Here is a 72,089-nt window from a genome sequence, read left to right as displayed (position 1 = left end):
AGCCCAATATGCCTCTGAGTATTATCTGTATGGTATATAGAGCCATCTATGCTCCTGTGTGTTATATATATATGGTATCTAGAGCCAGCTATGCCTCCAAGTGGTATCTATATGGTATGTAAAGCCAGCTCTGCCTCTGATTGATATTTATATGGTATATAGAGCCCAATATGCCTCTGAGTGTTATATGCATGGTATATAGAGCCATCTATGCTCCTGTGTGTTATTTATATGGTATCTAGAGCCAGCTATGCCTCCATGTGGTATCTATATGGTATGTAGAGCCAGATATGCCTCTGAGTGTTATTTATATAGTATTTAAAGCAACTTATGCCTCTGTGTGTTATTTATATGGCATGTAGAATGTATGAGTGTTATCTTTATGGTATGTAGAGCTAGCTATGCCTTTGTGCATTAATTATATAGTACGTACACCAGATATGCCTCTGAGTGTTATTTATATGTCATTTAGAGCCAGGTATGCCTCTGAATGTTATCTATATAGTAGGTATAGCCAGATATGCCTCTGAGTGTTTTTATATGGTATGTAGAGCTAGATATACCTTTGAGTGTCATCCGTATGGTATGTTGAGCCACATATGCCTCTGAGTGTTATCTCTATGGTATATAGAGCTAGATATACCTTTGTGTGTTACTTATATGGTATATAGAGCCACATATGCCTCAGAGTGTTATCTATGTGATATATAGAGCCAGATATGCCTCTGTGTGTTATTAATATGGTTTGCAGGGCCACATATGCCTCTGAGTGCTATCAATATGGTATATACAGCCAGCTATGCCTCTGTGTGTTATTTGTTATATAGAGCCAGCTATGCTTCTCTGCGTTATTTATATGCTATGTAGAGGCAGATATGTCTGTCTCTGAGTGTTTTCTATATGGTACAAAGAGACAGCTACCCCTCTGCATGTAATTTATATGGTATGTAGAATCAGATATGCCTCTGAGTGTTATCTATATGGTATGTAGAGTCGGTTATGCATTTGTGTGTTATCTATATGGTATGTAGAGTCACCCATGCCTCTGTGTGTTATTTACATGGTACATAGAGCCAGATATGCCTCTGAATGTTATGTTTTTGGTATGTAGTGCTAGCCATAGCTATGCATCTGTGTGTTATGTATGTGGCATGTAGAGACACATATACATCTGTGTGTTATTTATACACCATGTAGAGCCACTTTGCCTCTGAGTCTTATTTATATGATATTTAGAGCCAGATAAAAGCTGGATACTGTTTCAAAAAGATAAATCCCGTAAACCAAGGCAAAATTATCTAGAACTTTGCAATAAAGCTAAAAGACAGATTAAAGCCGACAAAACTAACTACTATATAAACACTCAAAACAAATATGCACATAATCCACAAAAAGTTTGGTCCAGTATAAATAAAATACTATATCCAGGAAAAGCCACCACCCCTACCCCTGTGCTCCCAAATAATGATGCCAATATCCCCACACAATTCAACAATTTTTTCACAGAAACCATACTAAAACTAGCAAACGCCCAACCAAACACAAGCACACCAACACAACTACTTACCCCACACCACAATAAGGAAACACAGACCACTACTACCTTCTCCCTACAACCAGTCCCGACCAAGACAATCTCAAAACTCCTTCAGCAACATAAACCAACTACCCTGGCCACTGACAAATTACCTGCAGATTTCCTTCAGATATCTGCAGAGGCCATATCCTATCCTGTATCTATCCTCATAAATAGATCTCTATCTGAACATAAAGTAACCACGTTATGGAAAACCTCACATATCATTCCACTTCATAAAGGAGGCTCTTCCCTAGAACTGACCAATTACCGCCCAATTGCTATCCTATCCCCTCTATCCAAAATACTGGAAAGAGTCGTCCATTCCCAAATAATATATTACCTCCAAAAAAACAATCTACTATCCAAAACCCAACATGGCTTTAGGCCCTCCCACAGCACCACTACTGCTCTCCTTTCCTATACCAACACAGTTAACCAGCACAGGAACAAAGGCTTATTTGTGTCTTCCATCTTCTTAGACCTATCAAAGGCCTTTGACATGGTGAACCATAATATGCTTCTCCAAACCTTGTCTAACCTTAACCTTTGCTCTGCCGCAATAAATTGGTTTCATAGTTACTTACCAGACCGACATCAAGCAGTACTATGGCAAGACAAATTGTCCACCCTACTGCCAGTTTCCATAGGAGTCCCTCAAGGATCTATCCTAGGCCCTCTACTATTCTTTCTTTTCACTAATGAGATCTCTTCAGCCCTACCCACTGCCTCAGTAGTGCAATACGCAGACGATACCACCATTACATGTGCCGCCCCAAACATTAAAGAACTACAAACCCTGACCCAATCAAACTTCACTCTAGCTGAAACATGGTTTGCCAATATCAGACTTATTCTCAATCCCAACAAAACTAAACTGATTTTGTTCAATCCCAGAAAATCCCATCCCTCAAAAGAAACATTAACTGTAAACTCTAAAAGTAATATTCAAATCACACCAACTCCTCACACAAAACTACTAGGTGTAGAAATCAATCACCAACTAAAATTTGATACCCATATAGCACAAACCATCACAAAAGTGAACAAGAAACTAGGCCTACTCTATAGAAACAAACAATTCATGGACACACATACTAAAACTACTACTGCTAGAACCCATCTGCTATCCATCCTACTATATGCCTCCCTCATATTAACCAATCTAAGTCAAAAAGACCCAAACAAAATTGAATCTTGTTACAACAAGATTGCCAAATTTGCCACTGAAACCTCACATAGGTCCCATCATTGTATATCCCTAAAGCAGCTCAGTTGGCTAGAGCTACCCAATGTATTACTACTAAATCAAATCTCAACAGCACAAAAGTTCTACCACCTACCAGATAAAATTCCAGCACTTCAGACCATTATTGAGCCTTACAGAACCACTAGAGAACTAAGATCTAGCAACCAAAAGCTAATAAAAGTAATCAGACAAAAATGAAGCAGGTAAATCCCTATATGCCTGCACAATAGCCCAGGCCTGGAATACACTTCCAAACCACATAACCGCCACAACCTTTCCAAAACAATTTAAACACCTTCTAAAAAAACACTACTCTAATAATTGGCTATGCTCATGCTACTCCCCAGGTTAATCCAGACCATGGCAAATCACTAAGATCCCCACCAATATATATTTAATCCTACAAAGCATTGTAACGTTCCTTGTAGAATTAACCTCTACTGGCCATATGAATGAAGAATTCTTCCTTACAAAACTGAATCCTAATAAACAGTAACCTCTTAATCTAAGACTATCTATCTCTCAAATTGTATTCTAACAATTAAACAACCAACTCTAGAACTTTTTCCTAGTAAACACCTGCTCTTTTGATGCTCTACCTACTAAAAAAAAAAAAATATTACTTTTTGTAAGACTGCCTACATATGACGTATTGTGTAGACTAAGAATCTAGCAATCATTTTTATGTGACCTATGTATCATGTGATAATTAACTGTGTATGACTATTTGCTGCATAGAATCACACTGACAACTTGTAACTTTGGCATCAAGATATTGATGCTTATTACATCTGTACCAAATGATTTAACCAACTTGAAAATTAACTAACTTGGAGCTTTTCTCCCCGGGCCTCCGCTGAAAATGGACCTGCGTCCAGTCGGACTCGCCCGGTTAACAAATGTAAAATAAAATAAAATAAAAATATGCATCCGAGTGTTATCTATTTGGTATATAGAGCCTGCTATGCATCTGTGTGTTATTTCTATGGTATATAGAGCCACATATGCCTCTAAGTGTTAACAATATGGTATGTAGACCCAGATATGCCTCTGTGTTATCTATATGGTTTGTAGGGCCAGATATGCCGTTGTGTGTTATCTGTGTAGAATGGAGAGCCACCTATGCCTTTGTATGTTGTTTATATGGCACATAGTGGTGATACACTTTCAGGAGAAATATGATAATACTGCATTTTTTTATTTAGGTCTGTCTTTATAAGACTTAAGTGTGAATGCTTTTCTCACTTCTGATTTGTTATTTATCCTTCCTGCTGTCTGCTAGCTTTGTACATTAAAGGTTGACCGCATGTATCGTAACTTAAGTTGCAACAGTATTCTGTTTGCTACTGACAAGAGAACTCAATAGATTATATTTGATAGACTGCAAGGATTTTTGTGTGACTCATTTTAATTCTTGTTTCTGTCTTGCATGTGATTGTTCACATACTTGGTTAGTGACTAACTAAGTTCATCTGAGCTGTGGACTGGGGAAGTAGGTAGCATTGTAAACTAACAATATTGATTCATATTGGGGCAAAGAGCAACTTGTTCATCATTGGATAATAGTGCTGTGAATGCTTCCTCACTCAAACATTTTCTGGATCCAGTCTTCTTACAATTTATTCTGTTAAAATCTGATTGGGCGTTTGCCCATTTGTACCTGATGGGCATGAGGTCACTGCCATGTATTTATATGGAATATTATCTAGTTAAAGTTGATACACAGCTGCTAATTACTTATTTAGTATTCATTAACCAAGAAAGTAGACTGATCCACAAGAATGCTTTTCAGCTCTGACTTTGCTGTAAGTGAAGCTTTCACTTTTTAGAAAATTAATATTTGGTGTGCAGTTCTCTGATTAAAGGCACACTGAGTTAGATGGCTATACATACAACCTAGCCATCATTTAGTTTCCGAGTTAAGGATATACCCTGGGATCCATAATCATCCCAGTACAGTTCTATGATTGCATTTCTTGTCCAGTTTCATCAGAAATCAATGTTTATACACATTAATATAAAAATGGGTAAGTAACACTGACCAGTCAGTTTGCTAGTTGCTTATGTATCAAATCTATTCTACCTCATTGAAGAAAATGAATGCACGCCACCTTGACCTCACATTTGCTTACAGATCCCTTCACCCTCGTAGACCTCCAATTCCAACAACATGACACCATCTTGATAAGCCAGCAGGGGAAAACTAGCTAAGGCAGAAACATTCCAAAATATGAATTAAAAAATATACCAGAAAAACACACCACATCAAATATACATTACAGTCTACATAAAAGAGAAAATAATATTAATAATAAAAAGAAATAAAATAAAATAAAATGGAAATCAGTATTGTGACACATATTAAATAGGTTCATAGGTTCATACTAGGCTATCTGCCCTGGGGCAATTATAAGTCTAGCCCGATTTTGTTTGGCTTACGCCACCCCTTGATTTGAGTATACTGTGCCCTTTTTAAGGTTTAGTTTGCTGTGCCTCTGTCTAATAGTGACATGGAAGTAATCCCCGGGACAAACCTACGATCCCCCATCCACTCATCAAGATTCTTCTTGAAGAGATTCAGTGAGGTGCTCTGCCTAACATGAATTGGAATTCTGTTCCAGAGTGAAGGGAGCCTCTGGGTTATGAATCTGTCCCTCCAGCAAGTTCTATTTATTTCAGTGCTGAGGTTCAAGTCCCTCGAGTGTGTGGCTCTAAGGGATTTAGATTTACTGAGGTGGAGCATGTCCATTAATTCTGGATTGGACATAGCTTTATATGTCAGGCATAGATCGCCTCAAGTAGGCGGTATGCAACTGAGTAGAGCTGGAGTTTTTTTAACCGAGCAGCATATGGCATCTGTTTGAGTCCCTTGATCCTCTTGGTGAGGTACTTTTGGGGTCTTTCTAATTGCTGCAGGTGTTGGGTAAGGTACATCCCAAAAGGGGCATTGTATTCTATGATGGGCCTGATGAGGGATGAATAAAGGGGCAGGATTACCTCTCTTGATCTAGATGTGAATCCTTTCATGATGAGGTGGGCTATGTAAAAGGTCTTTCTAACCACTTTGGCAATGTGGTTGTCAAAGGAGAGAGTGCTATCAACTTGGGTCCCCAGATCCCTAATTGCTTTCTCTGTACTTAATGGGTTACCGCCTATGTGGTAATTTGTGGGCACATTGTTTTTGCCAAAGGGTATGACTATACACTTTTTGGCATTTAGCTTTAGACCATGGCTCTGGCACCAGTTATCCGTCTCTGTGAGACCTTTTTGAAGGATGTTTGTGTCAGCTGGAGAGTTGATTATGGCACCTAGTTTGCAGTCATCTGCGAACTTGGTGAGCCATAGTCCTCCCACATTGGCCTGTACCTCGGAAAAGTATATACCGAACAAGAGCGGTCCCAGGACAGAACCTTGTGGGACGCCACTTGTGACCAGTTTCGAGTCTGACATGGCTCCAGCAACTCTCACTCTGTGGGTTCTGTCTTTGAGCCAGTTTGCGACCCATCTTGTGACATAGGGGTTTATATTTAAGCTGGATAGCTTATCTATGATGCCCGAGTGGGGTATTGTGTCAAATGCCTTTGCTAGGTCCAGATAGGCTGTGTGGACTACCTTCCCTTCATCTATGGCTTTGGTTACTGTTTCGAAGAAGTCAACCAGGTTCAAAAGGCAGGATCTGCCCTTGCCGAAGCCGAACTGGGTAGGATCTAGTGTCTGTAGGTCCCCAATGTCTTTGTTTATGAGCTCCATGATGATCCTCTCCATAGCCTTGCAGACTAAGCTAGTCAGGCTTATGGGGCGATAGTTTCAGGGTCCGTGGAGGCTCCACCTTTGTGGAGTGGGACCACTGTTGCTGTACGCCATTCTGTGGGCACATATCCTGTAGTGAGGCTGAGATTGTACAGCTGTTTTATTTGAGGGATTAGTTCTTCTTGGAGTTCATGTAGGACCCAACCCGGGACGCCATCTGGTCCCATGGAAGCAGTGTTTTTTGCTTTGGAGAGGGCAGCCTTCACCTGAGCATCAGGGATGTTTGGGTGGCAGCCCTCTGCCGGGATAGATACTTGCTCTTTTTTGGGAGAGGAGGGGGTGGAGAAGTTTGCACTGAACCTGTCTGCCAGGATATTGGCGATGTCTGTGGGTTCAGTGTATTTTTTGTCATTTAGAATCAACTCAGAACAAGTCTGGGAGTTGCATCCCAGGTTCCTAACATAACTGAAAAAAGCCTTATGATTGTCTTTAGTTTCCTGAGCAATTTTTCTCTCGAAGCTGGCCTTGGAGGATTTTATGAGGGATCGTAATTTTTTGCTAGTACTGATCAGGGATGCCTTCGCTATTAGGGATTTTGCTCTATCATGTAGTATCTTCCTCTTTCTGTTATACAGTTTATTTATGGCTGGGGTCCACCAGACTGGACGCCTGCCTTTGGATGTTTGGGTTTTGGTTTTGTTTGGGATAGCATGATCCATGCATTCCTGAAGATGTCCGTAGAATGCATTTATATAGGATTCTGCAGTTTGGGCCGTAGTTTCCACTGGCCCTGGGGCCTTGAAGAATTCCACTTCAGTTTTGAGAAGTGAGAAGTTCGCTTTTGAGAAGTTTTTCACTGTGGTTTTCTGGGCTGGGGGTGGGGTCGGGATGTGGACATCCAGTGAAATTAATTTGTGGTCTGATCTTACCAATGAGGGATATACTTCAGGTGTGGAGCATAGAGTCCCCATGTTGGTAATGATCAGGTCTAGTATGTTATCCCCTCTTGTGGGAGTGGTGACTAGTTGTTCCATAGCATTTGAGTTTATAATTTCCAGGAACCTTTGGGCTAAGGTGCTGGGGCTTGAGTAGTGCTCCCAGTCTATGTTTGGGTAGTTGAAGTCGCCCAGTATAATGGTGTTCGGAGAGATCTTCATGTTCTCCAATGTTTTCAGGAAAGCCGAGTGGGATTCCTGACTTTGAGAGGGTGGTCTGTAGGATGCTATAAACTGAAAAGTAGTCTTGCCCACTATTAGTTGCACATGGATGGTCTCCGATACTTCGTGCAATGCCACTAACCTGGAGGTGTGGATATCCTTGATAAATATGGACACTCCCCCTCCTTTTGTGGTTTGGTCCAGGTTTTGGGGCCGAAAAGCATGATATGAGGTATAACCTGGTAGTGCTAGGGTGCTCTCTGGAGCCTTGAACCAGGTTTCTGTCACTGCACAGATATCGATGTTCTCCATACTGAGGAGAGCTTCGAGTGCATGCATCTTGAGGTTAAGACTTCTGGCGTTTAGCAGCATTACCCTTAGTTTCTTGTTTCTTGTGCTGTCTATGGAGGTGGGTTTGACTTTTGAGCCTTGCCTAAAAAAGGCACTATGGGGGTGGCAAGAGCCTTTGCCAATATCCGAAAGCCCAGTGGTGACAGGTGCAAGCCGTCCCTAGCGAAGCAGCGTGGCTTGTCGAGCATGTCATCCCAGGCTGACAGACACTGGATCCCCTTAGAATGACACCAAAATTTTAGCCAATTGTTAAAATTGATCATTTTGCACTACGCAGTAATAAAAGAAGCAAAAAATCAAATTTAGCTACATTTCCTGAGCTGTAAAATACATATACAAATGCAAAACAAAAACCTCCTGATGAAAGTGAATGAAAATTAAAGCAGAAACCACAGAAAATAGGAGATGAAAAATTGTGTCAAGGGAAAGGAAATTAATAACACGAAGAAGAAAAAGCAGTCTTTATAGCAAAAGAAAAAATGTCAACCATTTCCTCCTAGGAGTCAAATTGCGTATATATACACACATACACACACACACACACACACACACACACACACACACACACACACACACACACACACACACACACACACACACACACACAATACTGAATTGGTGATGGTACTGCAGTATTTCCTAAGGCTGGTAGTTCAGAATGGAGAGGAGGACATTACTTTTTTCCCTAGATGGTAGGCTTGTTTCAAAAAATGTTTTTCATATATTTAACTATAACAATCTAAATATCAATTCTTCATATTTTGCATTGTTTGAAAAAGGTTTTAAACTGGTTCCAAAAAGAAGGGGGGTATTTCTGATGTTATTGTGGAACTCAAATTATTTACAAGAAAATTAAATGTATCCTTTCTTAAGGGAAGAGAAAATATTCACCCTGACAACCCTTGAGAAAGAAAAGTGTGTTTAACCCTCCCTTGAATAAAACAATTACGTTTTTTCGAGAAGGCTTGTGAAAGAGATTCTCATTCTCTCTGTTCAGAAAGGAGATTTGTTTTCTGATTTGACTAGTGAAGAGCATAGCCTTTTGGACAAATTGATGAGTGATAGTTCAATCAGAGTCATGAAGCTGGATGAGGGGTTTTATGATAGCTAACTAGATAGATCATGTAAGATTTTTGAAATGTTTCAAGATGAAACTAGATGTACAATAGTTTCCAAGAATGAGATTAATGTGGTTTACAAGAATATAGATTAAATCTTGGAAGACGTTATGTTACAGGGAATTATTTCCAGTGAGTTTTACAAGTTTCTGATTAATAAACACAGCATTATACCAGCAGTTTTTGGTAGTTCCAAGATGCATAAAAATCTACTTCATCCTCCCTATAGACTAATTCCTGCTGCTCAGGAATCTAAAACATACGCACTAGCAGTCTATATAGACAAAATATCAAAATGTGCTCTTAATGACTATCCTCATGTCTTACAAGATTCATGGGATTTCTTGGGCATACTAATTCCTGGATTATGAGGAAAACAACATAGTTTTTTTTAACTATACTGTAGATGTAATAGACCCATTTTTTGTGTATTCATGTGGGTTGAGAGTTTTTTTTTTGAAAAAGTCCCTGTTGATTTTAAAGCTCTGGAGACTAGAGAAGTAAGTTTTTTGGTGGACTTGATGGAATTAGTCCTTCAGAACATTTTTTTATTTTTTCAGAGAGAATTCTATACACAGTTGAGTGGTGTCATGATGGATGCGGTACGTGCCCGTGTTTGCAAACTTAGTCATGCTTATTTGTGACAAGCAGTTAATATTTAGAACAGCTAATTGTCACTTGTGGTAATTTTGTTGCAGGTTTTTGGATGATATCTTTCTAATAAGGAAAGGTAGTTTGGAAGACAAGGATATTTTTTGGGATATATTATAGGTACTGCTACATTTATGAGATTTACCCACCAACACAGTTTTTACAATGTTTGCTATCTAGATGTGCTTTTAATTGTGGAAAACAGTTTGTTTCAACTAAATATAGGAAAGAGACCTTTTCCATTTCCTACTTGTTTTACAACAGTTGCCACCCATGGTTTTGCAAAAAGAATTTGGTAAAAGGGCAATTTATCAGGACAGACAGGATGGTTTCAAAGGATGACTTACTTTTGCAGGATTTAGAAACTATGACTGATATGTTTATATAAAAAGGTTATCCACTTGACCTGCTAAGTGACCTCAAAACTGAGGTGATTAAGAATAGGGGTACAAAATAATTACCCATTTTGGGCAAACCTACATGTTTGGAAGGGCATGACTCCATATTTAATGTTAATAGTTCCACCAAGAATATTTTTCAAAATGCTATGGCCATTACGTTTGGTGATTTTAGTCCCCGGGTTAGAAATATCATTTTGAACAACTGGGTTATTTTAAAGACAGATGAGGAGGTTTACAATTCAGTTGTAAAAGCCCTCCTTTTTATACATAAAGTGAACACTAATATAAAATAGATTTTAGAAAAAGGGAAAAAAGTGGAACTAAAGTGTACCACTAAGTGTGGCAGATGTAGGTACTGCTGTTACATTTTGGAGAAGAAAGATTTTTCTTTAAACAATTATTGTGGGAAAGAAATTAATTTGGAATAAGGAAATTGTGATATAAAATGGTTAGTATATATAGCAGTATGTAACCAAATGCCAGTCTTATTGTGTAGGGAAAACAAAAAGGAGATTGGCCAAATGATAATGCCGGGGGGGGGCTATTGGGAAAATAGGCTAGAGTATAGGGACTGCTCTGGCAAATAAAACTGGATGTTATGGTTAAACCCAGTTTAAATGAATATGTTTCAATACAGCCTGTTCTTAGAATGAGGGCTGCTAAGTTGTGAAATTAAAACAAATGTTTGATTTTTGTAGTTTTATATACAGTAGTTTTTTCAAATATCTCATGTGTGTTTTAAAGATTTCTATAATACATATTACTTTTAAGGAAAATGGTAAGGATTTTATATGAGTCTATTCATTTGGTTGACTGTTTAATGGTTTGATAGATTAATTGTTTTTATATTGTATTTAAGCATGACTGGAACAGTGTTAATGTTCTGAGGAAGTCCAGTGAGTTATGGATAGAAGCGTTCAACGGATGTCATTAAAGTGATTATTTTACGTATTTAGGAAGGATTATTTTATTTATTCTGAATCCACTGTTGTTTTATGCCCAGGACTATGTGGACCTTTTGTTTGGTTCACTGTCTATGAGACTACTGTCTGCACTCTGACCCTTCTAGTAGGGGTGGTCTCAGAAGAGGAAAGGCTTACCATCAGGAGGAAGATGACTATGTTAAGTCTTCTCCCTTATAGTAAGCCTTTCTGTATCCCAGCCACACTATATTTATTAATGTATGTCTGCATGTTTGCTTGTTTACCACTGATGAAAACTGACCATCATAGTCTGGGTGACATAATTTACAGTAGGTCCAAAAAAATAAAAAGCCTAGAAAATTCCACATTCAAACAATAGCATAGTTACAAAGTTGTGCAAGTAATGTGATATGAAGCAAAAAATGTAGTAGAAACCTCACCAAAGGTCTGCTGAGTGCAACACACAGTCCAAATGAAAATAAAATCACTGCAGAACACCTCTATGTTCAAAAATTTAATAAAACTTGTATCCACAAACAACACTGGAAGGAATAAGATAAAATCACGAAAAAAATTATTATCCACTTCTTAGAGCTTTCGGGTTCAAGCCCTTCTTCAGATGATTTACCATTGTACACCATGGTATTTATACTTAGCAACAGCCAATCACTCCTCAATAATGCACCTGTCTATTTTTTAGGGTGGGTTTCATTGGAACTAGTTCATTGAGACCAGGATGCCTATGAGCCATAAACTCAATAATCCATCTGGTTTCCTCAAGCTCTGTCAAATCTTTTATGTCACCCCCTAAAACCTCTTCTCATGTTCCAAATGACCCTAAACCTAAACACATGTCCCTCATTCTGGTCAATGTGCCTAAAAAGGGCATTATGTGGATTCTTGGTTCTAATAGCTGATAAATGTTGTAAAATCCTTACTTTGAACATGCAGTTCATCTTGCCTACATAAAAACATACACATTGTTGACATTCAGCTATGTAGACAACATCTGTTGTCCTGCAAGTGGCTCTTGCTTTAAAATGAAACACCTTTCCTGTGACCGGATGTCTAAACACTAGGGCTCTGTTGATGTAACTGCAAGCTTTACACGATCCACAGGGTATAGTCCCTTCTTTGCTTATAAGTTGTTTCAATCTGGGTCCCCTTTCTTGTCCCAAGATATCCTTGAGATTTTTATTTCTCCTAAAGGCAAAAGATGGCCTATCACCTATCAACCCCTTTATACTTTCATCAGTACTGAATATATTCCAATTGTTTCTAACTATATCACAAATACCATGTATATTGTTACTATATGTAAACATGATCCTAACATTATGTTGATCATTAGCAAGGGTACTGGTAATGCCCATCTCTCGGCTATCATTACTTTTCCTTAACCAGGGACCAATCTTCCTTCGCCTATGGACTCTTCTCTCATTCATCACCCCTTGGACAAGCTCCTTATTGTAACCCCTTTCTTGAAAATATCTTTCTAAACTCTCAGCTTCTTGTTCAAAAAACATCTCATCCGTACAATCCTGGATACGCTACAGAACTGTCCCTTTACTATATTACCAAAAGTGAATCTCGGATGCATACTGTCATACCTCAACAAAGTATTTTTCCAACAATCCTTCCTATATAAACTAGTCGAGAAGCCCCCATTATCTTGTTTAATGCTTACATCCAAAAAGTCAACTTCTGTTCTAGAATGGGTAGTCGTGAAGCGTAAAAACAAGGTTGTACTTTCCAAGTATATTATGAAATTTGCCAGCTCATGCTCCTCACCCTTCCACAAAATGAACACATCATCTACAAAACATCTATATAAGGCAATCTTATCTCTCCATATGTTACATCACCCCTGTGCCAATACATATGCCAATTTGGTGTTATCTCATTGGGAAAGGCAGTTTGTGTTGGATGGATGAATCTGAAGGATATCTTAGGACAAGAAAGGGGACCCAGATTGAAACAACTTATAAGCAAAGAAGGGACTATACCCTGTGGATCGTGTAAAGCTTACAGTTACATCAACAGAGCCTTAGTGTTTAGACATCCGGTCACAGGAAAGGTGTTTCATTTTAAAGCAAGAGCCACTTGCAGGACAACAGATCTTGTCTACATAGCTGAATGTCAACAATGTGTATGTTTTTATGTAGGCAAGATAAACTGCATGTTCAAAGTAAGGGTTTTACAACATTTATCAGGTATTAGAACCAAGAATCCACATAATGCCCTTTTTAGGCACATTGGCCAAAATGAGGGACATGTGTTTAGGTTTAGGGTCATTTGGAACATGAGAAGAAGTTTTAGGGGGAGGGGGGACATAAAATATTTGACAGAGCTTGAGGAAACCAGATGGATTATTGAGCTCATAGGCATCCTGGTCTCAATGAGCTGGTTCCAATGAAACCCGCCCTAAAAAATAGGCGGGTACATTATTGAGGAGTGATTGGCTGTTGCCGAGTATAAATACCATGGTGTACAATGGTAAATCATCTGAAGAAAGGCTTGAATCCAAAAGCACTAAGAAGTGGATAATTTTATTTTGTGATTTTATCTTATTCATTCCAGTGTTGTTTGTGGATACAAGTTTTATTAAATTTTTGAACATAGTGGTGTTCTGCAGCGATTTTATTTTCAAGTAATGCAATATGGTTAACAGAGTACACAGTTTGCTAACATTTTCACAGAAGATAAGTTTGGTGTTAAAGTTAAGATGAGGTAGTGGGTAAGACATAGGAGTAGAGAGTGGTTAGACGATATAGGACAGTTGCTTAGTTGTATGGAATTTATGTGACATAACGTTTAACGAAACAAGTGAAATTAGCTTCACCAATAGGATGTCTTTAAATTGGTAGCAAAAGTTTGGATATTTTTTTAAATTTCCTTAAGATCTTTAGAGAGAGACTGCCATAGTGTGGGGGCTAGTTTTGAGAAGGAGTGTTTAATGTACTGCAGTTTGGTTAAAGGAGTGTTCAGGCTGGGATCAGATTGCATAAAGTTGTTGCTTATCAATAGTGCTTATATTAATAGTTTATATATGTTACTCAGTGCATTGCTCTTTGGATTCTAGGGTGAATTGGGAGCACCTGGAGTGGAGTAGTCAATTGGTTGTGCTTAAGTAGACTGTTGAAAGTTAGTAAATTGACTGTCTTTATTCACTTAAATAGCTGGGTGGAGAGATAGGCATTAAAATGTTCCAGGGTGGGTGTGGGAACAGACTAGTACAGAGAAAGGGACCTGCAGTTCCAAGATTTTAAAAGGGCCGCAAAAGTAATTGGACAATGCTATGAGTTGAAATCAGAGGGTACAAAGGGGAAAGTTAGAATGTGTATATTAAAGGGGAGTAGACTTAAAAGATTAGAGCATTTATATGCTTTTTGTACCATATAAAGCATGAGATAATGAATAACCAAAATGGATGACTAGGCATTTGAATTGAATGGTTATTATAAGGTATAAGAAGCACGAGGATATTACATGAACTGGAACAAGAAAAGCTACAAAACTCACACACCAAAAAATGTGAACAGAGAGCCAAGTGCCTGATTGTGAGTAGTAATGAACCACGAAATACTGTAGTTAATGTATAACTAGTTTATTTTAAACCAAGACACGTTTTCGTCTCTCCAAAAGGAGAAACTTCTTCAGAAATAAAACCAAAACCGTCCTGGAACTTTTTTTAAAAGTTCCGCTTGAAAGTAATTACTGGTGCAAACCAATCAGCTAGTCTCACTAGTTGAGAAGAGCTCGAGGTTTAAAGTGGTATCAAGCAAAAACATGTTAAAAATATATATTAAAAAGAATATATTAAAAATGTGTGACATTAGACAGTATAAATTGGACATGGAAACACCAAATGTACAGAAACAGCTCCTATATACAAAAACCATTGTATACAACTAGTTGACAAAATTAATTACTATAGTCTCAAATAGTTGTTCTACAGTTAAAGATGAAACAAAGAACCAAAAGTATGGTAGTGTTAATTCAGAATTAGTGAAAAAACTTTTTGTTCACTACCAAATGTGTAGTTTGAAGTGTTTGTAAACAAAACTGGGGGGGGTGGGAGTTTATTGTCTTAAACAATTTTTTAGTTTCAACAAGCATGTGATGTTACAATTATTAAGTCCAGGATGGCAGAATGCATTTAGTAACAACTGCCATTCAAGTTCACAACATTCTAATAGAATAGAAGTAGGTCCCCCTCTAGTGTCAAAAGCTAACTGGTCAATAGCTAAAAATTGAAAAGAATGACCAGGTTTAGTGTTAACATGTTTAGCTAAGGCATTGTCGTTCCTTTTTTAGAGACCGTATAAATGTGTTCATAAATTCTATTGCGAAATTTGCGGTCAGTTTTTCCTACATAAAAAAGGGGGGGGGGGCACAGCCCTCCACAGTTGGGGTGGGGGGAGGTAGCGCCCCACCTATTTCAAATGTTTTAAACCATAGACATGTAAATTGACAAGTGCAATGAACAACTCTTTCTACAAGGCAATATAAACTTAAACTATGTGGGAGCCTATGCCCACCGCACCCCCCCAATGTGGAGGGCTGTGCCCCCCACCCATAGCCGGCCTTAGGCATAGGCCAACTAGGCGGCTGCCTAGGGCACCGATCTAGCAGGGGCACTTTTCCAGTATTTATTTGATGTAGGTTGACCAGGATGGGGCCTATGGGTGGGGTGAGGGGGGTGCCGTGGAGCCCTTTTGTCTAGGGCACCAGTTGCCCTAAGGCTGCTCCTGCCCCTACTTTATATTCCAACTCCAGGATCGCACTACATTGGGGAAAAGGCCATATATTACTTTTGACGAAATGAGTTTCGAACAAATGAGTTTTCAGTGAAGTGAGCTTTCAGTCAAGTGTGCTTAGTGGTCAATTTCGACCAAATGTGTTTTCGATCAAACAACATAGACCCATATATATATATATATATATATATATATATATATATATATATACACATATGGGTTCCAGACATTTGCTCAAATGAGCAAACGACCGAAACCCAAACATTTTCGGGCATACTTACGCAAAAGTGCTTTTCACCGAAGAAGCACTTTCACGTAAGTTTGCCTGTTGCTGACGCTGTACTATGGTGCGGGTAAGGGAAATTTCCCTTTTCCCCACTGTAGTGCAGTCTCGGAGGGAGAATATTAACGTATGGGGGTGTGGGGGGCACAGATCACCACATGGGGAGTTGCAGGGGGGCGAAGTCCCCTTGCTAAAATGTTAATGTAGTAGGGGTTTTTTTGTTTGTTTTTTTTTAACATCCTTTAACAAGAGCGTTTTTTCGATAAAAGCGCTTTCATTAAAGTGTGTTCAGTTATTATGGATTTGGACGTTTGCTCATTCAAGCAAACATCCCAGATCCGTGTATATATATATATATATATATATATATATATATATATATATATATGGTCTATATTATATAATCGATCGCTTAGCTTGTCGAACGCCTAAATGTCAACAGCTAAGGGTCGAAAACTTACAATCTTGAATGGACAATTAAGCAAATTCTTTCATCATCTGTGAATGGGGTGCCTGTGTCACTGCAGTGTATGGGCAGCCAGTGTACACTCTACCTTTCTCACAGATCTGACAAAGCCCAGTTCCTTCCCATATACCACATTCAGAAAAATCCTGCCACAATGGATGGGGAGTTTCCTATCATTTCTCCTGCCATCTTGATTGATATGGGCATCTTGAAGCAATGTAGCAATTGCTTCATGTATACCAAAAACCATATACTCCTAAAGCAAACTAACACCCTATGTGAGAGATGCAAATACACTGTGGAATTGGAGTTATTTCTCTCACATAAAAAAAAAACTAGTCATCGAACAGGTTGTCAACACACACGCTTCACCTCTCACTCAAACCTCACCTCTCACACAAAATAAGGTCACGACACACAAACCCATATACACAGAGGTACTCACTAGAAGCCTGCCAAACAATCAAAGACCTCCCAAATGCACACCACCCACACTCACCACAAAGCAAAAAGAAACCTCTACACATATCAACACACAAACATGTGTCTCAACAAATAAGCCCCTAATGCAAAACACATCAAATGTCTTGGTCATAGGCAACTCCATTGTGAGACACACAGATGTCCCCATCACGAGACTGGACAAAGAAATGGTCACGGCCAGCTCTATATCAGGTGCCAGGATCCAACAAATCATGCATGCTCTCAATTCACTCAACAACAAGTACCATTATGACTTTGTCATAGACCATTTTGTATTGAATGACTTGAGACATACCTCTCTGGACTATATGCAGAGAGACATGATGGAGCTCTCAGATTATGTGTCCCAGGCAGGTATGCCCCCAGCCCTAAGCAATTTCCTTCTCTCACCCAGGATGATGCCACAGTATAAACAAAAAATGATTGACTTCAACAATTGGCTCAGCGTCTGGTGTTAGTCCAGGGGATTTAATATCTCTCAGCCTGGGGGGATATGGTATAAAGACTTCACTGCTTTGCTAGATATGGTCTGCACCTGTCCTCCCTAGGTTTTTGGATACTGGCAAAGGCCCTTGCTTCCCCCATAGTGCCTTTTTAGGCAATGTCAAAACAACAAATTTTCCAATGTAACAAAACCTAATCGAGACAAATTCAGGGTCATGCTGCTTAATGCTAGGAGTTTAAACACAAAACTTGCACTCCCTGGAAGCACTTCTCACCTTGGAGAATGCTGACATCTGTGCAGTTACCAAGACATGTTTCAAGACCACTGATAGCACCCCGGCTGTGCAAGGCTACAATGCCTTCCACACATTCAGACCTCAAAATGAGCATGGAAGAACCAAAGGCAGAGGTGCATCAATCTTCATTAAAACCAATTAAACTTTGAGACTGGTGGAACAGCATGACTCTCTTGAGCTACTCCAAGTCCAATTAACTACTGTGACAGTACCACACCACATCACTGCTAGCTATAGATCCCCACTGTGAACTAGGATAAGCACACATACTGCATTCTGTGTAGAGATTCCCAAAGTCAGCAACAATTCTGACTTCTGCCTTTCTAAATAAATGCAAAAAAGAACTGACTGAAGAGATTTGAGTGAGAGATGATAATCATCTAACAATTCAGACTGTTTTATGGAAAAAAATCACATCTGTAACATAACACTGTGTTGGTATGTCTGCCCCAGTCAGGGCATTCAGAGTTATAACAAAATAAAAATACGCAGTGACTAAGTGGAATGCTACAGAGACATTAATATAGCAAAGAATATTAAGATAAAATAAAAGAGTATGGCTGAGACTCAGAAAGAACCCACTACTCACACAGATTGCCTACCATAGGTAGGTCAATATACACAATCTGTGGGAATACAAGTCAGAGACAGCTAGGACTGTAGTGAGGAAGTTATTAACATGTCTCTAAATTGCAGGGTTTTTTTTACAACTAACACTGCCATAAGTTCACAGGTTCATAGGAGGTTACTAGGCTAGCAGCCCTAGAGGCTTTACAAACCTAGGAAAGTTAATCCCAAGTATCCCCATTTGTTCTTTTTGGGTAGTTTGAAGAATGAATTTATAAACACAGCAGGTCTGTGATCATAAATGGCTATCCCTGTCCATGAGGGACATGGGTGCCACTCCAAGGGTGAATTTGCAGTCTCCCTTCCAATTATCTAGGTTGTGTTTGGTTAGGGTCAGTGACAAGCTCTGTTTTATGGGAGTAGGAAGTCTATTCCAGAGAAATGACAGTCTCTGTGAGACTTATCTATCTCTCCAGCATGTTCTGTTAATGTCACAAGTTGGGTTGAGATTGCCAGAGTGAGTGAATCTTGTGTTATTTGATTTGTGAATGTGCAGCATTTCCAGTAGGGCAGGGTTGAAAATTGCCCTATAGGCCAGACACAAGTCACCTCTCAGCAGCCTATAAGATACAGAGTAAAGTGACCGGGCTTTCAGTCTGTCCATGTAGGTCATGGTTTGGAGTCCCTGTATTTCCTTAGTGAGAAATCTCTGAGGTCTCTTCAGCTGCTGCAGGTGTCTGGTGAGGTACATGTAAAATGATGCATTATACTCTATTAGTGGTCTGATGAGGGCCGAGTACAGTGGGGTTATAACATCCCGTGACCTGGATGTTATGCCCTTGCTTATGAGATACACTACATAGAAGGCTTTCCTTACCACTGTGGAAACTTGATTGTCAAAGTTAGAGTGCTATAAACCTGTGCTCCCATGTCTCACACCACTGGGTTGGAGGTTAGAGGGGTGCTATCAGTCTTGTAATTTGTAGGGAATTCTGTTTTGCCAAAGGGAATAATAAAATATTTTTTGCCTTTAATTTTAGACCATGGCTTTAGCACCAGTCATTTGTTTGTGTTAGCCCTTCTTGTAATATGTTGACATCATTGGGGGATTCAGTGTTTGCTCCCAGTTTGCAATCATCAGTGAACTTAGCGAGCCAAAGGCCATCTACTTTGGACTGGACTTCTTAGAAATAGATGCCAAACAGTAAGTGGCCAAGCACAGGGGCTGAGCACAGATGCCCTGTGGTACTCCACTGGTGATGGGTCTACTGGTGGAGGTGGAGTCACCAACTTTGATAGAGTGTTTTTTGTTGGAAAGCCAATTGGCTACCCATCTGGTAATGTAAGGATTAACCCTTATCTGGAAGAGTTTCTCAGTGATGCTAGAGTTGGAAATTGTGTCAAAAGCCTTGGAAAGGTCAGGATAGGCTGTGTACACTGTCTTACCTTTGTCCATGGCTTTGGTAACATTCGCAAAGAAGTGTACCAGGTTTCATAAGTATGATCTACCCTTAATGAAGCCAAACTGGGTTGGGTTCAGCTTTTGGAGGTCGCCTATGTCCTTGTTGATGAAGTCCATGGGAATTAATTCCATGGCTTTGCAGATGAGGCTGATTAGACTTATGGGTCTGTAGTTCCCAGGGTTAGCTGATGGACCCCTTTGTACAGGGGGATTACTATTGCTGTTCTCCATTCTGCAGGAACATAGCCAGTTCTCGAGCTGTAATTAAAGAGAACACCAAGTGGGTCCACTAGGTTTTGTTTTAGATAAGGCCATGTTTTTGGCTTGGCAAGCACAGAGATGACCAGTTCTCTAGAGATACTAGGCAGAAGGCTGGGGTCAGGTATACTTTGGGATATGATAGGTGGGTATAGGGGGTGAAGTCTGCACTGAATCTGTCAGATAGCAGGTTTGCAATATCTTTCAGTGTAGTGTGAGTTATCCCATCTGTGACACCCCTGCACTGGCCCAGTACTCAAGGAGCCTCAATCCTCACCACTGACAACAGTGAGAGATGTACCCAATAGGAGGATGACAAGTACACATACATACACACACACAGTAAAGTGCAATTTCCCTTAAGAGCATGCAGAGATCACAGTCAGTCTGGGGCTGGTTTCTCCCTCTTTTTCAAGATTCCCAGTAAGACTCCCCACTGGCACAACTATAGGGTTAAGATCTCAGCTGAGGGGTTAAGCCAAGATCTCCAGCATCTTCTCTGTCCAACCAGTGCTTCTTGTCCCTGCCCAAGTAGCTGACATACACATACTTTGAAATTTGATTTATATACAAACACACACACACCTGGGGAAGTCTGGCACATGTTTACTAGCTATGCCCCCTTCTGCCCAAACTATAAGGTAGTTATCACTGCCACCAACTCCTTCTTACAGCTACTATAAGGCCCTTACAAAGGGTGTCCAGTTCTACTGTGTAATGTTACTATTATTCAAATGGTAATTTTGACCAAGACTTGCAAGGTTATTTAGGAGTGGCCTGTACAGTGTCACCAAATACATATGCAAGTACCCTAAGAGCTTAAATATGTCACACAAATATCAGCCAGAAAGATAGGTTTAAATATATTTAATAATAAATAATAAAATAACAAAACAATATTCAATAACACAGTTACTTCAGAGTTCAGAATCACAGGAAATATTTTAAAGCAACATTGCAGGATAGTCTCAAATAAATACAGAAAACATCTGAATTAACCTTTACTATATTCCTATTTATGTCTAAAAGAAATACTATGCCCTAATCTTGCTTACAGCAAGTGCAGATGTAGTGCTGATGATGAGTGGATGTTCTTGCTAGGTCCAAGACGAAATACAAAATGCAAAGTCTTTCTCTGAGAGAGTTCTTAAATTAATATCAAACATTACTACTGGGTTAGCTTGGATGACATAACTTTTTGTCACCTGACTTTAGTTCTGAAGCTAAACCAGAAACTAACATATCTGTGTTAAAAATGCATATCTCTCAGATGTGCAGCTGCTAGGAAGTCATAAAGCAATACAACAGTTTACATTTTAAACCTAGTAATTACTTGTCTTCAAGACAATAGAAAGAAATGTCTAGCTCTAGACATCCTGTCTCCTTGCTGCATTAACTAACTTTTATAGCACATTGTAAAGCACTTAATTTCAACTTATTTTCTTGAAGTTTTGTAAGTTAATCTTCTATGTTCCAGCAGAGTATATTGTGTTACATTCTTGAAGCTCAGTCCATAACATACAGTTCTGTATAAATCATATCAATATTTACAAATGACATAGAATTATTTACAAAATTCCAGATAGCTGGACTGGCAGTGTCACACCATCTACAACCAGTTTGGCACATAGCTGGGTATTCCCTTTTAGACTTCAGACATAGTTAACAAATGCCTTATGATTATCTCTGGCTAGGGAAGTGATATTAGTTTCATAATTTGCTTTAAAAGACTTTACAAGATTTCTGATTTTCTTGTTTAGGTTTAGGAGGGAACTCTTCTTCTACAGAGTGCTATCCCTCTCGCTTTTGAACAACAGTTTCTTCCTGTTGATATTTAATCTGTTTATTTTTGAAGTCCACCACAGTGGCTTGTTTCTACAGGATGACCTGTTATTGATCCAGTCAGGTACAGCAGAGTTTATGCGGTTGCTTAAGTGTCTGTACAGGGCATTTGCGTACACTTCTGCATAGTGATCATTGATTGTGGGTAGTATGAAGCTTTTTATACTATCACTTAGTAGGCTGTAGTTAGTTTTGGTAAAGTTTTTGTAATTTTTGTCCCTGTGAGTGTGTCTGTTCCAGTAGTTACTTCAAATGAGACTGATTTGTGGTCTGACCTAACCAGGGAGGGCATCATGCATGAGGAAGTACAGTGACCCCCCCCCCCATGTTGGTAAGTGTTGTGTCCTGAACATTAGAGCTCCTTGTGGGAGTGCAAACTATCTGTTCCAGAGCATTTGTGTTAACAAAGTCCAGGAACCTCTGGATGAGCATGTTTTTGCTCCTGTATGTCCCCAATCTATGGAAGGATAGTTGAAACCTCCCATGACTATGGTGTTAGGCTGTATGGTGAGGGGTTCCAGTAAATTTGGTTTAGGTTCTTTATATTGTTTTAAGCACATCACAATAAACAGTTTGTTCTGCTGATATGAAATAGTGCTTACATTATTTGCTTTTTTCTGAAAATACAAGCATCACATACCTTCTTAAGTTAAGCACTTTCTGCCATTACTATCAGGTTTCTTCACTCTGAGGCTACCGAGTAAAAGACCTGTAATATTCCTAAAGGCTCAGTAGGTTTATGGCCCCAGGTGAGGGTCTGTTGCATGGGTTGGAGACTTCGGTCATTGTCAGAAAACCCTGATGGATGCTGCATAATAGTCTCCCATAATCAGCTCAAGGAGAAAAATGCACAACTGATGTTGTGAGGACTGATAAGGAGGTAGCAGGAATAAAAATAATAAAAATATGATAAATAGCAGTAATGACAGATTCTTCTGAACATCTGATGAATACTAAGTACTACATAAAGCGTAAGTAAGGTAGTGAAGTAAGAAATACTGGTCAAGGGATGATAAAATGGGAAAACAACACTGTGCAAGAATGTAGCAGTAGAAACGTCATAATAGAAAATAAAATTGTCAGAAGTTGAATGGCAGGATGGGATGAAAATGGATATGAAAGCTACATAATTTGATGAATGCTGAATGGGGAATGCTGAGGTAGTTAACTATTTGAAGAGGCTCCTGGTCGTTGAGTCCAGTTGTGATCAACACCCTCAGATTATTTTCCTCCTTTGTTGCCATCAGCTCCCCCTACCACCTGATAGATGACATCAGGATGGTTGTGGCTTATGTGCAGAACTTTGTAGTTATTTGTGACCTCAGCTGCCACCAGTCATCCATCTTGTTCAACCTTTTCAAATTCTTTTATTGACTCCCACCCCCACTGCTACCCCTATCTTTGGATCATCAGTAAAGAAGGTGATCCTGTCGATTATTCCCTGTGATAAGTTTGAGACATGATGCAGCGAACTAGGAAAAGACCTCTGTGGCACTCCAGTAGTCACTTTCCAAATTCCTGACATTGTCCTTCTCATCACACCCCGCTGTGTCTTACCATTCAACCATGCAGCCATCCAGTTCATCAGTCTTAAGCCTATCCACCAAGCTCTTCCTTGACTTAGTAGATGCAGAGACCAGTTAGAAAATACTAGTCCAGCATTGACCGTTGCTTTATTTTTGGTGTTGGTGAGGGACAATGTACATTGTAATTCCTTGACCCTTTGCGAAACCATGTTGGCACTTCTAGTCTAGGCCATGAGCCTGAAGATGGATTCTGAGGTATACATAAGCTGGTATTACAATAGATTTAGCTAGCTCTTTTCTTGAGTAAATAAATTTACCTAACACTATGGATGGACAATTTCCCACAGTTTCTCCAGCCAGCTTGGTCGACATGGGCATCCTGAGGCAGTGTAGCAACTTCCTCATGTTCACCGACAACCCTCTACTCCTAGTCCACACAAACTCAACATGTGAGAGATGCAGCTATATTAAGAATCTTGAATCCATGCTCTTTCACACACCAGTCAGTATATATGACCATGAGTGGGTTGTCACCATGCACACCTCACCTCCTACACCACCCAATCCCACATCACACATAGGTTCATAGGTTCATAGGTTGGTACTAGGCTATCTAGGGGGCCTAAGCCTCCTAGCCAACACATAACCCTGGCTATTTCTTCCCACATTATTTACTTTCCTGGAAGCTCGTATACCTACATATGCAAAGTTCTCACCAGAAACATATCTAAACACCAAAGACCTCCCAAACACAAACACAAGCACGCTACACATAATACTTTCTCTGCAGAACACAATACACATAATAGCTCACACACCAGTGTCTCACCTGTCAAGCCCTTAATGCAAAACACAAAACCAAACTTTCAGTAATCTGGGTCAATAAAGGCTGTCTTCCATATAAACTCACCACTACCAAAAGACTTCCAATCCAACAGTTCCTTTTATTATACACGAAAACACAGATTAAGCGCTTTCATCTCCAAACCTGGAGACCTCATCAGGGATTCTGATGAGGTCTCCAGGTTTGGAGATGAAAGCGCTAAATCTGTGTTTTCGTGTATAATAAAAGGAACTGTTGGATTGGAAGCCTTTTGGTAGTGGTGAATTTATATGGAAGACAGCCTTTATTGACCCAGATTACTGAGCGTTTATATTTGTTGTTTGCGAGTGTATGGTTACAAAACCAAACTTATTAGTCAAAGGTGATTTCATCGTGAGACACACAGATATCCCTCTCACCAGGCTTGATAACGAAAAAGTCACAGTTAGTTGTCTGTCAGATGCCAAGATCCATCATATCACACATGCACTCAAGTCTCTTAACAACAGGTACTGTTAAGACTCCATCATACTCCATGTTGGTGTGAATGACTTGAGACATACTTCTCTTGACTATATGAAGTGAGACATGACTGAGCTTTCGAACTATGTGTCTCAGGCAGGTATGTCCCTAGCTTTAAGCAGCATTTTACCTTCACCTAGGATGATGCCTCAATACAAACAGAAAATGATTGACTTCAATAATTGGCTTAGTTTCTGGTGTCATTCTAAGGGGATCCAGTATCTGTCAGCCTGGGGTGACATGATCGACAGACCTCGATGCTTTGCCAGAGATGGTCTTCATCTGTCACCCCCCTGGGATTTCAGATACTGGCTAAGACTCTTGCCACCCCCATAGTGCCTTTTTTAAGCAGTGTCTCAAGGACAAAATTCCCTATGCATACCTCTCAACTGTCCAGATTTTCACAGAATGTCCAGATTTTGCCTCATATTTTCGCCCTGTTCCTTGTAAAATTTGTGCTTTTCTGGACTTTTGTGGCAAATCAGTGAGGAGTGAATTCATCAAATAATGACAAGTGTCTGAGTTTCAGATTTCATTAAATACTTGGGAATTATAATAACTAACAACCTAGATACTACAATTGAAACAAATTATAAAGAAACCTTAAATAATATTAAAAATCTAATACAAAGATGGAATAAATTCTTCTTTTCAATGGAAGAAAGGCTTTATATAATTAAAATGATCATATTTCCAAAAATTCTTTATGTCATACAAGCTTGTTCTTTGCCACCAGCTAAATCGCACCTAAAACAATTAAATGATTTAATGGTAAGATTCCTATGGTATCCAAAAAAACCAAGGATAGCTATGAAGTATCATCTAGATGATTGGGATATAGGTGGCATAGGTTTACCAGACATAAAAATATATTTGCATTCATCCATTATTAAAACAATATCATTATGGCTAAATACAAAATATACATCAAAATGGAAGCTAGTTCATGAGAGAATCTGGTTAAAATCAGGATTTGTAGTAGCAAATAAGTATACAGATTTCATACCAAACAATTTTCTATGGCTGATGAAGGAATATATGATGATACATAAGAATAAAAATATAAGTTCCAAATACATTACTTATACATTAAAAATTTTCCAAAATCTTATTAATAGCAATCCTGATATTAAAGCATGGTCATTTCTTTTATATCCAGTAGCGTACACACAAGGTAATATAATAACATTTAATATGGAAGTAGTCAACATGCTTAAAGAAAAAGGATTAGTATATTGGCATCAATTGCTAAACTCTGGAAAACCTCTGACAATATACCAGATTAAACAGAAATTAAATATGGAAGATAGTTCGTGGTTACATGTACAAGAATTAAGACAGTATATAATAAGCAAACAAGAAACAATGCAACCATCAATAAGACAAAATGTTCCTAACCTTATAGAACATATAATATTACTAACGAATCAACCCATTACTGGAAAGGGATACTTATCATCTATTTATAAAACAAACAAAAAAATAAAAATGCATAATAATGACAAAATATGGAATTATCATAGATCAGTTAATGGACATATGCCAAATGACAGAGATAAAAAACTAATTCTTCTCTCTCCAAAGCAGACATCACTTTCATTACATTGGAGACTTTTTACATGGCAATTCATAGACAGATCTTATGTAACCCCTCATAAAATGGAACTTATGTTTAAGAAAAATATTGGCTGCTGGAGATGTGATTTATCAATAAAAGCAGACTGGCAACATATGTTCTACGAATGTCATTTGATTAAACCATATTGGGATAAAATAAATTATTTTCTGCAAATGGTATTCAATGATAAATTCCAAATTTCCAAATCTATTATTTTGTTTAATGCACCTGTACCCGACTGTGTGCCAAGAACAAAATATGTAATCTTATGGACTCTCCTAGCTATTGCAAGGAAGAACATTACATCAAACTGGAAATCCAAAGCTTATCCAACTTTTAAGCAATTCATGAATATGGTGTCATCAGTATCGCAATTGGAAATGAACACTATTAAAGGAAGAACTGAAAGAACTACATCATTATACGTAGCATGGCAAAAGTAACTGAAATACTGGAGAATAATGACTGCAGCAGATTATAATCAGGAAACAATTGTATAGAAAGCCAATTATATGTCAACAATAGACACCCTTGTAAATACTTTATTTTGGTTTTAATGTTTGATATCTGTTTAGAGGTTTTAGCCTACCTTTTTAAATAATTTGTAAATACTTCATTGTCATAAATAACCTGCATTCATGTTTTCTTGTTTTTGGAAATGAATAAAAATATTTAAAAAAAAAGAAAAATGCATGGTAACACAAGACCTTTTATTCTAGCAACTTTCTAAGTTTATAACAGCAATCTTTAAAACTTGTCCCTATTTTTGTGGCTTTGTTCCCCCATTAATTTTGGCTTTGTCCAGATTTTTTGTGCTAAGAGGTTGAGAGCTATGTCCCTACATAAAAACTCCATCTAAAAATAACCTCAAGGTTATGCTGCTAAACGCTAGGTGTCTTAACATGAAACTGCACTCACTGGAAGCAGTCCTCAAATTGGTAGACACAAACATTTGCGCAGTGACAGAGACCTGGTTCAAGGCTGTGGACAGCACCCCAGCCATACTAGGCTACACCTCCTTCCACATGTTCAGACCACAAACTGAAGGTGTGAAAACTAAGGGAGGTGGTGTATCAATATTCATTAAAGATAAAAGTTGGTTAAACAATATGATTTCCTGGAGATACTTCAGGTGTAATTGACTATTGGTAGGACACCTATGCAAGCCATTCCCATCTACAGGACCCCTCCATGAATCAGGACACCTAACTAATTTCATGTTCTACATCAACAGTAATGACACTGCCAGTACAGTATCACACCTTGAGTAATATTATTCACTTTCTGATTTTATTGTTTTATTTTGTGTTTTTTATCCCTGATTGTTTCTGAGTATAACAGTTCTAAAACTCTGTGACTGACATTTGAGTTACAGATAGAATTCGTTGTCTAAACAAAAAATAATCTGGCTAGGTACACTAAACCTGCCCTAGTCAACTGCTCTATTTAAGAATTGTTTTTAAAAACATAACTATTTTAAGTAAATTCAGTTTCATTTCTGTATAACAATCATACGAGGAGAACCCAAAGGAGCTGCAGCAACAAAGTCAGCAGCCATCTTCTGCCATTCTTTATGCTCTGATAACTGCATTTCCTCAGGTCCATCTTTGCAAGAAACTATAAGAGAGATATGCAAATGTGCCGGGCAGGAAAGTGGCTTATTCATAAAGGCCACATTTTGAAACAATCATCATTCACTTTCTTAATAGCTTTCTGTATTTGAGCACTATTCTGAAACTTTTAATAATCTTCAGCTACAGCAGTAATAAACATAGCCAGCATTTTCCATGTAACGTGTAATGAATTCGGCAACTACCACTGTAATCCTTAGATCATTATTCCTGACTATCAGTAGCTCTGCAACAACCGAGTCAAGCTACAAAACCACTTGGAAATGTCAGTGCGGCTGAAAGTGAAATGGATGATAATAAAGTAAAATGAGTCTAAAACTTAAGAATGCCTGCTAACAGAGAAAAACAACTTTTAGATGGTAGTGTGTGTGTGTGTGTGTGTGTGTGTGTGTGTGTGTGTGTGTGTGTGTGTGTGTGTGTGTGTGTGTGTGTGTGTGTGTGTGTGTGTGTGTGTGTGTGTGTGTGTGTGTGTGTGTGTGTGTGTGTGTGTGTGCGAAATTCTTCTTGTCTAGTGTCCTTACTACTGTTTCACAGAATGTCATCCTTTTTTTCTGAACAAGTATAAGGACTCTAGATTTATTAAATAAATTAAAAGTAACAATATTCAAATATTCAAATTATCTGTCTTCTTATTAAATGCATTTTGCTGCTACTTATCTCCACTGGCTTCCCTGTAAGGCTGACCAGCTGGAGGAGCTACTCTACAGTGGCTTAACAGTTGTTGGGAAAACATTTATGGCTTGTTTAGTGCCTTTCATATTTCCCTCTTTCATTTTGCAGTCATGTTCATTGCTACTGTTGCCCATCTGAAACTAAGTGCATTGTCTGCCTCCCTTCACTTCCCTGCTGTTTGACCTTTTCAGTCATTTGGTTAAAAATGAGTAATATTGAAAAAAATAAACTTGTGAGCTGTTCTGTAATGGAAAGAATGCAGCAACTAGTGACTTTTTGTTTAGTGGAAGAGGCAACAGTTGCTTTCATATGTAATGCAGTAATGTTTGCATAGCAGTGTGTAAATCAAACTAGATTTACACATTTAGCTGTACATTACTTCTTTTAAATATTTAGCAGAATTGTCTCCTGAAGCAGTGCTGAAATTTTGCAACATCACCTGGGCAAGATTGTGATCAATGTGCAGTAACAGAATTTAGAGTCTACAGTTAATCTTAAAAAGAATGCTGTCTTTAATTCTATTTCAAACTGATAGACATGCAAATCCTGCCTGCTATTTAACCTAAAAAACTGGCCTTCCTAGAAAGTAGACGTGAATGCTTTGAAATATTTACCACATAAAATGAAGCCAGTCTGATGTACTGGTGCCAGGATTAAGAGTTACTCTGAACTCTTCAAACTGCCCAGGCAACAGCATTCACATTTTACCTTAGCAAATTTGACACTACACTATCCAAAAAAAAAAAAAAAGACAGGCGAGTCTTCTTTATCAGAGGATTAGTATGGATTTTCTTTTGGCTGAAATCCAGTGTAAGATTAAGTTGCAACATAAGAACCCAAGGAAACAAATGGTAATACAGAGAATAGTTTTGCTGACTTATCAACTTAAATGGATGGCTTCATGAAAAGATCAGGATCGCACACAGGATGATTTGCAGTTAATCAAAGGTGGACGGCTATACTTCACCCTGCCCCTACTGTCTGTGCATGCAGCGCTGTAAAAGCCCAAACCCCGTTTAATACACTTTAGCAGGTACATTAACAAAGAGATAGTCTGTTTCATTAAACATGATGCCTAAGACGAGCATCTTTAGCTGTAAGTGCCATTGCCTAAGCACAGTAACATATGACAGGTAACTTGTCAGATATCATGCAAACAGCTAGATAGCTGGTGACACTGCACTTCTCCAAGAAAGTGACATTAAAATGATGGAGGAGCGAGAGGTGATTGGTGGGGTCCACCATGAACAAGAACCCCTTTGCATTCAGGAAATTGTATAAATCAGCTAGGCTGTGAGATGGAAGGGCCACAAAGCCTTAACTTTCTTGGAGTACAGAACTTCTTTTAAAGTTTAGATAATTCATAAATATGCTAAGGTATGAAATCTGTTCAACTGATGTAAAAAAATGTCTGGAAGTGTTATAAATAATCGCTGTGCTGTTTTAACCAGATAAAATGAGAAGATGTCCTCTTAAACAGTCTCTTAAACCTGATGTGACAGTAAGGACCAGTGAAATGTCGTTACCTGCTGACAGCAGGCACATTTTTTCTCTTGATATTTCCATGCAGATTTTACCAAAGAGATGGAAAGATAACTCTGCTGACCTTACAACTGGGACATGAAAGTTATGAGATCATCAACTTGAAAAAGTGATACACCAAAGTCAATGGTTTCTAGATATGCCTATTGTAACAGATGTGCATTTAACCAAAGAGAATAACTTCCATTTCAGAAGATGCATGACAAAAAACAGGGCAATTTCAAGGAAAATTTAATATTTACAGCTACTGCTTGTCAGAATTCAGGAGCGAATTAGCTACTGCGGTTCTCATTGCAGCTCCTATATACCATATTTAGGTGCACATAGGTAATAATAAGTTGCATTTAAATCACTCTGAGTAACTGTAAGATGGTTTAAAACTATGATCAATGTATACTGGCATAGCAAAGCAATTCAAAGTAGTGGAGAAACTCCTTCCCACCTTTTTAAAAAACAGTTGTACAGTGTCTGCTGTGATGTAAACTGCAGTAAACAGTACTTGTAATGTATCAGCTGTGAATATATTTATATATACACATACAGACACCCACACACACACACACACACACACACACACTGTGTGTGTGTGTGTGTGTGTGTGTGTGTGTGTGTGTGTGTGTGTGTGTGTGTGTGTGTGTGTGTGTGTATGTGTATACGCATGCATGTGCACACATCAACAAACATGACACAAAGAATAAATGGCATGTGACAGGAGACAGTGCTGCAGGTGCTAAACACTGTCAATGAATAAGGACGCCTTCATATTGAACATGAAACATTTGATTGGAACCATGATAAAAAGATGGAACTAGAGTAAGATAGCAATGCTGCATTATTTCTTAGGATAGTCTAGTATACATGCAGATGTTGACTAGTTTATAAATATATTTCTCACCTTATTTTAATTAAAAAATATAGCACATCCTTATTCATTTTTCCTTGAATTACTATGCATGTGCTGGATCAAGTGAGCTATAATAGCATCTCCTTATAGGGGTTCTGACCAAAAAAGTGTGCCATAAAAAGGATGCACTACATAAGGTAGTTATAAAAAGATGTTATATGCAAATATTGGTCTCTTTGTAGTTTTCATTATTCAATGAGATTTTCACCGATACTATGATTTATAAATTTGGTCCATATAATCAGTGGTTTTAGGTGAAAACTTATTAGAGGAACAGGCTACTTGCTTGTCAATAGTTTCGCCAAAAATCCTTTTTCAAATAAAATTTACAAAAGTGAATACTACTTTGAATGAAATGACATTTGTTCAGATGCAGTTGCTGTGATACATAAAGAATGATTTTAGAGTTACAACTATGATTTAGACTGCAGTTAAGCCTGACCCCCAGATTTACTAATCTTCCATGCAGGACTAACTTAGTCCTGCATGGAAGCGGCTGTTTAGGAGCATGATGGCAGAGCGCCATGCATATTAATGAAGGAGCGCTGCCTGAGCTCCAAATCTTTCATGGAGCGTGTAAGAGTGCAGGGGGCATGTCTGAGAGCAGAGCTCTCAGAATATACACACCCCTGCAATGAAGAACAGCAGAAAGGCCAAAAGAATGAGCGAGACTGCTCATAGGTGTCCGCATACCCCCAGCAACATCCTCCATGTGCACAACAGCAATAATAAATACAAACAAAATAAACAAGCCATTTTTTTATGAATCCGATTAAATCTAACCGTAGGTGTGTGGGTTTAATGCAGCTTAAATGGCAGAAGAGAATAACAAGAAAAATATATGCAAATGAAGCAGTATAGCAATAGTGTAGTGGGCAGAGCATTCGTCTTATGAGCAGGCATTCCCGGTTCGAGTCCCACTACAACACATTCCATTTTCCATGTCAAATCACATTATGACCAATATTTTAGTTGCATAACCTATAAATAACATATATTTGTGAACTGGAGTACTGCATTAAATGCAGATGTGAGGTGTCAGTGTCATAATGTTGCAAAGTCCATACAGTATATGTACACAGGAATCATGGATACAAATGGAAGGCATAATGTGTAATGAATGATAACTCCATACGGCTTACAAATCTCTACCTTCCCAAGAACCATTAGACATTACTGTCTAAATTAGTGCAGTGGTAAGCAGGAGTAAGCACTAGTAAGCAAGTGTAAGCAGTATTAAGCAGTAGTAAGTAGGAGTAAGCATATGTAAGCACTAGTAATTGGGTTTAAGCCCATTTACGTGGGTGTAAGCAATGTGTACACAGTTTAAGCAATATTGAAGCTAACACTCTGTAAGCATCACTAACCAGAGGTTAGCAGTGCAAACCCATGCAAACCCGCTTACAACTGCTTAAAAGTGCCTTAATCATTCTGTATCAAATGGCCCTTGTTCTGCGCTGCAACAAAATAAACAGTTTTGCAGGTCTTGAACCCAGGACCCTATACATTACAGTCACAGTAGTTAACCACCAAGCCATCACAGCAGTACACAAGAACGAGGTATCACCAAACAAATCCTTACTATACTAAAATCCAACTGAACATGTGAAAGGAATCAGTATACAGTCATATGTTCTATAAACCACTACATAACATAAATATGTGAACTGGAGTACAACAGTAAGTCCAGATGTGAGGTGTAATTATAAAAGAGTGTTGAAGTTCCCAATTAAACACAAGAACCCAATATAGTGCACTTACACATGAATCATGGTTACCAGACATATATATAAGATGTAATGAATAATAAATCAATGCCAAAAAGCAAATATAATGCAAATTAAATATTAAGCAATGTTAAGCATTGCACAGGCCAGCTTAGTTGGTGTAAGCAATGTGTAGGCCAGCTAACTCAATTTGCCCAGTGGTATAACCCTTTAAAGAATGCCAACTTTAGGTAAGCAGGTTTGCCCATACCTTAGCCTTTTCAAAACCGTCCAGTCATGGCAAAGTGTGGGAAATCAGCCCTACTTAAACCCAACAGGCAGGAATACATCTCATAACTGGTTGTAGCTTCCCCTTGCAGGCACTGTGGCAAAAAGGGGAGAGGGAGTGCACTTCCGGGCACAGCGTTGGGGCATTCAGGAGTCCAGAGTCATGTCAGGACTCCTTGTCAAAGACCATGAGCAGAGATTGCTGCAGGGCCAGTACCAGGATTCCCAATATAAGGAGGAAGCCTGGGACTGTCTCACCCATGACCTCTCCAGTGCCACTGGCATACCCCAAACCGGTGAGTAGGTCAGGCATTACTATGCCAATCTGAAGCTATGTAAGGGATATCTCTTGGTTCAGTGGATCTGAGAGGCTAGGATGGCAGGGGATGCCCCAGATGTGTGTAAGTATCACTCCACTATGTGTGTAATAATTGCCAACTCATGTATATCATGGATAGGTATGGCTAAATATTCCTCTTATGTCCTTCACAGTGGCAAGTGAGTGGGCCACGAACCAGGAGGCCCATGGGTGTCGCTTGCAGAGGTTGCAGTGTGAGGCAGGTCAGTAATACTCTTGCATGTACTGTCATAGGAAATAAATCTAAAAGCATTAGTAAGGTAATTGACAGTATAAAACCTGTATTGTTTAAGGCAAGTACAGCATACACTGGAGAGTATGGCAGGAAGAGTCTCATATTGTTTGTATGTAAATAAAAGCATAATAGCCTGACAGTAAAGGTCTAACTGCTGGACTGCATGTGTATAGCCTGTTATTATATGGTCATGTAGATTTGCAATCACTTAATAGTACTGTTGCATTAAGCACAGTTACCCACACTGTGCAACATAAATAAAATGTGTAGGAATATCTGTATATGACTGGTGTAATCCCCAGAGGACTTTTAGTACAACTGAGAGACACAGAGACAGAAAACAGTCAAAAGCCAAACAACACAATCCAAATAGCACATGCAACTAAGACATGAGTTGATGCATTTTTAGAACACACAGCCATGGTTTGAATCCTGGGAGTGGTAGTAGTAGCAACTGATCGTCACATATCTATGAGAACAAAGCTGGCACACTAGCAACTCCCCAAAATCGTATGAGAGTAATAAGCCACATATGTCCCATTTACACCCCCATGTTGTCAAGCTGTGACCAGAGTGTGTACAGTCACAGAGTGAGATCTATGTGCATAATAGTAATGTGGAATCTGGTACTGTGTGTGGCACTGGCAACATTCAGGTAGTGCTAACAAAAATTGCTCCCACAGGTACGTCGGATACAAACACTGTGCCAAGAAATAAAAGCTTGATACCCTGTACTGGTACTGTTTACTCTGGTATTGTATGGAATTGTGAGTGCTGCAGTTGCTCTGAATAATAAGGTATCACTGATTACTGTCACCCACACTGTGCTACATAATATAACTGTCTAGGAAATCCTGTATAAGAGTGTTGTAAGTCACTAAAGGTTGAAGAGGGCAATAGTCTACATATGTCCTGGTTCACCTGCATGTGGTCAAGACATGGCCAGATTCTGTACAAAAAGAGATGGACAGGTATGTGCATAACATCAACCTGGAATCTGGGAGTATGTGCAGAAACAGTTAGTTAGTGTTAAACATTTCCTCCACAGGTATACCAGGTAAGAGGTGTATATTGTAGGTAAAACCAGTTCATGTATAAAGATGACGACAGCCATATCACTGTCCAAACTAAGGCAATAGGGTAGTGTAGTAATACTTGTAAGGTACAGATAACAGCACTGACTAGGAAAGTAATGTGTTACAGGAATATACTACTTGTTAATTGAAATCTTTCTCCCCCCCACACCATATCTCTAACAATAAACTAAATACCCACCTCAACCGTATGTGATGACTGCACTGTTATGTTGGGACATATGTCCTATTGGTTGATAATTATTTAAATCTGTTTCGATGCATGTGCTATTTTGAAATACTCCAACATTGGTGGCATGGTGCCATTAATGCACCTGCATGCTGTTGTTATTACCACTGTGTTCCCATATATATGCATGTGTTCCGTTTGCTATGCAACTGTTCCATATCTGGTGTCTGGGCTAATGGGAATATCTATGCATGCTGTTATACCTAACCCTGGAATGTGTTGACTATTACTAACCCACATATGTTGATACACCATAAACACCATAGCACATATGGGAATGAGGGTTCCAGCGGAGCCACCTGTCCCACCTCAGCTGGCCATAGCACCGGGCACCAGCATATCTGGGGCCCAACCTGGGACCTCCTCATCCATTGATCCTGCACCACCTTCTGGTAGAACCCCCTCAGGGGATGGGCTCACCCCCCGGGAGCGGGCACAGTCAGAAAGCTGTCACCTGTCACCAGGTCCAGGTCATGGTGCATAGAGAGCTTGATCAGCAGTTTAAAGATCTTTTATGCCAGCTCGAGGGCCACGTGTCATGACTACAGGGTTGGCCTGTTTCTCCAACTCAGCCCCCAGCACAGCCACCTTCGGGGCTGTGAAGGTGCAGTGTTGACTGCCCATGGGTGGGGATCTCAGTCCCACTGTTTCCACTAGGAGCCTCTTGGACTTCCAATTTCCCAACATCCCTCCCCATCAAGGTGTTTACCCCCCACATGTGTCATATACCACCCCTGTATGCATCTTGTTTACCTTGTCTGTTAACCTACCCATCCTACCTCCCCAAATATACCTACTATCCCTCCCCAACATCCCACTTTCACCTAAAAAAAAGGGCAATCTGTTCCCAAAAAAAAACATCGCCCCATACATACCTGTCCATTTCACACACGTGTCCACTGGACACATGTAATCTGGTCTAATTGGCATCACAACATATTATTGTCCTCACCCCTCTCTCAGGGGTTTGAGTGTCCAAACCTACCTCCAAATTCAGTGTATGTGCACAGCTTTTGCTGTACACGAAATGGGCAGCTATGGACCTTCCCTACACCCTCCTGCACATCCCTTGCTATTTTCCCTACTGTCTTTCCCTATTTGTGCCCCATTTTCACCACATTCCTATCAACCCTTTTTTCTTTTTTTTAAAAGAAATTAGCATGGGAGTAAGTGGGAGTAAGCACTTTTAAACAGCAGTAAGAGGGTTTAAGCCTGTTTGCATGGGGGTAAGCAATGCCTATACAGGTTAAGCAATTTAGAAGCTAACTGTGTATAAGAAACTGTAACCGGAAGTTAGCAGTGCTTACCTCCGTGCAAACCCGTGCAAACCCACTTACAACTGCTTAAAAGTGCCTTAATCACTCTGTATCCAACGCTCCATGTTCTGCCCAGCAGCAAAATAAACAACCTCGACAAGGTTCAAACCCAGGACCCTGAACACCATAGCGATTTACCACTAAGCCATGTCAGATACACCTATCTCTGATGTTTTCAAAAACACATCATCTAGCCCAGTCATTGAACAGTACAGGAAATGTATTTAAACATGTAGATGTATGTGTGTGTACATATATTTATATCTAAACAGATATATACATATCTATATATGTATATATATATATATATATATATATATATATATATATATAAACATAAACATATATACATACATATGCATACGTCTATAGATATATAAGTCTACATCTATATGTATATATATATATATATATATATATATATATATATATATATATATATATATATATATATATATATATATATATATATATATATATATATATATATATATATATATATATATATATATATATAAGCAGATATACATAGCTATATAGGTATATACAGACATACATCTGTAGATCAAAATGGGAACATAACAAAAACATATATGTCCACATGCACCGTTAATGGGGTTTAGGAGAACATACGTCTTGTACGAATAGGTACCCCCCCCCACAGACAAACATGTCTGCCCTGCAATATACTACCAACTGTTGCAGATCCCATAACCAGGACCTGACACAACTTGGGCACAAGATGTTAACAGTACTCCATCCCACCTGTATGATGTCAGGCTGGTATCAGTAACATATCATGCAGTACAGTCTGGCTACCATAGGGAATGTACAATGTGGAAGCAATCAACATCCCTAGGATACATATACACAGACACATATATGCAGATACAGATATATATATATATATATATATATATATATATATATATATATATATATATATATATATATATATATATATATATATATATATATATATATATATATATATATATATATATATATATATATATATGTAACTACACATACACACACAGAGATATGTATAGAAAGATACATATGTAGAAGGTGCACACAATACGGAACAGCCACTATGCCTACAGTTACCACCTTACCAAATGGACACTGGATGAGCCACCCATACAAATGACAATTGTTGCCTGCAGCATATGCGCACAAAGAGGTCAAAGGATATAACACCACACACAGGTTTGCATACATGGAAAAGCTTTATTTGTGTACTATTACAGTTGTATATGCCATGTCATATAGCTGTTTAGACACTGACATCCATATAAACAGAGTAATGCAACTGTGAAACAGTTATACAGTAGTCTGGAGAGATTTACATATGTTGCTGTCCAGGCCGAGGCCTTCAAGTAGTACAATAGTAAAGACAGACTGGGCCACAGGATACCAAACAATCAACAGTAAGTAATGCAAATGTATAGTCCAGCAGCCTCTATCTACACTCTGCATACAATCCCTCAGGGGTAAAGACCTCAGCTGACACAATGGGATGTATCTGTTACATAAGAAGGCATAACTAACACCGTCACAATCACACTGACAAACAGAACAGTCTGTATGGCAAAAGGCAGTAGGCCTGCATTTACCCAAGGTGAAATGTATGGTAATGTACATCCAGATACCGTAAAGCAGCTTACCCCTGATACCCCTATGAGTTGTAACAGCCTAGGTTAGTTATGGTGCATCCTCCCCTAGATTGAATAATACTGGGCCATATACCATTCTTACATACACTAGCCTCTGGAGTGCGTAAGGGCACACATGTATTGTGTAGGTGAAGCCCACACATATATGAACCCAACCCCACAGTATGTGTGGGGGACAGAACAGCAGTGGACTGATGGCAGGAATGGCAGGATGACATACTCACAACCCACTACATAACAACCCCTGACAGCATGTCATATGTACAAAGCCTGGTATGTAGGAGGAGGACGGAGGCTGGAACACAGGCCCATATGTGTAAAGCTGTTGGCATACACTAAGCAAGTTGCTGGTGTTACAGGATAGTCTACAACATACCCTTAGTCAGGAATATGAAGTTAGAAACAGAAATGGATGTAGCCATGTACTGATAGCACTCAACACACATGTACTGCCAGTGATATATCTGACACAAGATCTGTGTGGTGGACAGACAAAACATAATAGGCACACCTCTGGCCATCAAGAGGATAGGCCCACAGTTGTGAGCTATGCAGACAGACTGTATTCCAAGTTAAACTAGTATGTACACACAAACCCTGTAACACCGGTGCTATGCAATGCATACAACACTACTCACACTCTGTCTGTAGTTCTGGAACCTCCTACAAATATGTAGCTGGCATGAATGTGCAGGTCCTCCTGTAAGAGGTATTGCTACCTGCTGTCTGTAACACTGCTGACCACTCACAGAAAGGATGTCCATCATACAGGAAAGGTAAAGGGACCATGCTCACAAGATGTAGGGATTTATAGTAGTTGGTTGCCATGACAGTGGTAATTGCAAGTACTACACAGCATGCTGCATGCATGTAGCAAGTGGAGGACACTGACTGGTGCAGAGGCCATCACCTGATCATGTGCATCACCTGCAAATTCCATGCTGCAATCTATGCAAAGCAGCTCATTCAATTTACTGGAGGGAGACTGAGAGTGAGAGGGAGAGAGAGAGAGAGAGAGAGTGTGTGTATAAGACACAGAAAAAAGCATCCAGAAGAGTCTGCATTCCCAGAACAGGTATGTGAAGTATATATGTATGTAATTGACCATAGTTCTTGGTCCATAATAATGGGATAGATGATGTGGAATGATTTATATGTGCATTCAGGTGTTGCTGTTGTAACGATGTTCAGCTGAACAACTGCCAAGAATAATAAAGTCTGTCCCTGTAGGTAGTGGGCCATACCCATCAACCATGCAGAGCAGCACTGACTGATAAGATGTAAGCCATCATAGTGTGTGTTGTGTAATGGGAAGCATGTATATTATGTGGCCAATAGCTGGTGGTGGAAGTAATGCCATTATGATGGATATGTGGGTTCCACAGCCCACCTCTTGCAGGAAACTCAGGTTAACCTGTATCGAAGCATGCAGGAATGCCATAGGTGTGTAATAGGGTTACCTGCAATCTGGCCCTACATATACTCCCTGTGTCCATATGTGGCACCTGTCTGTGTTGTAGCAAGGCAGAACAGTGCAGAAGTGCAGGAAGGTATTGTAAGATTTTGGACCCAAAGTCTGAATGTACCCCACATATAGGTATGCATATGTGTACATATATATATATATATATATATATATATATATATATATATATATATATATATATATATATATATATATATATCCACAAATATACAGATACCCATGTGTAGACATATATATGACCACATATATACATCACATATATCTACACATATATAGATATATACCTATATGCACATGTCTACATATATACAAGCACACATACAAACATATATATATATGTAAATACATGTCCCCTATATTACTGCCACAGTACTGCATGCTATGTGTGAGGAAACAGCACACATAGCAATACACACAGATATCTACAGCTGTCAGTGTGTGCAACATGGAAGGGTATGTCACATGTGAACCCCTTGTTGGGACCACATTGCCCTTGTCTGTGAAGTATGGAATGGGAATATGGGGAAGTATGGCAGGTATAGTTGTGGAGGTGGTCAGGGTTGGTAGATATAGAGGACAGCCTACAGGGGTGGTATGTGACACATGTGGTGGGTAAACACCCTGGATGGTGTGTGTGGTCTGTGATGTGGATGCCCCATGGGCCCCAATATGGACACAATGGGAACAAGCATCCCACCCACTGCTACTCACAACAGCAGTCCACATCCCAAAGGTGGCTGGCCTGGAGGCTGAGCAGGAGGAGCATGTGGGCCCTGTGAATGTGTACTGGGTGCCTCAAGGTGATGTAGCACATCCCACATGTGTCTGTGAGCCCATTATGGAAAAGGCACTGGACCTGACCTCAGGGGACAGGAACATGTCTGTGTGTACCCCCAGAGTGGGGACAACATCCCCTGGGTTGGTTCCACCTGACGGTATTGCTGGACCAGTACATGAGGCCCCAGGGTGGGTCACACATGTGATGTGGCCTGGTAACATGAGCAGTTGAGTTTGGAGAGGTGGTTCTGCTGGCCAATATTACATATACATGCTATTCTGTCACTGTTATAGAACATATGTTGGTAGTAATAGTCTACACAATCCCAGAACATGTCCAACAGCATGCATAGATAACTGCAATAACAGAGAATGTCAGATGTGCAACAAACACATAGCAAGCATACCACTGGCATATATGTAACCATTGTGGCTCTGACAATGGCATGCAAGTGAATAGTCTGCAACAGGCCAGCAATGAAAGTGTCCACACAGGGAACATGACTACAAACACATTGCATAAAGTGTGGTACAGTATAATATCTGTCCCACTGGTAGGTATGCTGTAACCATACCTATTGAGTTGTGTGTACAGTTTGTTGTAGCTGATATAGTGAGGGGAGTGACAGTGATGTGTATTAAGAACTGTGGTAACCCTGCTGCATGACTTGCTCACACCTGCATCCATCTTTATGTCTTTCAGGCACGATGTCTCATGGAAGGCTGCCAGCCTACACAGCAGCTGAAAATGAAATCCTGGTGAATGGACTCATACAGCACTATGCGATCTTGTATGACCGGGCTGCCCATGATCAGCAGGAGCAGACTGCCCTGTGGAATGACCTAGTCCCCAGGGTCAATGATGTTGGACTGCACAACAGCAGTTCTGAGCAGGTCCGGCTTCATTGTTCTGACCTGCTTCGCAATGCCCGTCAGCATGCTGCTGCAGTCCAGGTATCACCTTGCCATGGGGGGCATGCCATCCATCCCATCCGACAAGTGTGGAGGAGCTCCTGGTGAGCCTCATGGCACCTGCCCGTCCAGCCAGCCACCAACTGCTGGATACCTTTGTGGAGGTGGGTGCCACCCACACACTAGCGGAGAAGCATGCAGGTAAGGCCATAGGGCACATCAGTAGACCACTGTTGTGTATACATCTGCATCGGTACAGGTAGATCATGCATATCTGACATGTCATAGATATAGTTTGTTGCTGCATAGTAGTGATAAACAGATGTCTATATGTGGTAGTATTGTGGAAATGTACTGTTGATGTATTGTAATACTGCACCCACCCTGTAGCAATGCCACAGGTGTGGCCACTGACTTTGCATCTCTCACCCTCTTATGTAGGTCCCTCCAGGATACCACCAAGGCAGTAGCCTGTAGCTGGTGAGTATGGTTTATGTACGTACTTGCCAATACACCAGGCATGTAATGGCAATGGTATATTCCATGCACACATATAACACACCTACCCAGAATGCACACTGTACATGTACACATATTGTTGCTGTGAAATGCACGGCATCACAGGGGTGACCATGATGGGGTATTAGAAGGGTATGTCAGACACCTGCATGAAAACTAACATCCTGTCATTGTGGAATGTGTCCACAGGGAGTAACATAATGGTGGGAGACATGGCCTACAGTAGGGACATGTATGGAACAACACCCATATACAGTGCAAAACCAGTGTATATACCTGTAGGACAATGGCAACTGCTGCAGAGATACACTATGGCATAAGGCATTACAGTGGTCCACATTATCAGCTGAGACTAGGCTGTAACATGTGGTGTTCAGTGTATGGGACACTGCAAAGTGACACACATGTGTAAGGCTTACTTGTCATGCATCTGCCAAAAGGCTGAAGGAGGGGAGGTGTCAGCATGACACACCAGTGCACTGCAGCATGGATCCTAAAGATGCTAAGAATAGCTGTATCTGCACATAGTCAGGTTCAGGACCTGTGGCAGACATAAACCTAGTCCCACAGCAATAGTGATGGCAGTGTGTGAACACCAAGGGATGTGCACATGAGTAGACCTTGCAATCAGGCAGATTAGAGGGACATGTGTCGGGCAGACTGAACATACACTGGCAAATGCAGATGGCCCACACTAGTATACCCCTGCCAGTAGTGACTGCTGTAGTGCACACGACAAGAGGTGCGACGAACCATCATGATAAGGGTGTGCACACATATGCCCACATGTGTGTATGCATTGCAGTCAGTATCTCCACACCTAACACATTCTGTAGACACTGCATGTGAAAGTACAGGACTTATGTCACATATCGGGTTCATGTACTGTGAAGATATGAGGTGATGTAGTCCCATGGCAAATCAAGGATGGGTGCATCATATCAATAAGGGTGTGTACACCCCCCCCATAGCCAAGGTATGCTCTGATGGTTGTCAGTGTAAGAGTATTGGATTGTTCATACATGGTCCACTGATGTTGAGAGCTGTAAATCAGACATCAGGCATTCACAAATGACATCTGTATACATATCATCCCAGGTATGTGTTGCTGGAAAACATAGGGGCTGTGAGCATTAAAGTTGACATAACTGACACAATAGTACACATTCAGCAATGGGCTGTACACCTGTGAGGTGTGGTGCACAGTACATGGCAGGGTGCAGAACAGGTGCACAGCAATACTGTGTACATGGGTGCAGTGGTATCCAGGGAAAGGGGCATTGCCTAGTGACACAGCACATGCATCACACACATGTATACTGTTGCTAGCATGGATTAACTATAGCTGCACTGCATGCTGTTGGGTACCATATGTTATGCATGTTGACAGATGTGTAATAGGATGACTGTGTGTACTATCATTGTACAACCTCACTTGTATGTGTGTGTGCGTATCCTGATGGGTAGTTAGTTTGTCTGTAGGGTCATTCTGGTGAAGTGTAGAGAGGTTGATACATGTAGGATGTGTGTGTGCATGTGTGTTTGTGTGGCTGAGCATGTATGCACATGTGTGATTGTGGGGTGTTCATACAGCAGTACCTCCCTTTGGGATCATCCACTACATAGACATGGACTGCCACAGTACACATCAGGGATACTTGTCATGTATGTAATCACAGGACAGCTGATAGTATAATATGATCTGTAGCATGGAACAGGCATTGAGAGGGAAGGTAGACACCAGGTACACCCTTAATATCGCAGAGAGGTCACTTACAACCCATGTATGCAGCACCACAGATGCATTGGGGAAGTACTAGTCAACACCAGGGAGTGTATCCATATATTACAGTTGTCACATGATTGGCTGATTGAGCAGCATATCTTGCATGTACTGAGCATTACATACACATGAAACACCAGTACGTGATATTATGGAGTGAACATAGTAGTCCACACATATAGGGGCCATGCACATGCTGTCTGGATATACACAGGGTGAACACCGAATGGCAGCAGTGAGGCCATCTAAAACCACTACACACAGGTCAGGCAGGTAATGTAGTAACAGGTCTTGTGTTTTGATTGCTTGTGTAGGTATTTAGAGGACTGATATGTTAATGAGTGGTATCAATGTGTGTATGCTACCAAGTGTGATGCAGGATGGGGTACACATGAGCATATATGTGGGACTGTCTGTAAAGTCACGGACAGGTAGGTATTATGGTGGTGATGTGTGTGCGTGTGTGTGCATGTGTGTGTGTGTGTTTGTGTGTGTGTGTGTTTGTGTGTGTGCGTGTGTGTGCATGTGTGTGTGTGTGTTTGTGTGTGTGTGTATACTGTTAGGCAATGCTATACAGGTTTTAAAGTGCATTTATTGTTTTCCCCCACAGGTGTCAAGGTGGGTCAGGGTCCCTCCTGCATGCAATCTTATGTTGGTGTCCATACAGACACCAAAGATGATGATAGTACTGTTGAGGCACAGATGGGGTTGTCAGGGGCCGAAACAGCACCATCATTTGACATCCTCCTTTTAACCACCCCAACCCCGCACACAGTTTCAATGCCTATACATACCCCATCACCAGTGGCCATAGCAGAGGGACAGCTGGCATTTGGTGGTTGTGCACAGGAAAGTGTGGGAACCATGCCTACTGTGTCTGATTGCAGCAGGCATAGCCGGATTTCTGGCAGGGCACCACATAGGCAGATGTCCCAGGGTGCTCGTGGTTGGGCCACTGGACATCATGCCCTGGCAGAGGTAACATAGCTGGTACCAGCAGCCGCATGTTTCAGACTGTCATGGATGTGCAGGCACGTGTAGAACATTACACCAGACAGGGTCTGAGGCTGTAGAGGGCTGCTCTCACATCTGCAAGTGACAACGCCCGTGAACTGGCTGGTGCCATCCATGTGTTAACTGAGTTAATGGATAGACGGTCTGGTGAGATGATGGCCCTCATCCACCATGGTCTGTCCATGCTTGAATGTGTGGTGAGAGTGCGGTGATGGCTGTGTGGATGTAGGCCAGCAACGCCAACAGCTGGCAGTCAAGATGGACATGCTAGGACACCAAGGGGCTCCGTAGTGGCAGTACCAGCCTTGGCACTGTGGGGGGGGGGTGCTGTCCACACCACACCACAGCAGGGCACGAGCATGTGGTCCTGGCCAATCCCAGGAGGGGCCTGGTATCATCAGACATCTGTCATCATCAGGTGAGAGTAGCACATCGAGGCCTGTACCTGTACGTGCCCATGGAACTCCTGTCTGGCACAGTCCACATGTCTGTGGCCAGAGGCAGTGAACTGCACACCCTGCCAGGTATGGTCTGCAGCTGTCCATAAATGTCTGTGTAGGGCAGCTACATGGCAGAACTGTGTACATGCATACCCACACACACTATACAAACACACTTAGGGCAACCCCATACCTACACACAACATATCACCACGTCCAGTTCACCTCAGCACACCCTTCACTCACACACATGGTGTCAAATGTATGGCCCACCCTTGGTCTCTGGCAAGCCAACAACACATCCTGTGCATATGATGATACCTGTGCTACATCCCTGTCATCCATACCATCTATGCAGGGGCAGGTTACTATGGTTCTGATGCATACAGTGATTGTACTACAGTGTACCACAGTACTGCAGTGTAACATGTTGTAAGGAGTAAAGTGTAATGCATATATGTCAGTTAGTGTAGCCTTCCAGCAATGTTGCATTATAGCTGTTAGTAACACTGGTTGATTGTGGTCTCTATAATGTTATCTATTGGTGTTGTAGGTGTACATGTGTCAGCATGAGGATGCCCTGTGCATATGATAATACCTGTGCCACATCCCTGTCATCCATACCATCAATGCAGTGACAGGCTAATATGGTTTTGATGCACACGATGACTGTACTACAGTGTACCACAGTACTGCAGTGTAACATGTTGTAAGGAGTAAAGTGTAATGCATATATGTCAGTTAGTGTAGCTGTCCAGCAATGATGCATTATAGCTGTTAGTAACACTGGTTGATTGTGCTCTCTATGATGTTAGCCATTTGTGTTGTTGGTGTACATGTGTCAGCACGAGGATGGTTTGCAGTCGTATTCCACAACAGGGTATGGCACTGTGGTGACACCATGGCTGTGACATATCTGGGGTACAGCTGAGCACGTCACAGGTTAGTATAACAGTTATTGCCTGTGCCACATGGACAGGTGACCCGCTGGGGTGTGTATACCCTGCAACCTGATGTAGACCCATCCACATACACACACACTGTTACTTGGCAACACTGGGACTAGACCCCTAACTAGGTATGTACTGATACTGAAGTGTGTGTGGCTTACATTGCACACATCACACAGTGTTTAGGGTGAGGTGTGTCCCAGGTTACATGTTACATGCAGAAATCCCCCGACATGTACAGTATGCTAATGGGGTATGTAATGGGTGTATATGAACAATACAAAGTGTGACATACCTTCATATACACATTAACAGACACAGAACAGGCAGACACACATCCAAGAGACCAGGGCCTATTGCTGCTAACTAACTTGACCATGTGTCCAATGTGTTACAGGTAGGCTGCACACAGCATATGCATAACTGGCCTGGAATGTGGTATTAGTTACCTGTATGGTTGATGGTGACAGTGGTAACCATAACATGGTACATGGGACATATACCGGGTGTACCTTGGTGTAATGATAGTGTACATAGCACTAATATCCCCCAGTGGATATTTTACTCCCTGACACCCATGATGACACTCTGATATAACCCCCATCACACATTGGCCACAGCTGTGATACAACCCATTGTAGATCCCAACAGTGGTACTACAGGGATATGCATCTGATGCACATGCCACATGCATAGCAGGGTGTTGCATTGTCATGCCTCACCAATGGGCAGCAACAACATTATCTGTACTACCATGTGGCAATCGGTATTGTAATAGGTGTATGTGGCCTTGGAATTCTGTACCCTACAGATAAATGGACATGCACACATACCCACACTTGCCAAAACACAATAGGTATCCCATGCCTATCAACCCATTTGTATAACACTGTTGTGATGGTACTGCAAGACTCATGTAGCTGGTATGGGGAGGAGCTTAACAGGGTACATGTAATGTCCCATGCAGCAGTAGCCATGACTGGCTATGGCAATGGGTGTTGCGGTGGTTGTGAAGGCCCTCATGGAATTCCCATGCACTGGTGTGCTAACACACAGACACTGCTATACTCAGTCATGCACACATACACATGTGTCAGTACTGGGGTGCATCGCTGCAGGTGGCCATAGCTGTGTAACTAGCTATTGTCCAAGGAGAGATGGGTTGGGTAGGGGTTGTGTGTACAGTGGTATCCTGCCACATGTCATGTGGCAGAAGGCAATCTTTCGACAGACACTACTGTGGTGACCCTCAGAGTAAGAGTGACATGCATCAGCCATTCCTCCAGGTGCCTCCTACACATGTCCACTGAGGTGATCATGTTGACATGCATGCAACATGCATCACAACACATGGTTAGTGTCTGTGATGAAGACCTGTACCCAAGCATGTTCTGTTGACTGTGGTAATGTAGTGGCGGAACCCATGGCATGTGGTGCGTACAGGGTGTTATCTCCAATATGTGCCAGTTCTTACACAGCTTTGCAGACATGTCAGTGTCAATCAAGCTTATGATGCCTGTACATATCCCAGCTGGATACCTGCCATCTGCACATCTGTACAGTGACTGACAGTCAGCAGCTTGGCAAGTAGCTACGCAGTAGGATGAATGTGTTGACAGACAGACGTTTGACAACAATATGTATGCCATATCTACATGTCAGGAGCCCTCGCTATCATGTGCTGTACAGACGGTAGTCTACAGTTACATTCCACATGTTGAATCATTACCCAGTAGGGGTTATATACTGTGACACAGCTCACACACCAGGGATACAACAGGGAGGCCTCAGAGTCCAGCTATGCCTGCAGGTGTGCCTGTTGTCAGTACTACATTTAGCACTCTACTCTTGTCTGGGTAGGCACTGTCAACAGTAGTACTACCATGATACACTACATGCCAGGTTGACAACACGTACCCTGGGCTACTACCCCTGAATGTAACACAGTCACATGGATAACAGTGCTGTACAGGCCTCATATATGTCTGTATCCCACACATGACACTCACACCCCTTGCTACTGTAATGACAGCACAAAGGCGCATGTATTGTACATGGCATTACATACACTTATTACAGATGTTATTACCCTGGTATATTATCAGACTGGGTGGTGTGACCTGGTTACCAGGACTAAGCCATGCTTAGCAAGTATCAACATTGCTGCAATATAACAGCTGAACTGATTTCTGCACTGGTAAGTGAAGCCTACACTGTGTAAATGTCCATACATTTACCCTTAGCTTAGCACCACTTAGCTTCACGCAAACCTGTGAAATGTGTTCAAAACTGCCTTAACCACTCTGTATCTGACAGGCCTTGTTCTGCCCAGCAACAAAATGAACAGCCCTTACAGGTCTTGAACCCAGGACCCTGCACCTTAAATTCACAACACTTAACCATTATGCCATGACCACTGTGAAGACAGCTGTTGCTTTTTCAATATATCTGTCAACACATATATTGATTAGTATTGAACAATTGCCTTTACTTCCACAGTTGTGTAGAACTTGTTATTAATATGACTGTTGCATCACATATGTTGTTTTATCATAATGTACATATAGCAGATACAGTGAGATAAATCAGGGAGTGTATACACAACCATGAGGCTTACACATGACAGGAATATGGATATATACATGTAATCGGTTGATATATGTCTACATGTACATACACATGTATATTCATACATATGTCTGTATACACATCTATATAGTGCAACATATATATGGCCATCTGTACATCTCTTCATATGTATATATATATATATATATATATATATATATATATATATATATATATATATATATGTATATGGGATCCGTATGGATCCATGGATCCCCGAATGGCAACATGGCCAAAACAAATTCGTCTGGGCATACTTGCGCGGAAGTGCTTTTCACTGAAGAAGCACTTTTGTGTAAGTATGCCTGTTGCGGAGATCGCACTACAGTGGGGATAAGGGAAGATTCCCTTTTCCCCACTGTAGTGCGACCTCGGGTAGGGGGGTGGGGGTGCAGGGGGGCTTGCAAAAAACATAAATGTAATGTATTTTTTTAACACACTTTAACGAAAGCGCTTTTTCAGTGAAAGCACTTTTGTTAAAGTATGTTCGGTGATTGTGGATTCGGACTATTGAACTTTTTTTCAATAGTCCTAGATATATATATATATATAGAGAGAGAGAGAGAGAGAGAGAGATCTATATATGTATGCACATCCTATGTGTACAGGTATTCCTAATTATGTAGATATATATGCAGATATCTATGACTATATTTCCATACAGATCTATTCTGATATACTTATTAGTCAATATATATGTAGATATCCATAAGTATATGTGCATATGTCATACTTCTCAACTGTACAGATTTTCACAGAATGTCCAGATTTTTTCCTCAGATTTTTGATGTGTTTCTCCTAAACTCTGTACTTTTCTGGCAAATAGGCGAGGATTTAAGTGATTAAATAATGACAAACATTTGAATTTAAGACTCCACATCCTGCAGAAAATTCATGCTAATGGAAAACCTATTATTCTATCAACTTTCTAAGTTTGTAAGAGCAATATTTAAAATCTGTCCTTATTTGTCCCCCCATCATTTTAGGGTTTGTCCAGATTTTTTGCTCTTAGAGGTTGAGAGGTACAAATCTATCTCTATCTGTATATGTGTAGACATATATTGGTGTGTATATGTATATATCTGAGTGTTTATATGTATATATATATATATATATATATATATATATATATATATATATATATATATATATATATATATATATATATATATATGTACATATACATATCCATCTATGTATGTTGATATGTATGTGTGTATATATCTATATAGATATATAGATAAGTATATATACATATATGTTCACCATATGTCCTGCACATGGAGTGGAGCCCTACCTCAGCCCCAGTAGTCCCAACCTCTTAGTGCAAGGGGATGTCAGGTATGTATTGCAGGTATATTTGTAGACTATTGCTACTGTGATAGGGGTTGTCTTCACAGACATGTTGTGTGTGGGAGGTTGCATCTGCTTTTAACATGTGCACCATTAGCCACAGATAGACATCCTAAGGACATCATAGTACAGTACCACTGCTAGCACAGTAATGATCCTGTGAACTACAGCAGAGATACGGCCAATAAATGTGTACAGTCTGACACACTTTGGTCAGTCCAGAGGTATACACAGAACCCCTTAGTGCAAGATATGTGGACCGAGCCTGACAATGTGGATGTTAACAGCCGTGTAGATGGGTATATCACGTAAATGCTGGTATACATTTTCATCCATAGGTTATGCATTCACACACGCCTGTCTATCCTGACACATACTAACCTCTGGTACAGAGGTGCCATGGCCACATACTACTGACTAGTTATCGACATACATCTGTACAGCATCCCACTGCTTTGTCTGGCATACATGACTGTTATGGTGGCCTGGCAGCAGTACATCTTGCAAGCATCTGGACATAACATCTCACTGGGTAAGTAAACAAAGCTGCTAGGCATGTAACAAAGCACTGTGCAGGCTATAGATAGACGGCCACAACACTGGCCTACATTTCCTATGGGGGAATACACATGTACCTGCATATATAGCAGGCTCTACAGGCATATCACAGCACAGAGTAATAGACACATGTGTGAAAGTGCATAACCACAACCAATGTGAACACACCACAGCCACATTTGGTAAGCTAGCATAATATTACAGTATATGGACTATCTGATCAACACCATCCTCATATGTGCCACTCACACACTAACCCTACATATACTGGGCCACTACACAGTGTGGTTCGATGCTTGTCTGTGGTATGGGACATTTGTGTGTTTAGCCCTACAAACATGTAAGCCGATAGGGTAAAATACAGTGGAGCAGCATATAACATCAGATAGAACAGGACCAAGAACAATGACATCTGCCACAGTCTGTACACAGGCCAAGGTACATATTCAGAATACACACACTGTCGACAATCACCATCAGTACACAGACCTCAGTACTGTACACACAACCACAGAATGCCCAGGTTATGTCCTTAAATATAACCCCTATTATACATAACATGTGTAGCAGTCTGATATCTTACTGTTTTTTTATCAGATATGATGTCAATAAATATGGTGTACAGAACATATGCACCTTTTACTGCATAACATATGTACAAAGATGGACAGAGTTGTGGCTGGAGGCACAAACACAGGACCACTATTGACATATTGCTGTGATAGCCTCATACATTTACTGTTGTAACAGGGTTTGTTGCAACATATGTCCTATGAGGGATATGAAGTCAGTAACTCTCATGGCTGTCACAATGTACTGACTGCAATCCTCCCACTATGCTTCTGCAGTTCAAAGATAGGTGCTCTGTGGGTAACACAAGAAACAAAAGGCACCACACACTGCCCAGTCTGCAGATGACCCTACAGATGGGGGTTTCCTCATAAACATAGCACTGACATGACAGTTATTAAGACATGTAGGACAGCCATATCCACACACACCCTGTTAAATCAACATTACTCCAAATGCAGTATAGCAGCACTTACATTCTGTAGTTATGTCAGGCACATCCCCCTCCTTTGTGTTGGCCTGTTTCCATAGTGTATGTTGTTAGAGGTAAATCTCAAATCCATCTGTGATGCTGTTTGCCAAACAACAGATCTAGGTCCTGCTCACAGTGAATGAAAAGGCCCAACACTAACATGATGTTCCTAGATATTGGAGTGTGTTTCCATGCAATTGGCTATGGGAATGTTACCACAGCTGTTCCACATGCAATCAGCTAGAGGAGGGCTGCAATTCATGCAGAGGCCATCAGCTGATCATGAGCATCACTTACAATACACATGCTGCTGCCTAAGCAAAGCAGGTGTAAGTCTCCACATCCACCAGAGAGAGAGTGAGAGAGGCAGACAGAGGCAAAGATAAGAAGGGAGGGGTGGGAGAATAAAACAAGCATGTTTGTGTCACACATCTACCAGTACAGGGTATCAAACCCCTGCCTGACTATGTATTGCTATCACATGTCTATGCAGTTATTAGATGTGCCACATAGGTTACATATTAAGCAGCCCTCCAAACGTATATGTGATGGTGAGTAACATCTGCAACAGTGATATGGTAGCTATACAGTAGGTGTAGTAAACGTGCCTGTCCACATGAACAGATGTCAGCATCAACACAGCCACACTTTCTCAGGGATCCACACATATGACACACTTGGCAGGGTCAGGAATACAACTTCTCACTAGTTAGATTGCCACAATACAGTACTGTGCAGGTATCACATGCACCACACGGGTTATCCAGAGGTTATATGGGCAAAGGGTATGTGGAGGTGTCTGACATCAGACAGCATGCTTCAGTATGCCAATGGGGGTTGTAGTGAGTGTGAATTTGGTCATAGCCATCATACACAGACACAGGGTGCCAGTACTGACATGCATGGGTGCATTGCTTCACGGGTGTGTAGTGGTCAACTGTGTCAGATGGCTATACAAGGCTAGGTGATGGGTATATCTTAGAATCAGGCCACATGACAATGGTCTGCAGTGTGGCTCAGGGGTGTAGTGTCTGGATTGGCCCACACAGGTGGGTATTGTATTCATCATCCAGTCACCTGGGTAACTATTGTGTGTGGCCATTGCTGTACATTGCTTGCCATGTATTTGTTCCTTAGTCTATGACAAGGATGGTGTCTGGGATGTGCACACGTCCCACATGCATGTACAGTGACATGTGGAACTGTACCTGGGGTGTCTGGCCATGTTGTATACACAGATTGTTATCATCAGATGTGCCAGTCCTGGCCTCATGTGGCGGGAACTGGTAATGGTTAGCAGGTTGACCCTGCACCTACATTAATAGCATGATACAGGTATTCCCTGATATCAGTGGCATCTGTCCATACAGGGCATGTGTTTAAGGCATGGTATTTTTTTTGTGGGTCACATTTGATGGCACCACAGGTGTTGCAGGTGTCCAGTGGAGAACATAGGGAAGGTGCACTGTCTGCATGTACATGCCTATTGGACTGATGGACAGGGTGCAATGCCCTCTGTAGCCCACTGCAATCACACCATGGTTACTATCAGTGGGCAATATGCAGGGTACTACCAACATAGCGGTTGCTGCTTAGGCAAGTGTGTGTGTGTCTATGAGACATAGGTTGAGATTGTTCTCTGGGTAATACAAGGGTTGCTAACTTTGTTTGCCAGGCCTTGATGTCACATGTAGGGGTATGGATTTGCACCCCAGCCTCTCGGCTATTTCACATCTGTTATCCCTGTAAAGTGGACATTGTGACATATACTAGAGCCACCATATAAGACATTTGCAAAACCCACTCCACAATGAGTCCAATTGTTACACACTCATAGCCAGCTCCACATAGGATGCAAATGACACACACAGACACACACCTGCCATGTCTGGGATTAGAACTCCTGCCTAACTAGTTTATTACATTAAGGAACTATGCAGTTCTAGGACACGCCAGAGAAATTACGGGAGTACTCTTTCCCCAAAGGTGTATTTTACAGTGAATGACATCAGCAACCTTGCCAAAGTAAGGCATTTGAATTGTAGTGAGTGTGACTAGTCTAAAAAGCATTGCTTCCTACACAGACATAGAAACACACACACACAAACATCCACACTTGCCATGTGCAGGAATAGAACCTCTACCAGAGTTCTATATCACACTACAGCATTATGCTGTTATAGGATGCACCACAGAGATTACTGGTGTACCCTTTTCCCAAAGGTGTATTACACAGTGGATGACATCAGCAGCCTTACCAAAGTAGGGCATTTGAATTGTAGTGAGTGTAACTAGCCTAAAATGCATTGCTCCCGAAACAGACATAGAAATGCACACAAAACATCCACACCTGCCATGTGTAGGAATAGAACCCCTACCAGAGTTTTATATCACACTGTTATAGGACACGCCACAGAGTTTACTGGAGTACTCCTACCCCAAAGGTGTATTTCACAGTGAATGACATCAGCAGCCTTGCCAAAGTAGGGCATTTGAATTGTAGTGAGTGTGACTAGCCTAAAAAGCATTGCTCTCTACACAGACAGTGACACACAGTTGCCGTGTCTGGGATTAAAACTCCTACCTAACTAGTTTAACACACCGCAGCTGTACACAGTTATAGGACATGCCACAGTGATTACTGGGGTACATCTTTCCAAAAGGTGTATTTCAAAGTGGATGACCTCAGAAGGCTTGTCATAGTAGGCCTATGGGGAGGGCAGTGTGTGTGCATGGGCCAAACCACATGTGAGCAGACGCAGGGTTATATTCCGCAGGTACATGTATACAGCTGCTAGATGACTACTTCCTTGTATAGTCATATTGCACAGCTAGCACTTGCACCACATAGTCTGTAATGCTGATGGAAACCAGTGGCTAATATCTACAGTGAGTGACATTTACACCACATGTGGTTGTAGCCATTTGGCTGTGTGCTGGGTGGGACAGGCCTCATAATGGATGGCTCCTTGTCACAGTCACTCTCTTCCACACATCTATGTACTTCTACTTTTGGCTTATTATAGTGTGTTATCTTTGGATATATGTCTGTATTCCAATCCACTGTGTGTGCAAAGCATGACTAGTGCAGACTGAGGAGTGTATGCACTAATATCTGCAACTGCCAGATATGTATGGTCCACTGTTGTTTGTAGACATGGGCTTCATTTGTTTAAGTGAGGGCATGCCCAGTATGACCTTTCAGTATGTTGTTGTCTGACATTGCCTTCATTTCTCTAAGTGTGAGAGCATGCCCAGTATACCCTTCTGTATTGAATGTGTGGATCAATTCCAGGGAGTTTGTACTCCAGTGCAGACCTTTATGTTGTACACCTACAGGTAGCAATCTGTTTCTGCAGGGTATCCGTCGATCATTTGGCAATATGGGGATAAACTATGCAGGGGATAGTGTGTACTGTAGGTGATTGTGTCTGTGCTGCTTCAGCTACATGGTACTGCTGTTAGCAGAGATATTCAGACATGTACTGTTATACATTGTGATGTTTTCTGTCCTTGTGTACTGTCAGGTGGACATTCTTGCTCACAGTGATGTCTTGGGGGACAAGGGTGACTGCAGCTGTGTCCAGTATTGTGGGCAGACACCTACATATTCATGGTAAGTTATGCCATTCTGGAAGAGAACCTGCAGACACTTGCTGCTGGGTCTGTGTATCCAGTTCAGCACCTTGGTACAGTGCTGTCAGAGGATCCCATACTTGTACATCCATCAACATGACAGTATGGCCTTATCTTGTTGTGGCGATACCTCACAGCTGTACAGATTCACACAGGTTACCCAGATGCAGGGGTCATGAGTCAGGACATTACCCCTATTGTGGTGTATGGGTAGGTATGTAGCCACCCGTTTATGTGTTTGCAGCCAGGGATAGTGTGTGCACACAGCTTTGTGTCAGACCTTGCATATTCCATACTGCCCATGCTTGCACCCCCCCCCCCGTTATTCTATCCTCTTCCATACATTATGCATAGATTCTCTGATACTTTCCCTAAGGTTATCACCCCATCACAGCTGTGTGTTGGTGTTGGTCCACAGTTCATGCAGTGGGACATGGTGGGCATCTTACTGTGGTTTGTCCACATGGCCTTGCATATGGCTTATGTGGACTGTGTTATGTTGTTATTTGGGTGTCCATGACATAACATGCATTGGCAGTACGTGTGAGACACAGGCCTTTGGCAGAAGCCTGTGGGCCATTTGGTGTTGATGCGGGCCAAATGTGGCAGGCTGTTGCATTCTGTCAGTCCTACAATCTCAGACCATCATACAGTATATTCCCCTGGAGTGACAGGGTAGGTGTGCTAGGTGTTCATGCCAATACCTTCTATCAGTTTTGATCAGGTGGTGTGGATGCTGGCTGGGTGCTACCTACAGCTAGGGATACACCTGAATGGGACACCTGCACTGCATGCTGCATTCTTTCATTATTGCCATATACAGGTGGGGTCATATTGTACACACAGCAGAGATACGAACAGAGAGGTACTTGTGGGTGGTGTTTGGGTGAGCTGGGTGCAAATGTGCTATGGACACTACTTGCATCTGACACACAGATATGCATGGGGCATTCCAGTTATGCTGGCATGTGCAGGTACATCAGCTGTTTTCCAATACATCAGTCCTACCACCTTTGTGATCTGCAAGTGTTCGGGCAGATAACACCGGCATCCCCTACTACAGGACCAGATAATGTGATGCATACCTGTAAGTACAATTCCAAGGGTGTGTCCATTTCAAAGTTACATGTATGTCTGGGGTACTTTCCCATGTGTACTGCTTGTATATCTAGCCCAACAGCCATGCTATGTCAATCTTTCAGATGGTGACACATATTACCACCATACATTTACAATGGCTTACTCCTAGCATGTGTTATACTGATAGGAATTGTCTTTGGCACTGCAGTTGTGAGGACTTGGCCCTGCCATCATCAGTAGTGGCCAATGGCCACCAGGACTTACCTCAACATGCATAACAGTGTAAGAAACTTCTCTGTGTGGAAGATTTTCAGTCCATATATTTCTAGTTAATCACTGTATATTAATCAGATCAGACAATAGTAGTAGAAGTAGCGAACGTAAACTCGTCAAGTCAAAAAGTAATAAAAGAAAATATATAATTCTACAGTATTACTAAGTATTCGAAAGTAATCCAAGCAAGGCAGGCAGTCTGTTTTCAGTCGAAAATCCTTTATTAAGTACTTAATTAGTACTAAGCTAACTGCTCTTTCGAGCCATTTTAAGCCTAGCCAGTTATCCCTTGTGAGACTCAAACCCTGCATCTTGTGTTTGTGAGGCAAACACCTTAACCATTAGGCCACCCTCCCAAACCCTGTGTGTGCATTTCTGATGGGTGTCAACTGCCATGGCTCTAGTGCGTAACCAGCATCCCCCACTAGGTGACCATAAGGGATGTCCCCATTGGCAAATCTCGGGCACAGCTGCGTCAGATGCCAGATGTGGGAATCATGATAGTGTCCAGGGTGGCCAGCACACACATTCATTATTATGCCCTGGGCATTGCACACGACCTGGCAGTTGATTGAGGGGAAGCCCTTGCGGTTGATGTAGACCCTACCCCACTCACTGGGTGGTACTTTGATGCATATGTGCGTGCCATCTATAGCACCCACTACCTCAGAGTATTCTGCTGTTTGGTGGAACAGTTGCATATTGCTGACTAATGCCTCATGGGTGTTTTTAGAAATATATGTGCTCACCGGCATGTGCTGATATGGCATCCAGGAACTGGTGGAGTACCCTGGATGCTGATGCCTGTGAGATCCCCATCATATCCCCAGTTGGCCTTTGGAAGGTACCTGTAGCTAGCATTCTTAGGCCTACACATACCTTGGTATCCACTGGGATGGGTTCCCCGCTGTTAGTTCTGTGTATTAGGCATGGCCGGCACAGCTCAACAATTTGCCATAAGAGGTCCCTGTCCACCCCATAGTGCTCCACTGTCTCCAGCTCATGTAGCCCCTGGTAGGCTACCCTGGGTTTGTACACTGTCCTCCATTTCCTGATTGTGGGTTGGTCGACAGGATTCACATCCTCACCACCCTCAGCCTCTGCCACATGTTGTTGTATGATAGCTATTGCAGCCCCTATCATTTTGTTGTTTTGTTTGTTAAAATTTCCCCACTTGTATACACTGGTGGTGTAGAGTGTGGGAAAAACCAGAGGGAAAGGTGTTTGCATAGTTTATAGTAGTGTTCTGGGTTGGGTTGGTCTGCTGCCTGTGTAATTGGCTGATTCTGATACATTTCACCTGCCAGCTATGCTGGTTCTCCTAGATTACCTTCCTACTGCTGTTTTCCCTTTCCATTACCTTCCTGTTTAAGCCCGGGGGCGCACATCACAAATACAGTGCTCAAATGTGCACACAGCTGCTATTTCCTGGTTTACTTTTTTTTTTGTTTTTCCTTTAAAACCCAGTGCGTGGCACGCACAACCTCTTCGGCAATGTAAAGAGGGCTAGGCAGCCTCAGACACACACCCTTGCATAGCACTGCTAAGCTAGGAGCAGACCAGAGCCACAGGGCTCCAATCTGCTTATGACACACCCCCTATGATGTCAGCTACCTCCTAGACTTGCACCAAGCTATTTCTGCTCTTACACTGTTGGGTGCTGACTAGCATGCAGGGGAAATCTGGGATTCAGTATCATTTCCCTCATTTGCATAGGATTGCCTGCTAATGCATAGTTACATGTCCCACACTGAGCCTCCCCCTTACCAACCACTGTTCACTTGCCATGTTGTCTTCTCCATGCCATTGAGTATAATGGCAAAATAATGATTTTGGTTAGATTGCTTATTTTATGTTATTTTTCTTATTTTCCGCACAATCCTGTTTGCATGCCGCTGCCCTATGCTTAAACAGCCGAGATCGACTAAAAGAAAATAAAAGTTGATTCTTTTAATTTTACAAATATTTTCCATGCCAATGACCTTATAGTTGGCTATTGGCATGCTTTCTACATGATATTCACCCTTTATTTGGAGCTGTCATGGCTCCGTTTTGTAATTTGCAGAAATGTACTCCATTACTGGCGGAGTACATTTCTGCAGATTACACTACTCCTGCACAGCCGGTTTCCAGCTTCCTGGACCAGAAATTCACCTCATTTGCATGTATTTCTCCTACAAATGGGGTAATTGACATACAGGGGCTGAGTCTGTGCAGGACTAGTGTAGGAGCGCTTGTGCACGTCCCTACAGGCTATTCCTGGATCGCACGACAGACTGTTCTTTAGTGCTACAATTAGGTTAATGTTATATCTAGAACTGATAGCATGAAAAAAGGTGCAAATACATTCCCCTTGATATTATAAACCTGTCATAAAATGGCTCAGAGCAAAATGCATCATAGTAAAAGATCAGTAGTAGTCACACATACAAGGGCTAAACTAATTCAGTTAAGTATAAGGTTGCCAAACAATTCCCATATTGAGACTGTTAGGGCATGCAGTATGGTTCTTTTTTCGCGTATAGTAGTTGGCTACTGAAACAAACATTAACCACTCCACACATCTGCCAGTTTTCTTTCCTGAATATTCTATTGAGGAGTGTATTTGATGTATTATATGTATTATGTAAACATTTTAGATGTAATCTGGATGGAGTTGTCTATCACAAAAGATTCACAACTGTTCTTTTCCTTTTCAAACAAGAAAATGGGCTTTAAAGTTTTCAAGACTGCTTTGGCTAGTTGGTCATTAATTAATAAATTAATTAATTTATTTTATTTTATTTATTTATTTATTGACATTTGATTACCAGAAAAGCCGAACTGGATAGAAACCCATTTTCAGCAGAGGCCCGGGGCAGAAAAGTTACAAATTATTAAAAAACAGTTTAAGAACAATAATTTTACAATCTTCAAATATAAAACAAAAACATCTGCAGTTTAAATAATTATAACAAATTAGACATAATATAAAAAGATTGGTTAAGAATCGATACAATGTATTTGACAATAATTTAATATTTAGAGAAATTTTAGACAGTTTGTAGAAAAATTAAAAGTAAATTAGTTTAATACAAATGGAAACTGCAATATGAAGTGAGGGCAAAACAGGCTTATGGTATGTTTAGAGAGAAAGTCAGGGAAGACAATTAGATAGCAGTAAGGAAGTAAAAGGAGAGTAAAGAGGTATAAGGAATGAAAAGGTACTTGTTCACATTTAGGGATATAGTTTATTCTGGTTTTGAGCAAGAAAAAAAGACAGACTTTAGCTAGTAAGTCTTTCAGAAGGATTTTGAAAGATAGGAGGGAGGGTATAGACCTGGAGGATACAGGTAAGGAGGTCTAGGCCTTAGCAACCTTGTACGAGTACAGACAATGCCCAACAGATCTGATAGGTAGTCAGACAGGAATTTTTGGTCACTGGAGTGCAATGATCAACTGGGAACATACAGTGGATATAAAATGTTTACACACCACTGTTAAAATGCCATATTTTTGTAATATAAAAAAATGAGACCACAATAAATCATTTCAAAACTTTTCCCACCTTTAATATGACCTATAACCTGTACACCGATTGAAAAACAAACAAATCTGTTAGGGGAAAAATATAAAAAATAAAAAGCATACAATACGCTGGTTGTATAAGTGTGCACACTCTTAAAATAATACTTTGTTGAAGCACCTTTTCATTTAATTACAGCATTGAGTCTTCTTGGGTAGGAGTCTATCAGCATGGCACATCTTGACGTGGCAATATTTGCTCACTTTTCCTTGCAAAAGCGCTCTAAATCTGTCATATTGAGAGGGCATCTCTTGTACACAGCCCTCTTCAGGTCACCCCACAGATTTTCTACTGGATTTAGGTCTGGGCCATTCCAAAACTTTAATTTTTTTCTGGTGAAGCCATTCTTTTGTTGATCTGGGTGTATGCTTGGGGTCAATTGTCATGTTGAAAGGTGCAATTCTTCTTCATCTTCAGCTTTCTAGGAGACACCTGAAGGTTTTGGGCCAAAAGTGACTGGTATTTGAAACTGTTCATAATTCCCTCCACCTTGACTAAAGCCCCAGTTCCAGCTGAAGAAAAGCAACTCCAAAGCATGATACTGCTACCACCATACTTCACCATGGGGATGGTGTTCTTTTGGTGATGCAAAGTTTTATTTTTCAGCCTTGGTCTCATCAGACCATAACACATTTTCCCACATGCTTTTGGGAGACTTGATATAGTGTTTTGTAAATTTTAGCAGGGCCTGGATGATTTTCTGTGTAAGAAAAGGCTTCCATCTTGCAACCCTACCCCATAGTCCAGACATGTGGAGAATACGGGAGATCGTTGTCATATGTAGTACACAACCAGTACTTGTCAGAAATTCCTGCAGCTCCTTCAGTGTTGCTGTAGGTCTCTTGGCAGCCTCCCTGACCAGTTTTTGTCTTGTCTTTCATCAATTTTGGAGAGATGTCCAGTTCTTTGCAACGTCACTGTTGTCCCATATTTTCTCCACTTTTTGATGACTGTCTTCTCTGTGTTCCATGGTATAGCCAATGCTGTGGAAATGTTTTTGTACCTTCTCCTGACTAATACCTTTCAACAATGAGATCCCTTTGATGCTTTGTAAGCTCTCTGGAAACCATGGCTTTTGCTGTAGCAGGCAACTGAGTAAATGTCAGGAAAATCCTACTCGGACAGCTGAACTTTATTTGGGGTTAGTCAGTATCTCTTTAATTGATGGCAGGTGTGTACCCAAGAAGACTGAATGCTGTAATTAAATCAAAAGGTGCTTCAACAAAGTATTAATTTAAGGGTGTGCACACTTAGGCAACCAGCGTATTGTATGTTTTTTGTTTTTTATATTTTTTTCCGCTAACAGATTTGTTTGTTTTTCAATTGACTTGTACATGTTATAGGTCACATTAAAGGTGGGCAATGTTTTGAAATGATTTAGTGTGTTCTCATTTTTTTATATCACAAAATCCTGGCATTTTAACAGTGGTGTGTAAACTTTTTATATCCACTGTAGTTGTGTAGAATGTTTTTAGTGCCAGACAGGCAGATGGATGCTGGATAATTTTATAGGTGGTAAGCAGTGTATATATGTCTTGATTTGGCAGTTCTAAGCAATTTAGGCATTTTAGTGCTATACAGTGGTATGTTCTGAAAGGGTTCATTATGATGCACTTATTTTATTATTAAAAGCACAAGTCGCTAGCATTTATACTAAAAGCTTTTTCAGGCAGGGCTGTAGCTGCCTGTCAGACCTTGTATTCTTTACTGGATAATATTTGTGCAGCAGCTACTTGAACGCTTTGTATGACATTGCAAACTGGAAATGATCTCTACAACATTGTTTTTGGTTCCCTGTATCCCCATCACTGGTGAGCTTCCACTGTACAAAGTGTACCCTACTGCAAGCTCATCCACCCCTACATTCACTCACCCTCCTGTTGATGGGTGCAGAACTGTTGTATCTCTAACAACAGTTTAGCCCATGCCTTAAGAGGAGGAGTGCCTTATGACACCTTCCTTGGGAGCTCACATGTTCGCAGCCAGGGGCAGGGTTAGTTTTGGGCATCATATATGCAGCTTAGGGATGGGGATTTTTAGTATGGGAGGTGACAAAATTCTATCCAGGGCAGAGCATGTGTGTGATGTTATGAGCATCACCATGCATAGCACTATACCTTCTCCAGGCTCCCAGCTATTGGAAGACCAGCAGCCTGCTCCATGATCAGATTGCACCTACCTCAAATGGGATGTGCACATTTATGAGCAGAAATAAAAGTCCCTCCCCCATGGATGGGTGACAAAATCTTCTCAATTCTATCTCTCTTCCCTCCCTCCCTCCATCCCTTCGGGCTGCTCCAGCAACTTAGCTGTTGGCCAAACCCAGGTCATCTGGGACATAGAATTCCTTCTATGGCATACAGCTAGGTGATGTCCAGATCCTGGACTTTTTTCAGAGCTGAAGTCATTAAGGATATGTTCCTATGAAGCATCTCCCAGCCAAAGGTGAATATTTTGCTACTCTGTCCTAATAGTTAATGAGGATAGACATTCATATTTCAGATACAAAGTATGTCTAGTTTTCATAATGTTAGATTTGACTGGAACTGCCCTTCCTTATTAAAATACTCAGCCACCATCCCCTTACTTCAAGGAGGGGGAGACCTAGAGAGATTTTTGATGAGGCAGTAGGTGCTTGCTCCATCATTAGGTGGCTTAGCAGACATGTAGAGGGGAAGTTGCCCTGGCAGAGTATTACAGGTTGAGGGAAGGAGCTATTAGCTTTGTAAGGTTTCTGCTGCCATACTGCTTAAGTCATAACTCTAAAGACATGCTTTTGGAGCATTTCTCCCCGGGCCTCCACTGAAAACAGGATCTGTGGAACCTAGTCGGACTTTCCCAGTCAACAAATGTTAAATAAAAAATAAAAAAAAAATAAAGTCATGTGTGTCTTTTGTACTGATGGTTAAAAAACATGGGCATCTTCACCCATAATGAACATTAAGTTAAATGGATAACTTTTATTTCCCACATACAAAACAACTACACCATTTTACTTTATAACTGTGTGCAAACCATCTGTATTTCACTTCTATTCAAGATGTCTCCAAAAAGTCTTCTACACTTTTACAAAAGAAAAATTACATGTACACACATCATTTCTTTCTCTTTATACCTTCTTCCTTCTCTCCTGAAAATCACATTTACTTCATTTCATTAGCATTCCATCTGACTTCTGAATATATTTTTTGCAGAACTGCCTGATACTAGCATTTCCTTCTTTCTTGCTCCCATTTACGTTTATTAAGCTTAAAAAGTTTTACTTTTTCCAGTCTATGAGTAGGTCTCTTTGTTCATAGATTCATAGGCTCATAGTTAAGGTCTAGGCTAGCTGTCCTTGCAGGACATTTTGCACCTAACCAATTTCACTTTTGGTGCTTGAATTAACCTATCCCATTTAGTGTGTTTTTTGCAGTTGTTGCTTTGTCATTGTCTAAAGCCTGGACCGTGGTGGCCTTAGGACTAGTCCACCTACATAGTTAACAAACTGAAATAAATTAACTGGTTAAGGCCAAGAAGCAAGCATTTATCTTGCTTTCCTTGGGTGCAACGTTATTAGCTGTGTCTGAACTGTGGCAGGAGCTGAAACATTTTTTTTTTATTTACGATAAAGACAACCGTACAGGGTTTAATTCAGAGAGCTACAAGGTAAAACTATTCGAATTTCTTAGTTTACAGGTTTTATATTTACATTGCTTGCTTGTGTTTTACTGTTGTTTTCTTGCAAATGCTGTTTTAGTTTAACTTTGATTTTCTTGGAGCTTTAAAAGTTTCAGGTTCGGGTCTATTAGCAAATATTTGTGTTACATTATTTGGCTGCAAATAGATTACCTGTGTCTGAATTGTTGGGGGAGGGTAAGAAGTATCATATTTCATACCTTCTAAGGGGAGTAAAAGTTGTCATCTTATCCCTAACATTTTGTGGCTTTTCCTATGTTTGTTCTGTTGACTGGTAGATTTCCATTTTGGTGAGAAAATTTTGCTTTAAAATCAGGGCGGTTGTTTGGTTTGACACTCTGTTCTGCAAGTAGTGTACAACAGATTACACCACACAAAGCATTGAAGGGCTTTAGTCTAGACCTCAAATGTAGTATTGTCATAGGTTCATAGGTTCATTGGTTGGTACTAGGCTATTGGCCCTAGGGCCTATACAAGCCTAGCCATAACAATTCCCTGGCTATTTCTTCCCACAATATTTACTTCCCTGGACCACTGTCTAACAGGGCGACTGACATGATCCCTGGGATGAATATCCTATCTCCAATCCAATCATCAAGTTTCCTTTTGAAGAGGGCCAAAGAGGTGCTCTGCTTGACATGTATGAGCAGTCTATTCCAGAGTCTGGGGAGTCTCTGGGTCAGGAACCTATCCCTCTAGCATGTTTTGTTCATTGTGATGACAAGGTTTAGATCCCTGGAGCGTGTGGCTCTGAGGGATTGGGATTTCCTTAAGTGTAGCATGTCCAACAGCTCTGGGTTTGACATGGCCTTGTATGTTAAGCAGAGATCGCATCTGAGTAGATGATATGAGACAGAGTATAGCTGGAGTTTTTTTAGATGGTCAGCATAGGGCATGTGCTTTAGGCTTGTGATTCTTTTAGTGAGGTATTTCTGCGGCGTTTCCAGTTGTTGCAGATGTCTTGAGAAGTACATACCAAACGAGGCATTGTATTCTTTAATGGGTCTAATGAGAGATGAGTACAGTGGGACAATGACCTCCTTTTTTCTGGATGAAAAGCCCTTACTGATGAGGTGTGCCACATAGAAGGATTTCCTGACTGGTGTGGTGATGTGGTTAACGAAGGTGAGACCACTGTCCACCTGTGTCCCTAAGTCACTTATCACACTTTCGGTGTTTAGTGTACTGCCACCTATGTGGTAATTCATGGGTACATGTTTTTTTTTCTCAAAGGGGATAACTATACATTTCTTGGCACTGAGCTTGAGCCCATGGTTCTGGCACCAAGCATCTGTTTCTGTAAGGCCCTTTTGTAGAATATCCACATCATTTCGGGATTTAATAATGGCTCCCAGTTTGCAGTCATCTGCAAACTTTGTTAGCCAGAGTCCCTTAGTGTTGGCCTGTACGTTAGAGAAGTAGATGCCAAAAAAGAGCGGTCCCAGGACTGACCCCTGAGGTACTCCACTTGTCACTTTTCTGGAGCTGGATTTGAAGTCAGCTACTTTTACAGTATGGGTTCTGTCTGTAAGCCAGTTGGCAACCCATCGAGTGATGGTGGGATTAATGCCCATCTTAGTAAGTTTATCTATGATTCCAAAGTGGGGGATAGTGTCAAAGGCCTTGGCGAGGTCCAGATAGGCTGTGTGGACTGCCTTACCCTTGTCCACATCTCTGGAGACTGATTCAAAGAAGTCAGTCAGGTTCAGGAGACAAGATTGGCCCTTCATGAACCCAAACTGGGTGGGGTCCAGTGTTTGAAGGTTGCCAATGACTTTGTTTTTAAGTTCCATAATAATACATTCCATGGCTTTGCAGATTAGGCTCGTCAGACCGATGGGGCGGTAATTCCCAGGATCCAAGGTGGATCCCCCCTTATGGAGTGGGATAATTGTAGCTGCGCGCCACTCAGTGGGCACAAAGCCTGAGGTGAGGCTATGATTAAACATGACACTTAGGTGAGGTGCCAGTTTATTTTGTAATTCATGTAGTATGCATCCTGGGAAGTCATCTGGTCCCATGGATGTTGTATTCTTAGCTTTGGAGAGTGTGGTTTTTACCTGTGTGGTCATTGTTACAGGAATTTGAAAATCTTTCGGTATTGAGATGGGCCCTTTAGCAGGTGAGACGGGGGTGAAGTTGGCACTAAATCGATCTGCCAGGATATTGGCAATATCCTTGGGAATCAGTATATTTAATGTCATTCAGTTGTAGCTCAGAGCAGATCTGAGCATTGCCATTTAGATTCTTGACATAGCTATAGAAAGCCTCGTGGTTGTCTTTGGAATCTTTGGCAATTTTATTTTCGTAACTAGCTTTGGAGGATTTTATGAGGCATCGCAGCTTCTTACTGAGGCTAGTAAATGAGTTTTTTGCATCCTGGGATTTTCCTCTTTTCTGCAACAGTTTCTTCCTTTTGTTGTAAAGTTTGTTTATGACAGGGGACCACCAGATTGGCTTCCTTTTGTTTGGAGGAGAACATTTTGGTTCTATTTGGGGTGGCACAATTCATGCATGAATGGATGTGCTCGTACAGTACCTTAGTGTAGGATTCAGCAGTCAAACTTTTAGTTCCAGTCTGCATGGGTGTCATGAAGTTTGTCACTTCTGACTTGAGTAGCATGAAGTTAGCTTTGGAGACATTTTTTACGGAGGTTTCCTTACTGGGGGTGGGGGAGGGATGTGGATGTCAAGGGTGATTAGCTTACGGTCAGACCTGACCAGCGAGGGGGTGACCATAGGTGCGGTGCATCAGTTTCCCATATTGGTAATGACCAGGTCTAGGATATTAGAGCCCCTGGTGGGACTATGGATTAGTTGATCCAGGACATTGGAATTTATGAATTCCAAGAATCGTTGGGCAAAGGTGTTGGTACATGAGTAGTTTTCCCAGTTATTGGCAGGGTAGTTGAAATAACCCAGTATTAGGGTGTCATTCATTTTTAAATACTGGTACTGCACTACCAACCAATCAAAATCTGCCAGTTATGATCCCTGACACTCTGTTCCACCCCAGCTATGCCTCTGGGAGAGAGAGTACAATGAAAGTTACAGTCAGGCCCTTTTTCCCACCTAGACTCATTTGAGCTGCACTTTGTACAGCACTTTACATAGCATCATTATACCTCTCAACCTCTTAGCTCAAGAAATCTGTACAAAGCTTTACATTATGGGGGGGGGGGGCAAAGGCCCAATTCTAAACAGTGCTCTTACAAATTTAGAAAGTAGCTAGAATAACATGGTTTGTGTTAAATGCATTTTCTAAAGGATATGAAGTCTAAAACTCAAGTGTATGTCATTATTTAGTAATTTCATTCTTCAGATCATCCAAGTGATTTGCCAGAAAAAACATAAATTTTATGAGGAACAGACTGAAATTTTGAGGCGAAAATCTGGACATTCTGAAAAAAATCTGTACAGTTGAGAAGTATGAGTCATCATTATACCTGTGGTCTCCTAACCACCTTATATATATATATATATATATATATATATATATATATATATATATGCCAGCTACAAAAGTTACAGTGTCTTTTATTTCCTGTTGGTTTGTCTGCTATTAGGTTGTTTTTGTTCTTAGAGTCCCATTTGCACTTACACTTTGCTCTTAGACTACATTTTGTTTTGCTCTTAGTCTGCTTTTTCTTTTTTTACTTTCAGTTTAGCTGTTTGGAACAGTACATTGCATTGTTTCCTGTTTTGGTATTCTAGGTTCATAGGACAATACTAGACTATTGACCCAGAGGGCCTAAGCCTAGCCAAGAATTTCACCCATGTTCCCACAAAGTCAGCACCTGTTTCCCCTGACCAGCAGGGATACACGTGGGATCCCAGGGGTGTATTTTCTGTTTCACATCCAGACGTCCAGGTTCCTCTTAAACAGGGTTAGTGAGGTACTCTGCTTGACTCAGAGAGGGAGTCCTTTGGGACACAAATCTATCCCACCAATAAGTTCTGTTAATGTCACAGACCAGGCTGGGGCCTTGCTTGTGGGTTGCATGAGTAGAGTTTGACTTACAGAGATGCAGCAACTCCATCAAGGCTGGGTCAGAGATGGACTTGTATGCCAGACACAGGTCACCTCTGAGCAGTCTGTACGAGACTGAGTAGAGAGACAGGGCTTTTAGCCTATCTGTATAAGATAGGTGTTTGAGACCCTGGATTTTCCTGGTCAAGAACCTCTGTGGTCTCTCCGGCTGCTGCATGTGTTTGGCAAGGTACATGCCAAAGTGGGCACTGTACTCGATAATGGGTCTGATAAGGCAGGAGTACAGGGATGTTATGACCTCCTTGTTCCTGGATGAAATACCCTTACTTATGAGGTGAGTCATATAGAAAGCCTTCCGTACAACAGAGGCAACGTGGTGGTCAAAAGTCAGGTTGCTATCTATCTGGTTGCACAAGTCTCTCACAACTGATTGTGTGCTTAGTACATTGTTTTTAATGTGATAATTAGTGGGATGCCATTTTCCCTAAAAGGGATAATGATGCATTTCTTGGCATTCAGTTTGAGGCCATGCTTCTGGCACCAGTCATTAGTTTGGATAAGGCCCTCTTGGAGGATGTCCACATCACTAGGGGAATTTAAGACAGTGCCCAGCTTGCAGTCATCTGCAAACTTGGTCAGCCACAGACCACTGGTTTTGGCTTGCACCTTAGAAAAATATGTCCCAAACAGTAGAGGCCCCAAGATTGATCCTTGGGGTACACTGCTCATTACAGGATAACTACTACTAGAGGTGGCTTCCTGTATTTTGTGTGAGTGGGTTCTAACAGTGAGCCAGTTAGCTACCCAGCTGGTAACAGTATTAGACTGTTTTATTCTTAGAATATAAGTGCTGACAACATTGATTATCTCTTATCTGTTGATTGCTTTGACCTTATTATTGTACTGTCCTGAACAGTGCCTAGCAGACTATTAATGTTAATTTGTAACCTAGTTGCTATAACATTATACTAGTGTTAACTAGATGAACAGCTAGATCATACTCATATTACTTTAATTCATTTCTTACTGATTTCACCTATCCGTATATATTACCTACCTAGCTGTAATATTAGGTAACTTCCATACATCCCACCTTGTCCTAGTGCACTGGTAGCCTGTTTCCCTCTTCCACACTCCTTAAAATTTCACTCTTCTTAATGACACCTCTACCCTAAAATATTTCTAATTTAGTTTTTTCTTAATGTGAGCCCACCGTATTCAATACCTAATTTAACTGTGCTCAATAGCAATTTTGGCATATATTTTCACTCTTCTTGGTACCCTAAAATAACTAAACTAACAGGACCAATCTTGGCACTTGTACTAACTCTTACTAGTTGCCTAATATAACTTAAAGTACATAATGCCAATAATCATGGAGTTATGATCTTTCCTCTCCCCTAATATTTTTTTGGCAATAAACATACTGAGGTAATTCAGAATGCATTTACAGATAGCACCCTACTCCTAGAATCTTCCTTTGTGAGATATAGCTACCCTACATGGACCAGAGGAATGTCCTTCTATTTATGTAACTGTCAGTTAACAGGTGCTCATCACTATTTAATCTGAGGTAGTCAGATAATGACTACCTACCTAAGTCCTCCAGGGACAAGTGCAGAAAATCTCAGCCATCTTACAGCTACATATATATATTTTTCTACACTCGCATGCACTTATATAGGGGTTAATCACCAAGAATGTAAGCCTGAACACATACATAATCCCTTAAGGTCACGCAGACCTACTTCTATTTCTAAGGTCCTAGTTGTCAGTTATTCCACTGTAAGACACTCTGACACCATGCTTACCATACAGAATAAGGGAGTGGTGCTGTCAGTTGTCTCTTTGGTGCCAGGATTAGACCAGTTATAAGGGTTCTCTGGACCCTTCATCTCCCAACACATGACTATGATGTTCTTCTCAGTCATGTGGGGTGAATGACTTTAGGTGATTTACCCTAAGGGAGATTTGGAGATTACAGCTGAGCTCATCACCCATGTCTCATGTCATTGGCAAAGGTGTACCCCTGGTGCTGAGCACCTAAGTTCAAAGAAAAATAATTGATTACAATAATTGTCTTGTTATTTGATGTCATTCTATGGGGTCCATTGCATGTCTGTCTGGAACAAGGTAAGCAGAACCCCTGATGCATTTCTGTGGTGGCTATCCTCTCTGTGACAGCATGACATTCAGTTTCTTTTTTAACAGACAAGTTCATAAGTATGAACCTGAATATAGCAAGGCTGTTTTTCCCTTGCTTTTTGGGATGTAATCAGCACACTCCATGTGTTACTTTGAATATTATAATGGGGTCATCACAAATGATAACTGCTTTGTTATGTGTTTGAGAAATGGATTTTCAGAAAACTTTCCTCAAGAGTTGAATTTCTTGAAATGCATTTCAAACACACATAAGAAGATAAACTAACAGTTGATCATAATCCTTTGAAATACTCAAGCATTTCAATTAAATTACAGATTCCTGGTAGTTTGGATTTCAAGTTCTACTTGATATTTCTTGCTATTTTGCTGAACAGATAGATGGTGAACAGTTTGACTAGTGCAGATCTAAAAATCAGGCCCTTAGGGAATGCCCAGCAGTAAAGCATCAAAAAACAAACTGAATTATCTTTATTAATCAGTGAACAGGTTACCCATTAGAAGCCTGGATCTTGTCATAAATAAATGGGATCTGTGTCTGATGATGTGGCTTTTAAAGCATTGTGCTTCTCCCAGATTGTCATATAATCCTGTGCTTATCTACAAAATTCAGAATTTGTGTCTAAACAAGTGTCTTAAGGAGCTTGGCTATAGAAGAATGTTTGAAGATGGGCCTAAAGTCAGTTGACATTTTGGCTGTGTTACATTTGGAAGAGGCTTTATTGCTGAGTGCTTCCAGGAGGGTGTTAAATGCACTAATAGCATGGCAATAAATGTCTCAATCCATCTGAGAAAAACTGGTCAAAAGGCAACATGCAAAGCAAACACTAGATATGACATATTATCATGTAAGAGTCATCTCAAATGGGGTAATGATGGGATATTAAGATAACTGTGATTGAAACATAAAGTGCAACAGAAAGGCAAACAGAAAAAGGTGTGGAAACAATAAAAACAGTACTCAGAATATAAAGAAGGAAGGAAATAAAAGATGGCTCAGATCACGTACTACTACAGGCAAAAGTCCATTTTGAGAGAACATGTCTTTTCTGTATCATGAACATTCCCTGCTTGAGCACTGCAGAGGATCAGAAATGCTATGGACAACATTGTACTGGCAGAGGATCAAAACATTTAAAATAAATCCCTGTTGATGAAGATTCTGCTGCATAAATGGTCATGGCTGGGGGATGCTGGATGTAGCAGAGGTCAAACAAGATTGCGTTAGTGAAGACCCATCTGAGGTATTATAGCTTTACCCACCAAATGAAGCACTTTTTCCAGCTTCCCCTCTATAGAATTACTTAGTCACTCAAGGTGTACCTAAGGATCTCATGAACAGAGTAGTCTTTAGCACCTATTCCCCAATTATTCCATGCTACCTGGGTTGTGAAGAGTCTCTTCACAGCATAACAGCTATACATGATATGATTGCATGAGTCATACAACTATCCCAGCACAGCATGGTAGACAAAATGGCTTTGAGTGCCAGCCATCACACCAAATACACACACACACACACACACACACACACACACACACACACACACACACACACACGCACACACACGCACACACACACACACACACACACACACACACACACACACATATATATATATATATATATATATATATATATATATATATATAGGTACAATCACTTTGATCATTGTATGTTTTTGTTGACAAGTGTAAGTATAGTGCTTTAAGGTCCAACATTCAGTTCACCAAACTGACATTTTATAGTGTGTGTGTGTGTGTGTGTGTGTGTGTGTGTGTGTACATTTGTGCCCTCTCCAGGATTACAGAATCAGTTGTGTGGTTATCTTCTCAATGACCTTGAAATGGATTACTCAGACAATCTGTGAACAAATTAATGACTGTATATTACATAGCCCATTTTTGTACTATGATGCTAACAGTTTTCATCTGGCATTGAGCATAACTGATGGCAAGAAAGCATAAGTTCAGTACTTTAACTTCATGGAAGGTACAGCAGATGTGTAAGTATCTTCTGAGTTTATTTTTCCACTTTTATAAGCAGATAAGGCCCACTAA

The sequence above is a fragment of the Protopterus annectens genome, chromosome 3.part0 (assembly GCF_019279795.1).
Source record: "Protopterus annectens isolate FY-2018-M chromosome 3.part0, PAN1.0, whole genome shotgun sequence".
NCBI lineage: Eukaryota > Metazoa > Chordata > Ceratodontiformes > Protopteridae > Protopterus > Protopterus annectens.
Note: the sequence above shows the minus strand (reverse complement) of the source record.